This window comes from Vombatus ursinus, unplaced genomic scaffold (genome assembly GCF_900497805.2).
Source record: "Vombatus ursinus unplaced genomic scaffold, bare-nosed wombat genome assembly UNPS02009918.1, whole genome shotgun sequence".
NCBI lineage: Eukaryota > Metazoa > Chordata > Mammalia > Diprotodontia > Vombatidae > Vombatus > Vombatus ursinus.
Genome location: NW_020949696.1, coordinates 2,821,361 through 2,893,449, shown reverse-complemented (window position 1 = coordinate 2,893,449; position 72,089 = coordinate 2,821,361). Strand labels below are relative to the sequence as shown.

The following is a 72,089-nucleotide window of genomic DNA, read 5'->3' as shown; positions in this document are numbered from 1 at the left end:
CCACTTCACTTTGTATTAGTTCATGTAAATCTATACTTCTTTATATTTGTCATATTTATAATTTTTTACATTCCAGTAATGCATTATATTCAGACACCAAAAAAAAAAAAAATAAAAAGAATCTTTCTTGTGATGGACAACTGTCCCAGGGAGTTGTCTGCAGTGCTGAGTGAAGGCACAAGCAAGTAGTCTCATATACGAAATCTGTAAGCAGGGATTTCTGGTAAAGGGGATGAAACAAACATCTCCCTGCACTTCGAGTCAATGAATTCCCTGTTCTACACGTTACTGCGTACCATCCCTTTATGTGAAAAAAATATCAATAAAGACTTCTCAAAAGGCTAACTAGAAAAGGATTAAACCATAGCCTTTATATAGCCTTTATTACATAGTTTCCTTTTTAGGCCTGTGAGATTAAGCCCTTCTGCTTTCTGGGTTCTATGCTGAATAATGCAGAAAAGAGACAGGTGTCTAAATGTGAAGAACATGAGATTATAAGTACATACCTAGCCCTCAGCCCTCCCTTTTGTATTTGAAACCCATGGTCCCAGACCATAGCTCTGGACCAGGCTTCTCCTGTTCAACCTTTTACGTATTCACGAGAGACAATCAGCTTGGGCTGACATACTAAGGACTAATGCCTGTGTGCTATATTTCATTTGAACTCTATGCTTCTGTTTTCTCCATCTAATAAAGGCACTTGAGTGCCTGTTATGTGGGGTGTACTATGGAAGGCAGATTTGACACGGGTACCTACATGTAATTAGTGTTAACCTTTGGGGGATTTGTTTTTCCTCAGCTTTTCTGGTATATGTCCCCTACCCAGAATCCTAGGGAAAATCACTGTACTGAGTCTCAGGCGATTGAGTAACTTCATGAGAGAAGTTCCCATAGCCTATCTGTACAGGCCCCTTCTTCCTGGATCCCCACCAAGCTCCTCTGCTTTCTAGGTTCTGTGGGGTAGGGCGGACAAGGTTTAAATAATGGTTTTGCCACTTGTGACTTTGAGTCCTTTCAGCTCACTAGACTCCAGGTTCTGCATCTCTAAGATGGGAATAATATCCAAATTACATATTTCCCCAGTAGTAGTGGGAAGATCAAATGAATAAAATGCAAAGTATCTGAGACCTTTTAAGGTTTAATGATATAAAGATCAGCCATCATTTGTCCTCTTGGTTCATCTCCCTTCTAAGTACAACCTGTGTTAATCTCTAATCATCCTTCTTTGTGGCTTGGGATTCCCTAGATCTATTTCGTCCATAAGGGGTCAACCCCTAATCTTGTACCCTGGTAACTGAGAAGCAGTCAGGGTCTGTTCTAGAGCAAGGTTCTGACCCATCATTTCCTGGGGCACAGTTTAACAACTGAGCACAACATGTGTATGATGACCTCTTAAAATTTGCAGTCTGGTTTAGTCTTAAATTTGGGGGATTGAAAGTCCTTCACAATCTACCTCCAGCCTACCTTTTCAAACTTCACATGCTCTACATTTTGCCAGACAGGCTTATTTGCCACCCCCAAACCCCTTCTGCTTGCTTTTTTTGTAGGCTATTTACCCATGCCTGGCATGCGCCCCCTTTTCAGACATCACCAACTGCCTTTTGGGTATTTCTAACAAGATATCCCATAGGCATCTCAAACTCAACATGTCTGAAACACAACTCTCTATCTTTCTCCCCAGCACCTCCCCCCTTCTGAACTGCCCTATTGCCATTGAGGGCACCACAAACTTCCCAGTCATCCAGGTTTGTGTCTTCAGTGTCATCCTCAGTTCTTCCTTCATGGCAGAAATGGCCAGATGTGATGACTTGAAGTCATCACATCTGGCCATTTCTACCTCTGCACTATCTCTCCTATACGTCCCTTTTCCCCAGTCATATAGCAACAACCCTAGTTCAGACCCTCTTCACCTCTTGTGTGGACTTTTGCAATAACTTTCAGTTGGCCTTCCTGCTTCTCCTCCTGTCCAATACATTCCCCTATTTAGATCACAGCGATATTCCTAAATCCCAGGTCTGACCACCTCCCCTACTTAATAAACTTCGGTGTCTCCCTATTCCAGGGTCAAATAAAAGGTCTTTCGATATTTAAATCCAATCTCGCATGGGGAGAAGAGGACCCAAACCATGTGAGTGCCTTGTGCAAGCAAGCCCCTAAGGGAAGGCTGCAGGGGGCTGGGAGCCTTCTCTCTGCGCTGAAGTAATGACTTCCTTCCATGCCTGCTCCTGCTCCAGCTCCGACGTCCACTTACTGCTTCCAGCCTGATCTCCTAATTGAGATGTGGAGAACCTTTGGTGCAAGGAGGAACAACCTTCCCTTTGACCTCAGACAAGGGCAGCACCTGGCCCTTGAGGGAAGTTGGGGGACGGCGGTGGGGGAGGTGGGGGAGAAGGTCCTGCATCCCGTTCAGAGGGGCGAGGAGCAGTGAAGCGGGGCCTCCCATCTGACCCTGGACCTGCCACTTCCACTCAGGGATGAACATTCTCACACCTGGTCATACCCTTCCTATGCCAGTGATTCTGAACTCCTGTACGTCGTCATTGAAACCCATCAGCAAACCCATTCTCCATCAGCAGCTCTGCTTGGCTTCCATTCCGTGGAACTACATGCCCGGGATGAAATGATCACCTGAAATGTCATCATCATGAAGAATGATTCAGCAAGCCCCTGAGGGAAGGCTGCAGGGGACTGGCAGTACTCTACAGTCTACACCTCAAAGGGCCGATAGGTGGCACAGTGGATAAAGTGCTGGGACTGGAGTTAAGGAGTTCAAATCTGGCCTCAGACACTAGCTGTATGACCCTGGGCAAGTCACTTAATCCTGTTAGCCTCAGTTTCCTCCTTTGTAAAATGAGCTGGAGAAGGAAATGGCAAACCACTCCAGTATCTTTGCCAAGAAAACCCAAAATGGGGTCACGAAGAGTTGAACACAACTGAAAAGTGACTGAACAACAACGCCTTCTCAACTCATTTGCTTCTCCTCTCTGGTTGGAGGGTGGTACACTAAATTCCTCCTGAATCCTTCCTTTCTAGAAGACTTACAACCTTCCTGGCAACTCCATTCTCTATCAGTAGCCCTGCTTGACTTCCACTCCACAGAACAACATGTTCCCATGCCAGGTCCACACAGCCCCAATCCTAGCATCCCTCTTGTTGTTGCCCCACCCCACCCCCTATTAGATTGTAAGGTCCTTGAGAGTAAAAACTGGCTCTTTTTCATGTTTGTATCCCCAGAGCTTAGCATAGTGCCTGGCATACAGTAGGTACTTAATAAATGTTTATTGAATTGAAACCTATTCCCCTACCACTCAATTTCTTATTTCCATCACCCTCAACCCTCCTATCCCAAAGTTTCAACAAAACACATCCCACTCCTTCTACTGTGCTCTGTGCAATGCCTATTCCTGAGGTAACAAACTTCCCTTCATCCTAAATCTTTTCCTCTCCTACTCCTTCCATCTACTAGCTTATTACTGAAATCTGTCGTGTTCCCCCCCCCCCCCCCACCAAGTCCCCAGGATGACTCCTTGGCCACTCTTTCCAGTACTGACTGGGGTGGGGGAGTTGGAATATTCCTTGCTGAGGCAGAGTCAAGATGAGGGAGTGAGAATCAGCATTTTTGCCCAGCTCCCCCAACACGCCTCCTCCACAACAACCTAAAAAATGCGCTATGCTGAATTCTGATTGGGAAAGCCAAGAAAATTCAGTTATAGTCATTTTTCCAGCCCAGGGCAACTAAGGAAGACAGATGGGTCTGTGGATACTGGGGATGGGTCTGACCAGCAGCACAGCAGCAGTAGGGGCATGCAGCTGCAGCAGCATGGGGGTAGCAGTGAGCATTCTAGTGTCCAGGGACAATAGGAAACTATGACCAATCACCAGGGCTGGAAACACCAGGGCATAAAGAGATCCCAGGGGATCCTGGAATTAGTACTGGGAACATGGAATGAGTGCTCCCTGGAAACTCTGTTGCCTGTTACTCAGTTTCAGGTCATAGTTCCAGGGCAGAAAGGAGTAGTCACTAGCAAGGGAGACCCTAGGTGTGTATGAGCAAGGAACAAGTTCCAAAAACTTAGTAGTGTGGCCTCTATTCTAACCTTTAGCCCCACACATGAGCTCACAGTGGAATACCCAGGGCAGAAGATGAAGGCCAAAGGGGAGCTGGCAGTTCAATGGTTCTGAACCTGCAGAACCTCCCAGTGGGCTAACAAGGAGTCCAGGAGCAGTCTACCGAAACCCAACCACACACTACCCAACAGACTCATACTTGGGTCAGCACTCACAGAATTTATACCAGGAGTGCCGTGAAGAAACTCCTCCCCAGATCATAGCACCTTGAAACACTGAAAACTTGTAGGACCCCAGGCTGAGCTGTGAAAACAGCAGAAAGTCATAAAGAGACTGAAGCTCAGGCTAACCATCATCCCTCAGAATCTAGCTGGGCCCGACACTAACAAAGTCCCAGGGCAAGAAGTAGGCTGGAATAGAGCACTGGCCCTGGATTCAGGAAGACCTGAGTTCAAATCTGGCCTCAGACACTTACCACTTACTAGCTGTGTGACCCTGGGCAAGTCACTTAACCCCATTGCCTAGCCAAAAAATAATAGATCAAGGAGAGATAATTTAAGAATTGTTAGATTACTTAAAATCCAGGAACAACAAAAAGAACCTAGATGTCATATTTCAAGAAATTATAAAGGAAAACTGCCCAGATATTATAGAACCAGAGGGCAAAATAGAAATTAAAATAATTCACCAGTCATCTCCCAAAACAAACCCTGATACGAAAACTCCCAGGAATGTTGTAGTTGAAATCCAGAACTCCCAGGTCAAGGAAAAAATGCTGCAGGCAACCAGGAAAAAAACAAGGAGCCACAATCAGGATCACACAATAGTTAGCAGCCACCACTACAAAGAAGTGGAAGACAAATAAAGTCATATCTAAATAATTGGGAAAATAGCAGTTGCTCATGGGTAGGTTGAGCTAATATAATAAAAATGACAATACCTAAATTAATTTGTCAAACTACCAAAAGTTATTTTATAGAGCTTGAAAAATAATAAAATTCATCTGGAAGAACAAAAGGTCAAGAATATTAAGGGAATTAGTGAAAATAAATGCAAGGGGAGATGGCCTAGCCATACCAGATCTAAAACTGTATTATAAAGCAGCAATCACCAAAACTACTTGGTGCTGGCTAAGAAATAGAGTGGTGGATCAGTGGAATAAGTTAGGTACACAAGACACAATAGTCAATGACTATAGTAATCTACTGTTTGATAAACCCAAAGACTCCAGCTTCTGGAATAAGAACTCACTATTTGACAAAAACTGCTGGGAAAAATGAAAAATAGTATGGCAGAAACTAGGCATAGACCAAGATCTTACACCATATACCAAGACAAAGTCAAAATGGATACATGATTTAGACAGAAAGGGTGATACCATGAGCAAATTAGAAGTGTAAGTAATAGTTTACCTGTCATATCTATAGAGAAGGGAAGAATTTATGACCAAACAAGATAGAGAACATTATGAAATACAAAATGGATAATTTTGATTACATTAAATTAAAAAGTGTTTGCATGAACAAAGCCGATGAAACTGAGATTAGAAAGGAAGCAGAAAGCTGGGAAATAATTTTTAGAGCCAGGGTCTCTGATAAAGGCCTCATTTCTAAAATATATAGACAACTAAATTAAATTTGTAAGAATACAAGTCATTAATTAAGTAATGGCCCAATTAAAAAATGGCCAAAGAATATAAATAGGCAGTTTTCAGATGAGGAAATTAAAACTATCTACAGTCATGTGAAAAAATGCTCTAAATCACTACTGATTATAGAAATGCAAATTAAAACAATTCATAGCTATCAGATTGGCTAATATGACAAAAAAGGAAAATGATAAATGTTGGAGAAGATGTGGGAAAATTGAAACACTAATGTATTGTTGGTGGAGTTGTGAACTGATCCAACTATTCCGAACTGATTCCAACTATTCCAATTTGGAACTGTGCCCAAAGGGCTATAAAATTATGCATATCTTTTGATCCAGCAATACCACTACTAGGTCTATATCCCAAAAAGATCATAAAAAAGGGAAAAGGACCCACATGTACAAAAATATTGCAGCTCTTTTTTGTGGTGGCAAAGAATTAGAAATCAAGGGGATGCCCATCAATTGGGTAATGGCTAAACAAGTTGTGGCATATGAATGTAATGGAATACCATTGTTGTATAAGAAATGATGAGCAGGCAGATTTCAGAAAAACCTGGGAAAACTTACATGAACTGATGCTGAGTGAAATGAGCAGAACCAAGAGAACATTGTACACAGTAACAGCAACATTGTGTGATGACCGACTTTGAAAGACTTAACTGCTCTCCTCAATGTAGTGATCCAAGGCAATTCCAAGGGACTGGTGATGGAAAATGCTGTCCACATCCAAGGAAAGAACTATGGACTCTGAATGCAGATCAAAGCATACAATTTTTTTTTCTTTCTCGTTGTTTTCCCCTTTTGTTCTGATTCTTCTTTCACAACATGACTAATGTGGAAATATGTTTAATATGATTGTACATGTATAGCCTGTATCAGATTATATGCTGTCTTGGGGAGCGGGGAGGGGAGGGATGGAGAAAAAAATTAGAACTCAAGATCTTGTAAAAGTGAATGTTGAAAACTATCTTTGTACATAATTGGAAAAAATAAAATACTATCAAGTGGAAAAAATTAAAAAGAAATTTAAAAATTGGAAGACTTGGAATATACTATTCTTGAAGGCAAAGGATATAGGATTACAGCCAAGAATAACCTATCCAGCAAAACTGAGTATAATCCTACAAGGGGAAAAATGCGTATTTAATAAAGCAGAATACTCCTTGCTCCCCATTGCCACTTCTAGGTTTTCCCTCTTCCTCTATCACTCAGTAATCTCATCTCCTATGAGGTTCATGTTATTCATATCTACCACTCAATCAAAATACTGGTAGCTGCTGTTATAGACTCTAGGTCAATCCGCTTCCTCAGTCAGTTTGGTACGTGGTTCACAATTTTTCTCTCCTTCCCAACTCCTACCTTCCTGCTAGGGGATGTCAACATACATATTGACTCTCCTTCAAACACTAACCATTCAGTTCCTCAACCTATTCACTTTCCGTGACTTACTCCTCCACTATTCCTCAAATAGTCAGACTCCGTGATATTTCCACCACCTATAAATGTATCATCTCCATGTTCAAGAATTCCAAAATCCCCCTATCCAACCACAATCTATTGGCTTTTCACCTCTCCTTCTGCCTTCCCTTGAAAAATCCTACTCTTCATTTGCACCATGACTTCCAGTCCCTTGACCCTTCAATTCTCTCCCAGTCCACCTCTGCATTAGTCATTCTCTCTTCTTTTTCTCATCTTGACCCCTTTATGAACCAGTTCAACCCTACACCGTCCTTCTCTCTTGAATCCCTAGCCCCCTTATCATTTCACCGATTACATCTAGCCAAGCCTCAGTCTTACACTCTTATGTCTTCTACCATTTGCCACCTTCACCCCTGAACATATGCAGCTGAAGGAAGGTGGAGAAAATTACAAAACTGTTCCCATCTACTATATATGTTACACAACCTCAATTGAACCTTCAGCATTGCTTGATGTATCTTCTCTACCTGCCTCATCAACTCATTATCCCATTCTCCCCAGTAGCTCTTCCAAACCTTTTTGTTCCTCCTCAAACTCCCCTGACCCCCCCTCCCCCACACCCTCTCAGCTGAGAATCTTGCCTCACACTTTACAGAAAAAATTAAGGCCATATGCTGTGAGCTCTCTTTCCCCCTTGTCTCATATCACTCCTATGCCTTCTGCCCCTCTCTCCTCCTTTACACCTGTCTCATATGATAAGGGGGCCTTACTCCTTACCAAGGCTAACCCCTCTATTTGCACAAGCAATCCCATTCCAGCCTATCTCCTGAACCAACAGATTGCCCCCTCTGGCATCCCCACTCTATCACTTATTTTCAGTCTGGTCTACTGGCTCATTCCCCTACTGTCTACCAACACACCTATGTCTCTCCCACCCTGAAAAAACTTTCACTTGATCCTTCCACTCCCCCACCCCCCACCCCCCACCCCCCACCAATTATCCTCACATAGCTCTTCTGCCTTTTGTAACTAAACTCCTTGAAAAGGCCATCTACAATAGGAGCCTCCACTTTCTCTCCTCTCACTCTCTTCTTAACCCCTCACAATCCAGCTTCTGACTTCATCATTACACTGAAACTACTTTCTCCAAAGTTACTACTAATGACTTCAGTTGCCAAATCCAATGGCCTTTTTCCAGTCCTCACTCTCCTTAACTTCTCTTCAGCTTTTAACTCTGTTGGTCATTTTCCCCATCTTGATACTCTCTTCTCTCTAGGTTTTCAGGACACAACTCTCTCCCAGTTGTCCTCCTACCTCTCTGGCCACTACTCCTCTGGCTCCTTTGCTGCGTCCTCCTCCAGCTTACACCCTTCAACCATAGGTGTCCCTCAGGGTTTTGTCCTGGGCCCTCTTCTCTTCTACCTCTACACCTCACTTGGTGCTTCTATGGGTTTAATTACCAGCTCTATACTGAGGATTTTGCAAATCTGTCTTGCCCCAAACTCTCTGCTGATATCAGATCTCACATCTCCAACTGCCTGGCTTCCTTTAAGTCTCAACTAAAATCTCATCTTTTACAGCAAGCCTTTCCCAACCCTTCTTCATTCTGGTACCTTCCCTATGCTATTTTCTATGTATCCCATATATATGTATTTATATAAATTTGCTTGTACATGGTCTCCCCCATTAGATTGTGAACTCCTTGAGGGCAGCGACTGTTTGCCTCTTTTTGTATCCCTTGCACTTAACCAGTGTCTAGTACTTAGTAGGTGTTAAATACGTTTTTGATTGATTGAGGATCTTCACAACTTCCCCTTTCTTATATTTCCAGTTTTCTTACACTTAACTCCCTTGATACTCTAGGATCCAGCTGTACCAGTCTACTTTCTGCTCATTGCACATAATAATCCATATCTCCTCTCCGTGCCTTTGTCTTAGCTGTTTCCCATGCCTGCAGCGCTCTGCCTCCCTACCTTCACTTCTTTAAAAAACTCAAATTCCACTTTCTGTGGGAGGCTTTTTCTGGTCTCCTTTCCCCCCACCCCAAGCCTTCCTCCTCTGTGGTTTTCTTCTAGCTTTTCAGGATCCTATACCTACTTATTTACGTGTTGTCTTGCCCATTATGGAAGCTAGGTGGCGCAAAATAGGGCACTGGACCGAAGTCAGGAAGACCCATCTTCCAGACTTCAAATCTGATCATAGACACTTACTAGGTGTGTGACCCTCGGTAAATCATTTAACCCTGTTTGCCTCAATTTCCTCATCAGCAAAATGAGCTGAAGAAGGAAATGGCAAACCACTCCAATATCTCTGCCAAGAAAACTCCAAACAGGGTCATGAAGAGTCGGACACAACTGAAATGACTAAGCAACAACTAACTTCCCTACTAGAGTGTATTATATGCTCCTTTAGGTTAGGGACTGGTTCAATTTTGTCTTGGTATTCCCTGAAGGTAGCAAAATGCCTGACACAAAGTAGGTGCTTAATCAATGCTTGTTGAGTACTGCCTTAATCTCTACTTAAAATGTACTTTGCACCTAGTTTCTGAATTGAATGAATGCACATTCATCTATTCATCTGTGAATACATACGTATACACACACACACACACACACAGAGAAACCCATTTAAATAATACAAAGTAATTGGAAGAGGAGGGAACACCAGCAACTGGGGAATCCAGAAAGGCCTCTTGCAGGAGGTGGCCCTTGAGGGGAGCTCTGAAGGGGACTGCCGAAAGGAGGCCTGAGGGAGGGCAGTGAGTAATCAGCTTGGAAAGATCTGCAGGATTCAGATTGTAAAAGGCAAATGTGGGAGGTTGTATTTTATCCTAAAGGAGTCTGGAGCCCCTATGGCTTCTTGAGCAGGAGGCAATAAACATTAAGCACCTACTATGTGCCGGATACCTGGTCAGACCTGTGTTTAAGGAATATCAATTTGACAGCTTCCTGGAAAGAGGGATGAGAGGAGAGACTTGACTGAGGTTCAGAAAGGTCAGCAGGAGTTAAAATGAGTGGGTTGGACAGGATTCTGGAGGACCAATGATAAAACACGCTATCCACCTCTGGACAAAAAGGTGATGGACTCAGTATGTCAATTGAGATGTGTATTTTTTGGACATGGCTAAATGTGGAATCTGTCTTGCTTAACTATGCATATTTGTTACATGGTTGTTGTGGTTTTTCCCCCCAAGGGAGGTGGGAGGAAGGAAAATTGGTTTTTTATTCATTGAGAAAAAAGAAATTTACTTTAAAAAAAAAGCAAGGAAAGGGGTTGTCTAAAGCTCCTCCCATAACAAAAACTTGTCAAACAATGACTTTATGTATAGTCCTGTCCCTGTACTAGAAGTGATACAAAGTCTCCCTCAGGCAGCTTAGTCTACTAAGCAGATAAAGTCCAACTACTATATTACATGAGGTCTGAAAAGTAAGGTTGTTACCAGCCCTGGAGATTAGGGCTCTACAGAGATGGCACCTGAGACTGGCATTAAGGGATGTGTGGGGATCCAGTAGGCAAAGAAGGGGGGAAGAAAAGGCATTCCAGGCTCAGGGAACAGTGAGCAGAAGCAGAAGATGGAAGTTCGGATTCCAGAAAGCAGAGTCCACGTTGGCTGGAGGGAAGTGCATGGAAAAGGAAGGAAAGAGGGAAGGAAATAAGCATTTATTAAGTGCTCCGTGTGAGGCACTGGGCTAAGCCCTTTACAAATATTTCATTTGATCCTCACAACCACCTTGAAAAATAGGTGCTAGTCTTATTCCCATTTTTACAGATGGGAAAACTGAGGCAAAGAGCAGTTTAAGCGATTTGCCCAGGTTCACTGAGGCTGGAGAGGCACCAGGTTAAAAAGAACCTCCACTACTATAGGAATTTCAGTGTCTGAGGGATGGACTGTTATTCGGTAAGTGCTGTTCTTTGCTCTTGAGTGATCACAACAAGGTGATAAAGTGTTCATCTGCAGAATCCAAAACAGGGACTTGTGGGATACTACTGGATATAAAAGAGGCAACTGTTGAAGGTGGTGCCCCATTCCCAGAAAACTTAGAGAAGCACCATCCAGAAACGTTCTTGGTTAGTCAGACTGCTGGTGTTTGGGTCATTTCCCCCAAAGGCTGTCACTGGTAATCCTGTGGACTAAAGTGTAAATTGTTCCTGGGCTTTGTCATCTTTGTCGTTTTTAAAAGCCTGTCTCTGATACATTGCAGCTAACTGTACTAGTAAGGGATTTGGTCTGTCCACTACTGTCCAGTATGTCTAGTGCACAATGTTTCCTGGGATTTGGGGGAAGGGCTCTGAGACAGTAAATAGAACTGCTCCTCCAAAGCTGATCGGAACAACGCTTTCATTAGTCTCCAAAGAGGAATCCTCCCCTGATCAAAACTCAGCTTGGCATAGCTTGTCTCCAATTATGCCCCACCAACTCGTGCCATTGAGCAGTGTTTGTGTGATGGGTGGGGATGGCGTGGATCTCTAGTGGCAGTAAATAGGCAGGTTTCCAAAGAATGCGGACATTGCAAACTACCAGGGGGAGTGGACAAGCTGGTCTACAGTGAGGAACATCACTGGGTCCCCAGGGAGAGTGGACAGGCTGGTCCCCAGGGAAGGGGGAGGGGGAATTGTGGGTCGAAGTGTTACAGATTGAGAACTGGGAGAGACTTCAGAGGACATCTAGTCCCACCCCCTCATGGTGCACATAAGGATGTCACCAAGAGGAGTCGGCGGGCTGGTTCCTTCCCAATGGGGGGGGAGGGGGAGTTCCTCACTAGAGAGAGTGGACAGCTTGGTTCCCACTGTGGGGACACTCTCAGTTACTGGTGAAGTGTGAGGTTGGTCCCGAGAGAAGGAAGGCAGGGAGGAGGACCTGGAAAGGGAGCGAGTGGGCTGATGGGCGGGAGGGGCGGGGCCTAGGGTAAGACCCCCAGGCCGGCAGGGGGCGTCCCCGGGGGCCGGGGGCGGGCCGAGGAGACAGCCGGGCTGTTGCCCCAGGCGCCTCGTGGCGGAGGCTGGAGCGGCGGTGGCTGCGGCGGTGGCGGGCCCCGGACTCTCTGGCTCTGTGGCGCGCTCGCTCGCCCGGGAGCGCCAGGTGGGAACCTGCGGCGGCGGCGGTGGGGCCATGTCCAAGGCGTGGGGGCCCCGGGGGCTCCTGTCCGGCAGGAAGCAGCGCGCGGCGGCGGCGGCGCCGAGGTGAGCGGGGGGCGCGCGGGGTGTCCGTTGGCCCGGGCGGGAGGGCGGCGTCCTGCCGAGATGAGGGGCGGCCCCGCGGCGGGCCGGGGGCCGAGCCGACGCGGAGGCGGGAAAGTTTCTCCCGAGCGGGCGGAGTGAGCGGGAGGAGGAGGAGGAGCAGGCGCGGAGGAGGGAGGGAGCGCACGCGATGGAGCGGGGCGCAGCCCCCGAGGAGGGGCACCTGGGCCCCTGGCCCAGCCCGCCTCGGTCAAGCCCCCTCCCACACGGGCGGCCCCGCGTGGGCTACTCCCGGCCTGGGCCGGGGGAAGGGGGGGGTGTGCGAGCGCGTGCCTGAAGGCCGGGCTCGGGGCGCGAGTATGGGTCGCGGGAGGTGGTGGGGCTGGGGGCGGCTCGACGGCCCGAGGGGCAGGAACTTGATGGCGGCGGCGTTGTCCCTGCGCCGTGCTGCGGCCCGTCTGCTCTGGGCGGCGGAGGGATCCGAGCGAGACCCCGCGGGCAGCCCCTTCCCCACCGCTGCTGCTCCTCCTCCTCCGTGGTCCCCCTCCCCAGCAGCCCGCGCGCTGATGGGGGGTGGGGGGAGGGAGGGGCTCCTCGGGCGTCACGCGCAGCCCCCGGGTGGCTTTGGAGGGAATGGTGGGCTGGGAAGCCGGGAAGCGCGCCCCCTCGGCCGCCGGCCTCTCTGCTCTTGCATTCTTCCCTCGCGGGCGCCCAGCTCAGCCCCGCCCCCATGACTCCCCAATGGGGCCGGAGGCCACGCCCCCATTGGCCGCGGGGGCGGGGCTAAGAGACCCGCGGCGTGCTAGGCAGACTAGTCTGGGAGGGGAGGGCTGGGAGGGGGTGTCTGGGGGCCTGAGAAGGAGGAGGTGGCGGCGGCGGCGGCGGGCGCGAGGACGCGGGCGCGGGGAGGGGGGGAGCTTGGCAGAGGAGGGGAGAGAGCGAGCGCAGCCCCGGAGAGCCCAGCGCGCGTGCTCGCTGCCTCCTCGCTCGCTCACCGGGATGGGGGCGGAGGGCGGAGGCCGGGAGGGCGGAACAGCCGCGGAAAGTAGATTCAGCGGCGGCGGCGACCGAGGAGGAGGCTACCGCTGCCGTCCGGGGCGACGGCGGCTCGGGCGGCTGCTCCTCTCCTTCCGCGGCGGGCTCCTCGGGCGGCGGGAGCTCAGCTCGGAGCGGCAGGTCGGGGTCGAAGGGAGCCGGCGGCGGCAGCGGGGCCAGCTCGGCCCGGGGGAGCCCGAGCGAAGAGGAGCGACCGCGGCGGCGGGGGAGCCCCTGTGCCCGCACAGCGATGGAGCGGAAGAGGTGGGAGTGCTCAGCTCTCCCCCAGGGCTGGAAAAGGGAAGAAGTGACCAGAAAGTCGGGTCTGTCAGCCGGCAAGAGTGATGTCTATTACTATAGGTGAATGGACCATTGGAACCGGGGACGGGGGGAAAGAGCCCAGGAAGTCCGCGGGGCGGGGGCCCGGCTCGGCTCGGCTCCCTTCCCCCCACCCTGCACTGGCCCCTTGGAGCGAGGAAACTTGCATTGGGCTGCAGCAGCTCCCCCCACCCCCTTCTTCCTCAGCCTGCAGCTGCTGCCCAGGCCAGAGCCAGGGCACCGGGAGTCGCCTGCCTGCACTACTGTCCTTTAATGTAGGGCGACAGCCAACCCCTGGGACTGGCCGGGCCCCCTGGCTGCCTGCAAACCACCCCCGCCCTGTCCTCCAGGGCTGCCAGGATCCAGTCTGGCAAGAAACTTGCATGTGCTGCTAGACCTGCATGCCAGGAGAAGCCTTTTGCGAAAAAATAAGTCATTTTCATCTTCTCTTCTGCATTCCCACTCCCCTAATTTTTTTCTCCTAAGCCACCTAGCATGACTGCATGCAGGAGAAATAGGAAGCCTTCTGGGTGCAGCAGCTGGGGGTGGGGGGAGGGGGAGAGAAATACAGTCTTTATTGCAATGTCTAAATTCACAAATGATAGATTGGTGTAGGCTCCGTTGGAGCCACATGGGGTTCCCTTTTCCTAAATGCAGCTATTGGAATACAAACTTTAATAGGCTTCTAGAGCTGCAGTCCGCTTTGTTTAATGCAGCATATGCAGTGCAGGAAACTTGACTGCTTTATCGGATTGTGAAGGGTCCCTTTATTAGACATAGCCATGCAGTGTGGAACACAGAGTGCCCCCTGATCCATCCCCCAGGCCTTTGTGTGTTTGGGAGGGGTGGGGAACTGGACTAGCTCATTTTAAAGAATGCAAATGTGTTTTACTGAAGAAATTTACGATACAGTTTTGTCACTTATGTAGCTTAAATCACCCGGAACCCCGGGGAAGTATTTTCCCCTCTGATCAATTCTGTCTTGGAGCATATAGCACCTGGGGGTTTGTTTTCTTTTCATTCCTCCCCCCCTTCCCTTTTCTTCCCTCCCAAGTTCAAAGGGAGTCTTTGGCCTAGGCTTTTAGAGGGTAGGAACCAGAGGGGGAAGGCGGTCCTTCTCTCTTACCATAACAAGAATAGAACAAAGAGCTAGTTGCACATTTAGACCATGCACCTGGCATTGGCTGGCTGCATTGAATGGCCTCCAATCCATTTGTTTCAGTCTTTCCCCAAATTTTCTCACTCTTAAAAAATAGTTTGCCTCTGAGGACAGCTTTTATTCCCCCCCCCCATACTAGGTATGTGATAGTAATATTACTATAGCACTTTAGGTTTTATAAAGCACTTTTCTTCATGACAAGTACTAGTGGGTAGATCAACTGTTGTCCCTGTTTTAGAGATGAGGAAATTGAGACTCAGAGGTTGTAATTTGCCCACTGTCATACAACTAGCAAATGTGACTTGAACTCAGGTCTTCTAAGTCTGAGGTTCTTTCCACTGCAATAATAATGATAAGGAACCTCAATATATGGTGTTTTGAGATTTGCAAAGCAATTTGTTGCCCCTGCTCAGTGGAGCTTCTGGTGCAGAGAATGAAAGGACTTTTGGTGGTAAGTCAATCATTGATTGTGATTTGGTGATCATAAGTAAAATGCACTCAAATGAAATCCAAGAGTACACTAGTTTGGTAATACCGAAATTTGATCTTAAGAAAAGCTTGATTGAGGTGATTTGGTCATCTGGTTTCATGTTAATTTGGGGGATAGGGGAAGCTGTTGGTTTTGTATGTGGATATGAGCTTGAAAATCTCTTAAAAGCTGAAACTAGAGGATGAATCATTTCTACAAAATGTGTCCTTTTTCTTCCCTCTGTTATCAGTGTTTGTTTATTGACATTAAAAGAAATCCTCACCAGAATCTAACAACATGGGAAAGTGATTGCTTTAGGCATAGGCTTCTGGTTAGTTTCTGTGTGCAGCTCTCAGGCAGCAACTTATCCAGCTGTTCATGACAATGTGAGCTCCTTTATGTGGTGCTTTAAGGCTAGCAGAGCAGTACAGTGAGGTAGGGAGATTCCCCTTTTACAGAGAAGGAATACTTCCTGCTCTTTAAAGGCTGATTTTAGAGATGTTGGATTTGCAGGGAAATTAATAGTGGGTTTTTTGTTAGAGCCCATACTTGTTAAGGGTGTCAGCATTTGTTAAAATTTAAGCAGCATTAGGCATTCTCTAAAGTGCATCTAACTTTAGATGAAGCTATCTAGAGGACCAAGAAAAAATTAGTTTGCCTGATCAGTTCTTGGCTTCTTTTGCAAGGGAGATAGGACGTAGATGATTATTATTCCCTAAAAGGTAGGCTAACATCATCAAATTAAGATATCCTTTTCAGTTAGAGAAACTGAGGGAAAGTGGCCCTGGCTTGTGGTCAGTAGCAGAACCAGAACCCCATCCAAAATCATTTCTTGGAGCTTTTGTAGTGCTTAATTGTTCAATAACAGTTACTAATGAAGTATTTTTCTTAAGACCGGTTTTAGGGACTGCTTGATTTTTTTTTTTGCAGCCCGTTTTCCTTTGTATTTAGTGTTTCTTTAGTTTTTCTGTGTCCCTAAGCCCCAAGTCTTCTTCCCTTTTATCATAAAGAGCTACTGATGACCCCACTCCTTTTCTCTTGAGAAAATTTTACATTATTGCCAGTTGGTACTTAATTGTCTATGTTGAGTCACCAGTAAAAGGATACAGAACAGAGAAGTCCTGTTAGTCAAGCAGTTTGCAGTGGTTAACACTAAATCATTTCTTTTCCTTGTATTTTTTTGGGGGGGGGGGTCCTTTCTGCAGAGAATGTTTGTACACAAGATCTAACATAACAATTAGAAATTAAAACCAAAAAAGTCAGTGGAAAATAAAATGTAATTTGTGTGTGTGACTAACCTTAGTGGGTATTGGGTTTCTTTGCATCAGGATGTAAAATGTTCCATGTCTTTCTTAGAAAGACATTTCTATAGGTTGCTTATTACAAATTAACCCCTAAAGAATTGGAGGCTATATTGATGGCAAGAGTGCTGTTATGCTAGGGTGGGTTGGAAAAGCAGAAATAAAAGTGGATTTTTTAAAAAATAGGGATTAATTCAAACTTAAAAGTAGCCAGTTTTAAAGTGGACAGCATGGTATAAAGGTGGGATTCTTAAATGGGGACTTAAAAGCTTGAGTGCCAGTCTCTGTTCTGCCATTCTCTTGCTGTGTGATGACCAAGGGCATGTCATTCCCCTCCTTTGGGGGCCTAGTTTCTCTATATACAGTAAAAGGATGGTCTTAGCTGATCATTGAGCTAGCTCCCTTCTAGTTCCAGCAGTCAGTGAATAGGAAATGGCCCCCTGCTGTTGCCCAGCTTACATGTACTCAGGGGCTGTGGACTAATTTTAGTACCACTGAGGTTAGAACATAATTATAAAGGAAATCTGGAGGGTGGGGTGGGGTTTGAAGGCAGGGTAGGAACATAGAAACTATTTAAGAACTTAAGTAAAATTACTGCTCTTACCTGCCTCCTTCATATTTCTGCTCATAGTTTGAGTTGACCACAATGCAGGTCACATATTGTGTGGAAAGAACAGTGGTTGTTAGACTACTAGATTTGTAGTTGGGGTGACTGGGGTAAATTCAAATCCTATCTCTAACACTAGCAGCGTAACCTTGCACAAATCATTGACCTTTCCTAGACCTGAGGCAATTAATTCTTAAGAAGATCTGTATTTGCATGATTCTGTTCCATAAATGACCTAACATATTGTGTGAAACATAAATTGTTTTATGCAGTTAACTAAAGATCCTGTTGTTTTAACCAAGTTGGTGAAACTAGGGTTACATTGTGTTTGCAAATGTTTCTGTCTTTTAAGTGGAAATAAACCAGCTTGAGAGATGACAAGGTAGCTTTGTCTGACTGTCAGCCTTCCCGTCAGATCAAAGGTTTTTAAAGGTATTGCTGTTACTTTTTGTCTAATATTGTATTCTTGGTTTGTCATTCTTTAAACTGAGGGAGGGGGTTGATTGTTGAATTCTGAATTGCACATTATGTTTTGCTCTAAAGGTCATAGGATTTAGAGTTGGAAGGGGCATTAGAGACCTTTTTGTTTAATCCTGTCCTTTATGTATAAGGAAGCAGAGGCCCAGAGAGAAGAAAAGATTTGCCCCAAATCACACCAATCGTAAGCAGCAGAGCTAGGATTTGAACCAGACTCCTCTGATTCCACGTTGAGGGCTCCTAGATTTAGTATGAAACTTGTACTCTTTGCTGAAGCTGGATCTTTGAGGAAATGAGCAAGAGTTTCACATCAGTGTGTGGCTCCTGATGCCACGTGACCTCTTAAGACCCTTCCAACTCCAAGATCCTGTGATGTTTAGATAAGGGGGATGAGAGACACAATTGCTATAGATGGGGAAAGTTAGTTCTCCATCTGGAAAGTTTGTTGCATTGGATATCTAGTGATTTCAAAGGCGTCTTCATTCTCGGATTGGTCTGATTGAGAAAGAACACACTCTGCCTTTGCTTTGGTATTGCAAACGTTAATTATTGTGAAAACAAGGTCCTCCCCTAGGGTGCCAGAAGAGAAGTCATCTTATCTCGTGGTTCATTCCTCATCTATAACAACACTCCACAGTAACGGCGATGGATTTAATGCTGTTGTAGCACTTAGGGTGGGGAGAGGTGATGGAAGCCTACAAAATGGGAATTTCCTTTTCCTCTGTAGCCCGAGTGGAAAGAAGTTCCGAAGCAAGCCTCAGCTAGCCCGCTACCTGGGGAGCTCCGCGGACCTGAGCACTTTCGACTTCCGAACAGGGAGAATGCTCATGAGTAAGATGAGCAAGAATCGGCAGAGGATGCGCTACGACTGCTCTAACCAAGCCAAAGTAAGGACCCCTGGCCCTCTGTGGGGAGCCACAACCCCCGTTCTCTGTGGTCGCCTTCCCTGGTAATCTTTGTAGACCTGGCTCTCCGCATTCCTGCACCTAGGAGTTTTCAAGACCTTCTTGCCTTTTTAGATCCTGATCTAGGAGCAGTGGGTGAAAACTACAGGCTTCTGCTTGATAGAGACTTCTCCATGAATTCGGTGGGTTAGCCTCAGAAGGTGGGGAGCCCCTTACTTGTAGAGGTATTCAGACAGAAGCCACATGACCCTTTTTCTAGATACTGAAGATATTTGTTCAGGTATGAATGGGTTGGACTAAATGCCTTGAGAAGTCCCTATCCAACTCTGAGATTCTGGAAAGTTGTCTGAAAACATAAGCAATTTGGGATGAATATCTTCGTGCACAAGTGTTATGTAGCCTTTGAATCAGGGCTGGCAAGCATAACTAGTCATATGATTGTGGGCAAGTCACTATTTGAAGCCTCAGGGTTCTCATCTGTAAAATAGAGATAATCCAGGACCTGTCTCTCAGGTCTGTTCTGAAGATAGTGCTTTGTAAACTGTCTAATGTTGTGTGAAACCAAGCTATTCTAATACCAAAAGAGCCAAGTCAGTACTTAGTCTGGGTCTTTTTAGTTTATAACCTCATGTTTGGCACTTTATGGTTTACACAGTGTGCATTTGCACTCATTATCTCATTTATCTTCCCAACAACTACTGAGAATAGATGGTACCAATACTATTTTGCTTAATTGAATAAAGAAACTGAGACCCACAGAGCGGGAGTGGCAGGCCTGACTCCTAGTGGAAAGGGTACTGGAGTATCTCAAGTTTACTAGAAAGCAGGCCTCAGACACCTACCAGCTTTGCAACCCTGGGCAAGTCACTCACCCTCTGTCTGCCTCAGTTTTCTCATGGGTAAAATGGGGATAATAATGCCTCTCAAGGTTGTTAGGATAAAATGAGGTGGTTTTAAAGTGCTTTGCAAATGTTAAAGCACTATATAAGTGCTAGCTATTGTTATCATTATCATCATCATTGTTCTTAACAAATGCCAAAAGAACAAAAAAGAGAATTTGACCCAAAGTGGGGAAAATCTCCTTCCGTGCCTTGTTATCCTGTGCCATTTTTGCTCCATCTATTTTTGTAAAGCTGTCATAGATGATCCACTCAATACACTAGGTTCCTTCCCCTAGTGCTCTGAATATTTCATGGGTACCAGTGTATTTCTTGGTGTGCCTATGTGTGAACTCTTAACTACATAACTGACAGACCATTTCTCCAAATTTGGAGACCTACCCATAGATTCCTACTCTTTAAGAACCTAAATTTAGAGCTTGGACAGGACCATAGAGGTAACCTAATCTAACGCCCTCATTCTCAAGAGGCGGACACTGAGGCCCAGCCCAGAGCTGTTAAGTGACTGGCCCCGAATTCATACAAGTAGTAAATGGTAGAGAAAGGATTTGAGCCTAGTTCTTTGTCCGTCTATGCTACTTGCATGAAGTAACGCAGTGGGCTGCCCACATAACTCCATGTCATTGTGTCCCTTCCTTGTCTGACATTCTTCAGTCATTTTGACAAGATCTGTTCTTAAGCCATTTTATTTTTCTTGGGCAGTTGGTCAGGGCAGTCTCTTTGAATGCCTGTAGATCTCATATCCAAGAATCTCTATGATCCATGTTTTCTTTGTACTTTAATGGACTCAGTGCCTAAAAGTGTCTATTCTTTTTGCTATTTGATGAATGCCTTCCCGTAAGACCACCTGTGTTTTTAAGAAAATTATATGACATTTTATAGAATAGTAACAGATAATAGCAAATAAAATTTTTAAAACTCAGTTGCATTTGTAAGAGGACTCAGTGAAAAGACTTGTGAGTTTATATAAAGGGAAAAGTAATGAATATTGTTTTGGGAGAACTGGATTATGGGTCCTGGTCTGTCAGTTATGTAGTTAGAGTTAACAGATGGGCCCACCAAGAAATACACTGGTACCCATGAAGTATTCAGAGCACTAGGGGAAGGAATCTAGTGTATTAAGTGGATCATCTATGACAGCTTTACAAAAATAGATGGGGCAAAAATGGCACAGGATAACAAGGCATGGAAGGAGATTTTCCCCACTTTGGCTCAGATTCCCTTTTTTTGTTCTTTTGGCATTTGTTAAGAACAGTAATGATGATGATGATGATGATGATGATGATGATGATGATGAATCCTCTCACATTTACCAGCTGTGGGATCTTGGGCAAGTCACTATTGGAGACTCAGTTCTCTCAACTCTCATATAGGGCTAAATTCTCTTTAACCCTGCTTTCCTTGCAGGGTTGTTGGGAAGAGAGTGCCTCACAAGCTTCAAAGTGCTGAGTAAAGGTTGTTTCATGTAGTATCGTCCAAAATAGCTCATTTAGACAGTTGGTTCCTAGACAGTTATAACTCTTACTCATTTAGTCCCAAATGTCAATCAAGTGACTGAGAAAGTAGCCAAGTGTTTGAAAACCATACGTATCCCCAGTCTCCATCTATAGGGACAGCTTTGTTGAGAGCCATCAGACTCTCCTCCTCATCTTGCCACTTCTTTTGTCTAATTGTTTCATCAGGATAATAGCCTGTCATCCCAGGCTCAAAGTGACCACTCTCCTAAGCTGGTAGAAGGTCAAGTCATTAGCTTTCCTAAAACGTGAGACAGATTCCTTTCTTCCAGTCAGAGGTCTGTTTCATGTAGGTAGGGCCTTTTTGCTTTATCTTCCTAAATTCATCTTCATCGGAGAGAAATCTAAGGCAAATCTTGCTGTTTTGGTCGGAAGCACTAATTTAATACTTCAAGGAATCATGATTCCTTGGGCATTGGTCCTCTCACTGAAACAAATTTCATAATCTTTTCTGACCAAAAAACCTCATCACCCAGTGGCCCACGTTCTGGTGACTAGTCTGTCCAGATTTGGCGAGGTTGATTCTAGAACTGCTGACGTGCAGTCCGTCACCAGGTCGGTGCTCCAAATCTTTACGTTTTGTTAAAGCCAGAGCTAGCACTCCCTGGCACATGTATGACCTTCAGGGATCCATGGCATGTTCTCCCAGCAACCCACTGGAAGATCACTTCAGTGGGTCTGTGCCCACATCGTTGTGAGTCTGTACTCTCTTCATGGGATTGACCTCCATGACTGCTCCAAGAACCCTGCTTCTCGCCCTGGGTCATTCATTGCTTACCATGCTTTGCATAGAGCTTCCTGGAGATTCTCCTCAGTGTGTTGGAGGTCTTCTTCTGGTTCTTTTACTGCTTCTTGATGGAAAGTGGCTATCCCTCAGTTATCTGTCATTCTTGGCTCTGTGACTAACCCACCTTTTTTTTTTTTTTTTTTAGTTTTACATATCCTTAATGATTTAAGTTTATCCCACTTCCGTGCATAAGGTACCATGAGTAATAATACACTGTAGCCCATTTACACCTGCCACCTGCCTTCCCGTTGCTCTTCGGCTCACCTGTAATTCCCTTGAGATTGGGGTTGTCCATCATTTGCAACTACATAGCATGTCTGGAAGAATATTGGTGTTGTGAGGTGGGCTTTTACAACGAAAAACATTTTGGGATCATTGAAAATGTGCAGTTTCCAAATGTTATTTAACTCTTTTCTCCTATTTGCATCTAAGCCCAGCTCCTTGATCATATTCAGTGCCTGACCAGGAGACAGATGGTGATTTAAATGAACTTTCCATTCAACTATCTATCATAACACAGGCAAAGTACTTCAGAATTCTTGATCTGTTTTGTTTTTCCTGTGTGGGTAGTTAGGGTGATATCCTGAGTAACTGAATCCCATTGAGGACACCTTAGAGTGTCCCAGGACCCAGTGCAGTAAGCATAAAATGATCTACCAAAAGGACCCTTCTAGAGAACCTCTTCATCAGTAAGAAATCTGTTTGGGCTAGGTCTGGGCTAAGTGTCCTTCCTCCATGACACTGGCAGCCTCTGGCCTTACCTGATGTTGATAATCCATCAATTATTGAGCAGTGTTCTCACTAGTTACATCACCCATCAGTCAGCAAGCATTCAATAAGTGCTTACAATGTGCCAAGAACTGTGTTGTGGGCAGGGAAGACAGAGAAAAGCAAAAACACAGTCCTGGTCTCCAAGAACTCACAATCTAATGGGGGAGACAGTATGGAAATAACTATGTCTGTACAAGACAGGTAAACTCAGGGGGAGAGGGAGGGGACGGGAAAGGCCTCTTGCAGAAGGTAGGATTTGAACTGAGTCTTAAAGGAAACCAAGGAAACTTGTTATAAGGGAGAAGGGAGATCCTGCTGGGCATAGGAGAAAGCCAGGACTGAGGCATGGAAGTGGGGAGAGGAGGATTGTGGGAAGAACAGCCAGGAGGCCAATGTAGCTGGATCAGAATACATGGAAAGGAATAAGGAGCCTGGAAAGGTAGGGAGGATCCCAGTGCCAAATAATATTTGATCTTGGAAGTAATAAGGAGTTACTTGGACATGATTGAGTCAGGGATATGATATGGTCAGACCTGAGTTTTAGGAAAATGACTTTGGAGGTTGAGTTAGAGGATGATTTGGAATAGGAAGAGCCTTGAAGCAGAGAGATCAGTTGGAAGGCTATTGCATAGCTAAAGGATACTGGATGTACAGGGATGACAGGTGAATAAAGAGAAAAGGTACTTTAGAGATATGTTGTAAAGGTAAAAGTGGCCAAATTTGACAATGGGTCAATGTGTGGAGTTAGTCTGAGTGAGGAGTCAAGAATGACACTTGTTACCTGGGAGGATTGGTGATGCCCTTGGCAATAATAGGAACATTGGAAAGAAGGGACAGTTTGGGAAGAGAATGAGTTCTCTTGGAGCAATGTCCTGAAACCTAGGAACAGGGGAGAGTGTCTGGGAGCAGGGGACCACTGATATTAAAGGTGGTAGAGAAGTCAGGAAATAGGAAGATTGAGAAAACACCATTAGATCTGGCAAGTAAGGGAGCATCCCTAGCTGAGCAGTTTCTCATTTGAGTTGATGAGGCTGGAAGCCAGACTGCAGAGGGTTTGGGAGAGAGTGAGAGGAGAGGAAGTGGAGGCATCCATGGTAGATGACTTTCTTAAGGAGTTTAGCCAAGAAGGACAATCGCGAGCAAGGCTCGCTAGTAGGATCCAGGGAGCGGGGTTTAGGGATGGGGGGGACAGGAGTGTGTATTTGCGGAATAGGAGCCGTGGTCATGGAATCTCTTATGAATTAAACATAATAACTGACCTTTTACAGCATTCTAAGATTTGCAAAGCTTTACATACATTATCTCCTTGCCTCTGTGTAACAGATTATGGGCTAAGTACCATACAGGTTTCATCCCTAACAGTTTTTCTTGGATGAGGAAACAGAACAGGAGAGGTATAGTGACTTGCTGTTGGCCCTTCAGCTAATAAGTGACAGGACCCGTTGCACCGGGCTGCCTTGAATTATGATCCCAATGTGATTTGTAGTGAGATTTTGTGTGACCTTGACATAGGTACATGAGACATCGTTTTTGAGGTGTGAACAAAACTACCAGGAAATGAATCTATGTACTATACATTTTGGGGGTATAAGAAAAGTGTGACTTTGCACAAGGAGCTTACAATCTAGCTGAGGTAGAACATCCATCACAGCATTGGTTATAATGGCCTTGTAGTCATTACAGATAGGGGGAAATGCTGGATTGTGCAGTACATATGGTTAGAGAGTAGGATTGTACATAAGGTGATAATCATGGGGTAAACAAACACAAAAGAAGAGACCATCACGGGTTGTTCTTTTCAGGCAGGAGTGGATGCAGTAGCCAGCAGGATGCTAGATGCTGGGAGTAGTTAGAGTACTGACGCTGGAGGAGGCCAAAAGACTTCATTTGGAATCCTGCCTCTAACAGTAGCTGTATGATCATGGGCAAGTCAACTTCACGAACTCTGTGGGCCTGGGTTTTCTCACCTGTAAAATGGGGGTAATACCACTTGTGGGCGCACTTAACCTCAGAAGTACGTTTTATAAATACATAATTTCCTATTTAATGTTTTATGGAAGAACACTGGGTAACGCTGCGTTTCCTCCCACTCCTAGTCAGATTGTAGAACACACCTGTGATCTGTGGAATGTAGCTTGGGAGATAGTGTAGCAGGAGGAGCTCTGGATTTGAGCTTAGAGACTTGGGTCTTCATCCTGGCTTTGCAGCTTCCTAGCTTGGTGAGCAGAGACCTTGTCTTTGAGCTTCTGCTTTTTCTTCTGTAAAAGAACATGAACTAGTTGATCTCTAAGCTTCATTACTGCTCCGCAGCTAGTTGGCACCCTAGTGCATAGAGCGCTGAGCCTGGAGTCAGGAAGACCTGAGCTCAAATCTGGTCTCAGACACTTCCAAGCTGTGTGACCCCTGGCAAATCACTGAACTCTGTTTGCCTCAGTTTCCTCATCTGTAAAATGAGCTGGAGAAAGAAATGGCCAACCACCCCAGTATCTTTGCCAAGAAAACCTCACATGGGGTCACGAAGAATCAGATACAACTGAAAAACAACTAAACAAAAGTTTGATTACTGTTCTTAATTCTATGAAACACTGTAGCAGGTTCTTTTTTCTGATTTGCTTTGCCCACATTACCCCTGGCCAGTAATCTTGTAGGGAGATCTGCCTGGCAGTGGAGTTCAAGATAGATTGAAGGGGAAAGATTAGAGGAGGAGCTGCAGAGGGACAAAAGCAGAAATCCAGGAGTGAGGATTCTTTCTGAATCTCTGTGATAGCATCTCTTCTTCCTTTTTGAAGTTCCACCGTGTCTGTGCTCTTTTATCTTGGGTCATAGGGTTTACAACTAATAATCTGAGAATTAGCAAGTAATTTGCAAAGCAGTTTAAGACCCTTGCATTAAAAAAAAAAATCTAGGGGCAGTTAGGTGGTGCAGTGGATAAAGCACCAGCCCTGGAGTCAGGGGAACCTGAGTTCAAATGTGGCCTCAGATGCTTGACACTTACTAGCTGTGTGACCCTGGGCAAGTCACTTAACCCTGATTACCCAGTCTGTCCTGTCTATCCCCACCCCCAAAAAATCTAAAATTTAAGTATCAAGTCATTTTTTTTTAACTCAGGTACATTATTGTATTTTTGTTTTATCTGTTCTGCCTTGCGTGTCAGCAGGGTAAAAGGCTGCCAGGCAGCTGGTCCCACTCATGGATAGTTTGGTATGAACAGGTGTTGCCTCAGCACGGTGTTAACTTCTATGCTTCCTAGAGGCATTCTTTATCCCTACCCCATGGATGCTTTTGGAGTAGCCCCTACTTTCTAATATCTGTATGTCAGAACTGGAGGTAGTAGGGCACCTTCGCTGCCAATTTAATATGTCTATATACTACAGGTTATTTTTGATATACCCAATTATAGTATGTTTGAATTTTTTCTCCCCCTTTAAAGATTAATTTGACCGATCCTGCCAGATAAGTGCAGATGAGGAGGTAGGGGCTTTGAGGAGCACTTTTGTAACCTTTTCTTCCTTCTAATACCAGCAATAATTGACATTTATGTTGTGCTATACATATGTAGTCAGTTACTATTTTGATGCTTTTCGATTTACAAAAAAGTTTTCAATACATTGCCATGTTTGAGCCTCACAGTAACATAGCCCTCTTGAGGAGTTAGATATAGGACAGGTGTTACTTACATTTTACAGGTGAGGAAATTGAGCCAAGATTCAAAATGTATTATTTTCAGTGACTCCTCATCCAGTGTTCATTCATACAGCTGACTCAGTGTACTACCAAGTTCATATTTTCTCTTCATTAATAACCACCACCTATATACAGAGAACCTTAGTGCTTTTTGGTCTCTCATTCCTACCACCCTAATAGTGTAGAGTATCCCTTATTTAGGGAGGGTTATAGAGAATATGCATTTTGGTGGTATTTGTCATCTTTTTAAACAGCAATGACTCTTTGACCATTTCTTTTACTGACCTAGATATAATTTGTTATGGCATTGAAGGCCTACCTTAATCTGGTCCCTAGTTCTCTCACTCTTCTCTATATAAGTGCTCGCTCAATTGCGAGCACGTTCTCTCTCTCTGTCTCTGTCTCTCTCTCTCTCTTTCTCTCTCTCTCTCTGTCTTTTTCTCTTTCTTTGCTTTTTGATGAGGCAGTCGAAGTTAAGTGACTTGCTCAAGTCACACAGCTAGTAAGTGTCAAGTGTCTGGGGCCAGATTTGAACTCGGGTCCTCCTGACTGCAAGGCCGGAGCTCTATGTAAGCTCTTTCTAGCAAGACAGATTCATTGGCTATATCTTGAGCACACTTGACCCTTACTTAACTCTGGGAATTTGCTTATTCACACTGTTCAACTTACCTCAAGTGGATTCTTCCCTTCTCCTTTTTCTGATAAAGTTTTACCCAGATCCTCTTGCTTTTACATGACCCTTCCTGACCTCTCCATCCTGAAGTGATCTCCCTTCTCTGTTTAACACAATTCATTAATTCTTGCATTGGCTTGATTGTAGGAGTAAAAACCACCTTATTCAATGGGTCCCTGAGCAGAAGGATCCAATTAGGGCCATTCAGTTCATTCCTAGGTCTGGTGATGAACAGTGTTTGTCAGAAGATCAGTCAGATGAGTTTGGTTGGGGTTTTCATAGGCTGACATTCATGTGGTGGATGTTTTAACCTTGGCAACTGTCAAAAGATAATCTTCTTAGTCCCCGAAGGGTTGTGTGATCTGTGTTAGGAGAGGAGGGAATACCCGTATTGAGGACCTGTGAGCCATAGAAAATATGTTAGACATAGTCCATACCCCAGAGTAGTTTACTCTCTACTAAGGGTGATATTTCTGTACCTGAAACAATTAGGCAATAATAAAAGATGAGTTGCCCATCTTTCAGTAGGACAGGAGAGTGCTGTTGGGAAGAAGAAGAGCTACTGAATTGAGAATCAGAAGACCACAGTTCTAATCCAGGCTCTGCTATTAATGCTATGGCACCTCTCTGAGCTTGAATTTCATCTGTTAAGTGAGGGCTTCAGACTAAGTCATCCACGAAGCCATTCCTAGCTCCAACGTTCTATGAAACATAGGATCTCAGATTTAGAGCAACCTCTTCACCTTTCATGTAAGGAAATTGAAGGCCCAGAGAGGTAACCTTTGTCCAAGGCCACATAGATAACCTTGGTGCACCCAGGATTCAAACCCAGTTTCTCTTTGAGTCCAAAGTCAGTGTTGTTTCATACAGTAGAGGAGGGGGCGAATGATCACCTCTTCAAACCACTTAATATCAATAAAGTAGAATACATCTAGGAAATAGAGCAGATCAAGGAGAGGAGGGTCGCTTTAATCCATGGGGATACAAAGACAAACAAAATCTCCTTGCCCTCAAGGAGCTTGTCTCCTAGGAACTGCTGGGAATGTTTAATTATTGGAAAGAAGACAGGTGTGGGGGCCGGCGGCAAGAATAGGAAGGGATGCCAGGTGGAAGAAGGTTTGGAAGAGGAGTCCTGTGGCTACAGAAGGGCAACTGAGAAACAATAGGTAGAAGTTATAGAAAAGCAGATTTTTACTCAGTGTGTATAAACTCCCTAGAGAGTCCCAGAGTAGGATGGTGAGAGTGAGCTCCCCTTTACAAGAAGTCTTCAAGCAGAGATCAGACTAGCACTCATCAGGGACACATGTTGTGGACATTCATTTCCTGTGTAAATAATTGATTGGAGCAACTACTTTTGAGGTTCCTTCCAATTCTTGAGATCTTGAATACTATAAGTATCAAATGCTAGAGCTCCTGCAGCACTTCTCAGGGTAGAGGAACCTTAAAAATGTAATTAGAAAATATTTAATCAGATAAATAAAAGTACAGTAGAACATAGATGATATTAATATGTGGTTTTCCAGACCTTTTTTGGGGGGGGTGCAATTGGGGTTAAGTGACTTGGCCAGGGTCACACAGCTAGTAAGTGTTAAGTGTCTGAGGCCGGATTTGAACTCAGGTCCTCCTGACTCCAGGACCAGTGCTCTATCCACTGTGCCACCTAGCTGCCCCTTAATGTGTAGTTTTCTAATTCATGATGTGTCTCACTCCCCTCTACCTCCAGTTTCTTTTTGAGTTTTCTGCCCCTGGCCTGTAGAGTTGTTTGTTATTTATAAGGATTTCAGGTAGAGGATACATCCAGATTTCTCTCCCTATCCTGTACAAATGTAAGACGTCACAAGGGAAGAACATCTGTGCTTGGCACAGTCTGGGTTATTTATCGAGCTTGGGACACAAACTGCCAAGGAGCCATGTTAAAATAGAAACTCTTGTCTTTGCTAAGGTGGCTGGATCTGTTGGGATTTAGGTTTCTCCACCCAACTGGCCTTTATTTTTTTCACCTACATTTGTTAAATCAGTTGTAAAATAAACCCTGAGTATGTGCTTACTTTTCCCAAGTGTCCTAAGGCATGTTGGTCCATGCACCATATGCTTACATAAGTCAGGTCTCTTTATTGTGTCTCTCCTTCCCCTCCTGGGAAATTAAGAGACTGGGCTTGACCACACAGTACAGGGGATATTGTGGGGTCCATTGCAGACCACTGCATTAAAGTGAATATCGCAATAAAGAGCAGTGATATCAGACTCAGAAACAGGGTGACAGGATCCCCATGGGCACATTGTGACTTAGAAGACCACATATTAACATTATCTATGTTCTTTATTTTGTTAAATATTTCCCAATTACATTTTAATCTGGTTTGGGTGAACCTAGGGAGTGTTGGGGACCAGAGCATAAAGCCCAAGGGCTGCCTATTACCCACCTCTGGGTTAGGGGATCTCTAAAATGGCCCAGCTCTGGCATTCTACAATTAGCCTATTTAAGATGAAGTGGAATCAAGGTGGGGGCCAGCAGTGTCATTCTACAACGATTGCACTCTCTTCTGTGACGAAAACACTTTGTAAATAAAGTATTATACAAATGTGAGTTGTTATTAGGAGCATGGTCTAACTTGCTTGTTGTTCCAGGGAAAACCAGATTTAAATACAGCACTCCCTGTCCGGCAGACGGCGTCCATCTTCAAACAACCTGTTACCAAGATTACTAACCATCCCAGCAATAAAGTAAAGAGTGATCCACAGAAGGCTGTGGATCAGCCTCGACAGGTGGGACTCACAGACTTGGGCATTGCATTTGTCCTACTCTGAGTAAGGCTCAGTCGTCGAATGGTGTGCTCTTCCCCCGGGAAGTTTATGTCACAGCAGGAGAGAGCCAGGCATGGTGGATTGGAAAGGATGAAACAAACCTGCGTGCTAATCCTGGCTCTGCCACTCACTTGTCAAGGGACCACCTTTGCTTCTGGGGCCTCAGTTTCCCTGTCTGGAGTTGTCATGTTATCGCCATGTTACGGATGAGGAGTTTCCTCACTGCACTAGCTGGCATACGGTTAGCTGTCTGGTTGCTGGTGCTCTCAGTTCATAAATCCTAGTGTTTCCCCTGCTGTGTCTTGTGCTGCACCTGAGGGAGCTGCTTCCAGCGTCTCGGATGCCAGCCTAGTTCACTTTGGATGTGACCACACTGTATTGCCCGGGACTTGAATTCCTACCTAGACCATTTGTTGGGAGCTCTCAGAGCTGCACTTCTCTCTGACAATTTTAGGTCTATGCTCTTTGTGACCTCAGTAGGCTTAGCACATCAGTATGGCAATGTTGCCAGCCCAGGGAACACGAAATCAGGTCGATTCACAGCTTGGGTCTTCCTTATGTAACATGATGCATAGCTCCCATCAGGCTGCTTCATGACTGCTTTTCCATTATCCTGAATGTAGGACGGTCTTAAGGATCAAAACTGGTTGTGGATTTTTTGTGGAACATAGAATTTTAGGGCTAAACAGGGATGTTAAAGATCATCTGATCCAACCCCTTCTTTGCAGATGGGAAAACTAAGGGGAAGTGACCTCACTACATTTACAGATCAATGACTGGGGACAAATCTGATCATAGAACCCAAGTCTCCTGATTCTCAATGTAGTATTCTTTCCACTTGACCACACAGTACAGATAAACCTTAGGGATATTGTGGGGTCCATTGCAGACCACTGCATTAAAGTGAATATCACAATAAAGTGAGTCTCACAAATTTTTTTGTTTCCCAGTGTATATAAAAGTTAGGTTTACTTTACTTTAAAGTTTACTGTAGTCTGCTAAGTAGTTTGCAGTATTATGTCTAAAAAATCAATGTACAGACCTTAATTTAAAAATACTTAATTGCTTAAAAAAAAAAAACTTAACCATCATCCGAGTCTTCAACAAATTGTAATTAAAAAAAAAAAGACAAAAATGAAGTTTACCACATTGACTGACTCTTTCTTTCACTTGAATACTTAGAAGCCATTGTGGGGTTATTAATTGGCCTAATTTCAAAATTGTTGTATCTCAGAGAATAAGGAGGCCCAAGGAGAGGGAGGAAGACAGGAGTGGCTGTTCCATGGAGCTGTCAGAACACACACGACATTTATCCTTCAAGTTTACTGTCTTACGTGGGCACAGTTTGTGGCGCCCCAAAACAATCACAATAGTTACATCAAAGATCACTGATCCCAGACCACATTGACAGAGATAATAATGAAAAAGTTTGAAATGTTGTGAGAATTACCAAAACATGCCACAGAGATATGGTGGCAGCATGTGTTGTTGGAAAAATGGCACTGATAGACTGGCTTTGCCACAGACCTTTAGTTTGCAAAAAACACAGTCTCTGGAGGGCAGCTAGGTGGCGCAGTGGATAGAACACCAGCCCTGGATTCAGGAGGACCTGAGTTCAAATCCGCCCTCATATACATAACACTTACTAGCTGTGTGACCCTGGGCAAGTCACTTAACCCCATTGCCTAGCCAAAACAAAAAACCTCACAATATCTGCAGAACACAGTCATTCAAAGTGCAGGTCTACCTGTATTAACTGTTGAGAATATTGGAAATAGAACTGGTTCATTTTGGACTAATAAAATGCAAAACTGGAAAGGGAATGATAATAAAGAAGAGTATTCTTATAGACAAGCAGATTACGTGGCCATTATAGTACATATGAGATTCTATCCTTAGACGGAAGAGCTATTATATTAATATTCTAAGTACAGAAAAAAGATGTATTAAGGAAATTGAATGTGTACCAGCTAAATATGAGAGGATTTGCTTTAGTAAGCTTCCACGAAGCTGCTATTTTACAGAGAAAAATAGGGGGTGTGGAAGAGCTGCAGACAGGTACAGGAAGAGGGTCAGTGTGAACAGGACAGCAGTTAGGATGTTTTACAGTTAACTGACATCTTTTCTTCCTCTCCTTGCTATGTTTCCGCAAAAAAGTATAAACCTTATCTCCCCAGGGGCCTAAGGTAGCCTCTTCTGGGCAGCTGCTATTTCAGATGAGCCACCTAATGTAACATTATCTTCTCCTCCTCGGGCCCCCCTCCCCAGTCCTTAGGCAGCCTGTTCTCTTAATAACCCAGGCCAGCTGCCTGAATTCTGTTTGATTTGGGGCTTTTTGTATAATCAGGGTCTCCCTTGAGTTGCCTTTTTTAAAAACTGTGTAAATAAACATAAATGTTTTCTTTGATAGCTTTTTTGGGAAAAGAAACTAAGTGGATTGAATGCCTTTGACATTGCAGAAGAGCTTGTGAAAACAATGGATCTTCCTAAAGGTTTACAAGGTAATTAGTAACTGTTTTTGACTGCCTGTTGAACTTGTAAATTTTAAGAACATCTTTTCTCTGTTTTGTGAACTTTCACATTACACTTCTCCTGCATTGACTATTAGGCATGGAGAAAAGCTTTACTATGGAGAATGCATAGAACACAGAAGGTCAGAGCTGGGAGGGCATTTAAAGCTGTATCAGAACCAGGAGGGCCTTTGAAAGAGTATCTTCCAGGTGAAGAAATGGAGGCTCAGGGAGCATTTAGCCTAAAACTGCACAGGGAGATAGTGGCAGAAGCAATCTTAGAACTTAGATTTTCTGACCCCCATGGTGCCCCATTGCTATTTTTTATTTATGCCTGTGGGTTGATTTTTAGCTTTGAATTGAGTTTTGGATAATGGCTGATGAAGACACTAGCAAGGATGTTTAAGAAGTTAGCCTGACTTAATTTAGCAAATTTAACTTCATCTCTCCTTAGAAAGGTGGTGGTTCAAAGAGAGAATCCTTGCATATATGAAAGAATATAGGAAGGGTTTCTATGTATAAAGAATTCCTTGGTGTGGAATTTGGTAACTCCTTAGAACATGTGGAATGTGGGAGGATTAAAACTGTTAGAGTTTAATTCTGTATCCTACCTTAAATGTAAGCCATCACTCCATTGCTATGGAAACAGGCAGTTCCTTTTCTCACCATGGCTGAAGGGCTATACAAAACTTTGTACTTTATTTGGTCTGGTAACATTTGAAGTAGATAAGCAGACCACTCACCCCACAGGACATTACCCCCACCAACTTTGTTTCTCAGTAACATCATTAACACATCGTAACTGAAGCCTTCTGTAAAAGCATTGCTGGGACAGCCGGCCCAAGATGGGGGCTTGGAGTCTCCTCAGCAGTGATCTCAGCTGGGCCTTCAGCCTTAGAAGCAGTCATTCATTCTCCTTAGCATCAACTTATGAACTTACTCAGCTACTAGCTAGACTTCTCCCTCCCCCAGGTAAAGCTGTTTCTCTGATCCTGTTCTTAGAGAACAGTTAAATATCTGGAAAATTATAGTATCTCTGTGACTGAAATTTAGTATTTAGTTGTATTGCCTTTAAACAAAACTTTAGCAGCAGTATGAAGTTTGACCATCTGGTGGTGGTGAAGGGAGTTGAAGGAACTTAGGATTTTGCTTTTTTTTTTTTTTTTTTTAATACTATGTAATGACTTTTATGGAGCAAGTTGATTCATCAGCTTTTTTTTCTTTCTGGTAAATTGTGTCCTGCAGGGGTTGGCCCAGGTTGCACTGATGAAACCCTCCTCTCTGCCATTGCCAGTGCTTTGCACACGAGCACAATGCCCATCACTGGGCAGCTCTCAGCAGCTGTCGAGAAGAACCCTGGGGTATGGCTTAATACCTCCCAACCACTCTGCAAAGCCTTCATGGTGACTGATGAAGATATCAGGTAATGGAAAATGCATTAGAAATTACTTTGGGCAGTCAGATGCTCTATGTAGACATGTAACACAAGCTCTACTGCTCACCTGCAGTGAGTATAAATCTGGTTCATCATTCTGCATTTTGAATCTTATACACAAAATTCAAGCGCTTAATTTCATAAATGAGAAAACTGAGGCTTGAAAAATATAAGTCAATTTGGCTACCCCATTCACCTCTCCAAAAAAAAAAATGTAGCAGCAAGTAGAGAGATAAACTAGGTTCAGATTCTCAAGAGATGGGAGTTACGACTTCCTATGTGGTTGGTGATATCGAGTAACCTAATGGATGAAGCATTGCGTATCCAGGCCCCAAGGTTTGTCTGTTCAGGTACTGCCTGGGATGGTACAAACTTTCATCACTGGTATTGCCTACTTGTCTAATAGGACAGTAAACTGAATGAAGGCTGGACCGTGTCACTGTGTCTCAGCTAAACGTTGTGTTTTCCCCACCCACGTAAGAAGTGGAGCCTGGGACTTTGGCCTTAGAACTCCTCCTCCCATGAATCAGCGTTTCCACCATTATGAAGCCCAAGTGTTTCTAGATTCAGTAACCCAACAGAATTGGAGTCTATAGAATAGACTGTTAAGACAGTCTGCTTCGGTGAGAGGTACCTCCTCCCCCAGTTTTGGCAAGGGTAGGAGAGAAGGGAGACTTTGCAAGCCGTCTTATTCCTCAGGTCCTTAGTGCTGCTTTAAGACAAACCTGAAATTTACCCAGCCCCCAGTTTGGTAAAATGTAATGGACCACTTGGGCAGTTGGTCCTATACTGACTGGACAGGGTGTGCTGGTATGTCTTACTGCAGTCACTGGGGTCAATTAGAACACTTGGCTTGGAAGACCTGTTATCTCCACTGTCATTGTGTGAGCTTGGGCAAGGTGCTATACCTTCAGAATCAAAGAATGCCTGCCCTGCCTGCCTGTTAACTTAAGGAGCCAATGAAGTGATGCTATGGGGGGAGGGGCCGGGCGGGGCAAGGTGGGCGGTGGGGGTGTTCCTAAGGGCTAATTTAAGAGGCTGACATCTAGTTTGGTATAATGGTGAGAGGCCTGGATTCTGAGTTGCGAGACATGGGTCCATGCTCTGATAATAACTTATTTGTATGATAAATTAGGTTACTCATTCAACCTTTCTGGGTCTTCACTTCCTTTACAAAATGTGGGGACTAGACTAAATGATCTCCTCCAACTCTAACACTGTATATTCTGACATTGCATGATAGCACCTTCCCTGGTTTAGTATTGTTAGAGTAGTGTTTTCCAAACTGTATCCTGTAGAACCCTGACATTCCTTGGAATGCCATAATGAAATGTAAATAATGTTAGTTTAAAAAAAATATCAAGTTGTATCTCTCAAATATATAATATGTACATTAATTTTTACTTTATGGATAAAACTTAATTTTGTCCATCTTGCTCTAAAATTTCTCACTTTATCCTTGGGAATATTATAGAATGGCACTCTTCCCTCAGCCCCAAGGACTAAATACTATAAATGAATAAAGTCTTAGATTTGGAAGGACCTCAGAAATCCTGTGGTACAACTCATACCTCATGCCCAATTCCCTGTAACAATCTCCTTGGCAAGTGGCTCTCTAGCCTCTACTTAAACATCTAGTTAGTGGGATCTCATTATAACAACCCCTCAAATATTTGAAGACATTCTGCACCCTCCACCCCTGGCCAAGTCTGTTCTTTTGTAGGATAAACAACCAGTCTCTTTTTTTTTTTTTTTTTTTTTTTTAAGGCAGTTGGGGTTAAGTGACTTGCCCAGGGTCACACAGCTATTAAGTGTCAGGTGTTTGGTCTGAGGCCGGATTTGAACTCAGGTCCTCCTGACTTCAGGGCCGGTGCTCTATCCACTGCGCCACCTAGCTGCCCCAACAACCAGTCTTCATGGGACCTGGGTTGGGTTTTGTTACCTTCGTGGTTGTCCTCCCTCTGAACTTTTTTGTAGTTTGTCAATGGCCCTGCTAAATGTGTGATGCTCTTATTGTAACAATAGCACTCCAAGAAATGATATGCCAATCTAATTGGCAAGATTCTTTTACTTAAGGTCTTAGGGCCACCTGTTAAAGGTGAGAGGGGCATCTTTGGCCAAGGTGCGTAGAGCTCGCTGCTCTAGCTGTAGCCAGAGGAAGCCACTTGGGAGGCTTCCCTTCCTCATCTGAGAGTGTGGGCAGTAGTACAGGGCTGTGGTGCTTCAGTCAGGTGCTGAATACCACATTCAGTGGCAAAAACTTGGGTTCCTAATGATGATGAAAATAGCTTCCAAGCAAAAGTCACTAAATACATATAAAATCATGATTTAAAAACGTCAGTTCTCAAGTATGACTTAAGAAACTTAAGTGAGTGTTTAGACAACTTTGCTGTACCGGACCCACTATTTGCACTGTTTGGCTGTAGAGCCGATCGAGCACCAGAGGTAACTGACTGTGATCTTTGTTCTGAGTCAGGAAACAGGAAGAACTCGTGCAGCAGGTGAGAAAGAGGCTGGAGGAGGCCCTGATGGCCGACATGCTTGCTCACGTGGAAGAGATTGCCAGGGATGGGGACGCCCCTGGAGAGAAGGGGGCTGCAGAAGAGGAGGAGGAGGAAGAGGAGGAAGAGGAGGAGCAGGACCAAGACCACGAGATGGAGACTGTATAGTCCAGGTGAGACCAGCACTCCAGGGGGCTGTATGTGGAGGTTTCCTCACATTCTCATTTAAGTGTGGAAGAATGGGGGCGTGGGAATGAGTGTACATATAAGGAGGCAGAGGGATCTAATTAATGTTTGTGATTTGTTTTATCAGAGACTTAATCTCTTGAGTCCAAGAGATAAATGACCCATGTTTTTGAGTGTCTATGTAATGTATTAACTGCATATCTTTAAAGGTTTACAAAGCACATTACTCAAACAGCCCTGTGGGATAGGTAGTAGGTATGTTGTCCCTATTTTACAGTTGAAGCAGCTGAGGCTCAGACTTGGTACACACCCTGGTCTCCTGTGCCCTTCCCTCCCCAGTCTAGACCTCTGTCTGCCAGATCATACTGCCTGGCAGTAGCTATGCCTGTGTTATGCCTTTCCCCTTTTCTTTCCTTGTCTAGATAATTCCTATAGATGTCTTTGTAGTGTAACATTTATGACCATAAGGTTTTTTTAAAAATGATAAATAGAAGAAAATTAAACTGAGGTGGGTATTTAGCACTGAGAAAAGAAAAATGGCTAAAACATCAATAATTAGATTAACACACAATGTCAGTTAAAGCTTTCACACAACTACTGGAGCATGATTTATTGAAGCTTAGCACTGTTCTTGGCATGTAGTAATCAACTAATAAATGTGGTTAGAGAAACGTGATGGAGTGGGAAGAGTTTGGGACTTGAAGTCAGGACAGACTTAGACTCCAGTGTTCACTCTGTGTTGTGAAACTCGACTGAGATGGTGTGTGAATAAAAAATGCTTCGTCAGACTTAAAGCCCTATGGGAGTGTTTATTATAAAAGGGGAGAAAATGAAAGCTCTTCACCATTTTTGTTGCAGAGCAGTTTTCATATTCCAACCAGTATGATTTAAAGACCTTTCATATGATAAGAATCCCTAATAAGAATAATTTGTTTGTTGGAGAGGGCAGTCTCAGCACAGGTGCTTGTCAGCTAATTGTTAGCTGATGGAACCTAGTTGAACATTTTCCAAGTAGACAATCAAAATTTCAGGGTTGGAAAGGACCTTAGAGGGCATGTAGTCCTGACCCCCTCCCCAGTCCACAGTAAATGGTCATCCAATTTAAAGACTTCCAGTAATGGGGCCCCCCCCCAAGGCAGTCTGTTTTACTGGACAGTTCCTAACTGTTAGAAGGTTCTTGTGTTAAACTAGAATGTGTCTCCCTCTTACCTCCTCGTTCTGCCTTCTATAGGACCAAACAAAATTAGTCTTTTCCCTTTTCCCCATGACAGCTGTTGACACATTTGAAGCTAGCTGTGATGTGTGTGCCCCCTAACTCTTCTTTTTCCAGGCTCGGTGTTCCGCAGTTCCTTCATCGAGTCCTTTCACAGTATGGCTGTGAGTCCCTGCCCTGTCCTGGTCGCCTTCACTTGGCCTGAGACTCTAGCTGGCCAGTGTTCTTCCCCAGATGTTGCCCCCTGAATCAGACAGAATCTTCCAGAGAAAGGACGAGTAGGATTGAGCTCAGTGGGATTCTCTGTTGAGCATACAGTTTAATCAGAGTGGAACTGCATGTAAAGCGAAATTTAATGAAAGCGTTTTCTGTTGTATTTTTCTTTTCCAGGAAGATCCAGCCAAGATTGACATGTAAAGCAGCAGCAGGGCCAGCACAACCATTCCCAAAGCCAGGCGTGTCCAAGGACTAACCCATATCTACCATACTTAGGAACAAGCTCCCTTGACCACTAGAGGAAAGAGTTGGGCATCCGAGAGTAACTATTTACTCTTCTGAAAGACATTTCCCCTCTTTTCCCTTCCCACATCAAAGGTGGGGAGGAGCTACACGGGTTTGTGCTAGACACACAATCTCCCCTTCTTATTTAGGGGTCACTAATTCAGTATGGTCAGTTTTCCCAGGGCTTTGGTACCTTTTACCTTTTGACCTAGGTTCAGCATTTTCTCTCTCCTTCTGGGTCTTTTTTAAAGTAAGAGAGGTTCTTCGTTGCTTGGCCTCTCCCCAGTAACCTGCTTGATAATCTCCAACTCTTAAGAGCCCATTTTCATCTTTCAGATTGTTGTTCCATATGTGAATTCAGGTCATTGAATTTTATGCCCAGACTGATCTCGGGGAAGGGCAGGGAGTCAAATAAGGGTGTGACACTCTTCCAACCTGCTTTTCCCAAACCCAATGTCAGAATTTCTTTATGAAATGTTTAGAACTGAAGCTAGTATAAACTGGGAAGATCTGCAGGAATCAGATTCACCTGTCCTGCTAAATGTCTTCAAACTTACTCTACTTCTGTATTGTCCTTACTTTTTTCTGCGTTGTGGAACTAAGCCGCCAACAGAGACATGCTCCTAGAGTAGTCTGTTCCCGGGGTCCTCAGCATCCCATCGGTGGGGTAGCAGAAGAGAGAAGTGGTCTATGAAAATGCTCAGTGTGGTTACTCCAGTGAGGTTGGGGAATGCTTCCAAGCAAAACAGAAGATCCAGTGGTAAGAAGAGAGAGACTTGATTCTGGTGCCAGGACTTCCGCCCCTGCAGGAGAGGAGATGTGGAAGGCATCACCTTTAGTTTGTTTGCATGACTACACAGTACGTGAAGCTGTGATAGTCTCACCCTCCTTTTTAAAAAAAGTTCACCTTTCTTTAATAAATTGATAATATCAACTGAATAGAATCCTTTTTTGAACATTTTAACCTTTTGTATTTGATGTGCATTGAAGTGAACTTTGGCCTTTGTTGAAGAAAAATGAAATGTATTCAAACTGCCTTAATGGAGTTCTGAATCCTCAGTTGGATATGGGAATCTGGAACTCTTACCCCATCTCTCTATGCAGCTGCTTGAGATCCAGACACAGACGTAATTGTGGGCACAGATTGTCCCTCTCCTCCCTCTTCTAGCATGAGTTGCTTAGGGGTATGGGGAGTGACAGCCCAGATATCTTCTGGCACACACTTCTCACCTGTAGGCTCTGCCATGATCTTGTGGGCAGTTTAGAGGACAATATTTATTAGAATTACAGAGCTGGAGAACTAAGAGATCGCCTTATCAAACAAGTGACAAAACATATTTGGTGAAGTGAAATGAGAGGTAAATGAGTGACTTGTGCAAGGTCACCCAGCTAGATAGTACTGAGGCAGGAAAGCTGCCTCAGGCATAATGGGCTAGTGTATCATACCCCTTAAGGACCATGTCATGTGTTTCCATCTAACAACTTAAGATTTTTTTTTTCAAGAGATATTTTCCCTGTTTAGCACTTGAGAAAGCCTCAGGCATTTCCAGAAAGATATTACCACTCTGGTATCTAAGAACACTAATATTCAACTGCCTCAAGAAAGGTCATACTGTTTCAATCCCCTGCCCCATCACCCCTCAGTTCTGTGCCTCAGAGTGCCTCGTGAAGAAGGGCCCGTTAACTACAATGGCCACTACTGTGGGTGGGGATAAAGATGCTCTTCCACGGACCGAGTGATTTCTTTTTCTGCTGGGACTTTACTGGCAAGAGAGAAGACTTGGAGAACATCTGTCTTCTCTGTAGTCAGAGGACGCCCGCTACAAGATGCAAGTTCTCCCTTCCTTTTGGAAGTTTAAATTGAAACCAGCATTCTTCTGTCTTGGCAACATGAATATTTTTCTGCAGACCATCTTGCTGCCCCCACATCTCCTTCCAGTTTCTGACACAAAAACTCAAATGGGGAGATCCACTCTGGAGGACAGTCTGATGTGCCAGCCTCCAAAGGGTGAAGTCTGAGAAGGCACCAGACAGGAGCAGCAAGCCTTTTCCTTGCCTGGCCTCCTCTAGCTAGACCTGGACAAGTGTGGAACTCTCCTGGGCTGGTGTTTTCAGGATTTTTACTGAGTGTGGAGATGCCTGTGAGACAACTCCCTGCCGAGGTCTGCGTTCTTGGTATAATGAATTGTAGATTGGACTGGACTGGACTGAGGGAGTTGTCAAAAATTAGTGGGTAGTGTCAATCCAGACTTGAATCTGCCCCCATGTAGCTTTTTTTTGTTTTTTGGTATTCTTCCTTCTCTTATCTCTAGTTATAATCTTTTTTTTTTTTTTTTTTGGCTAGTAGAAGAAAAAAAAAAGCCCGAGGTGAATCTACTACGTCAAATACAGAGTGCAGTGTTTATGAAATGCCCAGGATTCCTAGCTATGCCCCTGTTTATGCCTAATTGCCAAAAAGTAGACATTGGGATGAGGGTGTTGTTTCATCACGATGTTGATGTTCATGCCTCTCCCTGTGCGTCCTGAACCCTTCCTCCATTTGTTTATAAAATGATTGCTATCACTGGTCAGATCCAGCATTTTTAAACTGCATGACCAGTGTGGCTTGGTGATGAGGTGTTCATCACCCAGCATCTAACATGCCAATCTTACTGGGCTTATGAAACTTGTGTGTATTGAGGAAAGAGAGGAGAATTCCCTCCCCAAACCCAAACTCGTGAAAACTACTACTAGGGATCATACGTAGTTCTTTGTGCTTGGAGGGTTTTCTGATGTTCCTTCACACATAAGTTGCAATCAGTGAATTCACAGGAAGGACAAATATTAATCCCTCGTTTCCCCACCTGCCCTCTTTGGACTTGGTAACTGTGGAGAAGAGGGGTTGACTTTAAGCATCATGGGGGGGGGGATAAGGGGAGGTTTAGCATTTATTTTTATCAAAGCACAAATGCCAAGCAGATCCACCTGCTACCTGAACCTCGGGGTGGGATGATCATTGGGCCAGTTTGCCTTGTAAATGCTTTTTATGTCATTAGAGCGATAACTTTCATGGGTGTCAAACTCATGGACTGTACAGGGAAGTTACTATTGGACTGTTGATTAAACATTAATCCTTTTGGCGTAGGAAATCCCCAGCTCTTCACAGGCTTCCTTCCTGAGACATGAGGCCATTGAAAGGAAGAGCTGGTAGTGACTTGTGCCTCTAGACTGTCCATATGCCATAGCCAGTGTTTGGGGCTTTGCATTTTTACGTGAGAATTGCCTCTCGGTTCCTTCTCTGATCCGTCTACTGACCTTTCCAGCTGTTTGGGGGCCATTTCAGCACTGGACATGCCTTCAAGTTTTTGCAGGGGGAGCTTTGAGATTGCCGTTGTGTTCCACCTCATACCTACTGTTATTACTAGTCAAATTGACAACAGTGTTAGGGGCCTGGAAAGCTGTGTGACTGGGGCAGCTAGGGGGTGGTGAGAAGACGTGGGAGTGGAAGCTGGAAGCCACCTGCTGAGCAATCCTGGGATGCTTCAGTGACCCCAAGGTCCCCATGTGGGTGTGAAGTCAGCATTTCATCCCCGTGTTTGGAATGTGGAGAGCTTGGTGCTGATGTACTTATAAAGAGGATGATTGTAAGCATTTTTTCCCCTTAATGTGTGTTTTTGTAACTATAAACATTTGAATAAATTACCCTGGTATGGGAAGGTGAATTGTTGGGGCCTGTTCAATATTCACAAAGAGGAGAAAGATGCTTTGGAGTGTTTGGGCTCTAAATTTCATTTGTGGCAGAAGTTACATTTGGGCTCTTGTCTGAGTGGTCTTTTAAAGTCAAAATGTCATGAGTTAGAAAAGACTGGGATGTCAACAAAGGCCAGAACCTTACTTAGAGCACGGAATATTCAAGCCAAAGAAGAGACCTTAGAGGAGGTAGTTTAGTCACAGAATAGAAAAGGTCCTTAGAGATCATCTAATCCAACCTCATTTTTTAAATTTATTTTTGGTGAGGCAGTTGGGATTAAGTGACTTGTCCAGGGTCACACAGCTAATAAATGTCAAGTGTCTGAGGCCAGATTGAACTCGGGTCCTCTTGACTTCAAGACTGGAGCTCTATCCACTGTGTCATCTAGCTGCCCCTCTCACTTTTATTTTTAAAAATAAGTTTTGTTCACACTGGTTTCTAGAAAGCTCCTCCCCCCATTAGAAAATAGTTAAGCAAATCCACCCAACACAGTGTTGGTAATTGAGGTGTGTGCCCTACTATGCTCTCTCCTCCTGTGCCAGCCCTGACCAGTGGGCTTGCTCTGGGGGCCTTCCACCCTGTTGTAGTCACGTAGCCGATTCTGCATTCATTTACTTTCTTTCCTTGTTTCTCTGAATCTCTTAACCTTTTACAACTCAGTGTTCCATCACACAGGGAGTAAGGAGCCGTCAAGATTAGCTTTCTGAAGCCGTGACACCATTGCTGTTTTATCAGTGGGCAAATTGGGCCCAGAAAGGGGAATGTGATTTGCCCAAAGTCTCAGAGCTAGTAAATGATGCACTAGAGACTTGTCTCCTGTCTCTCAGTTCAGGGCTCTTTCTACCTTCCACATCTCTAGGTCTCTAGTCTTGTCATGGACAGCTACGTGGCACAGTGATAGAATGCTGGGCCTAGAGTCAGGAAGACTCATCTTCCAGAGCTCAAATCCAGCCTCACACGTACTAGTTGTGTGACCCAGAGCAAGTCCCTTAACCCTGTTTGCCTCAGTTTCCTCATCTACAAAGTGATCTGGAAAAGGAAATGGCAAACCACTCCAGTATCTTTGCCAAGAAAACCCCAAATGGGGTCGTGAAGAGTCACACGACTGAAACAACAGGTGTCATAGATAACTGACCTGCTACGTTCCTCTATCTAAAAAAACAGGAAGAATAGTAGAAATTACCAAACACAGCTCTAATTCAGAGATCACACTGCCAGGGATTTTATGAGTGAAGCAGCGAACCTTGACGGACTAATTATAATAAGTCTGTTATGTTACTATACTGTTAGGATAAGAAGTACCTAGAGTCGAGGCAAAAGCAACTAAGTGTCGTTGGAAATTAAATTTGGATCAGTTCCAGTTTCGATGTGCTAGTTCAGCGAGTCTCGTAAGTTTTTTGTTTCCTCTCCTGGGGCAGGAATTAGAAAAATGTCACAAGCTGGTTCTTTGCCTCTGAAAAAGGACCTCCACCCTTATTGGCCACCCCATTGCTCCTTTGGTCAGAATAGTTCTTGAAATGGTCGTCATAGTGAGGGGTTAGAAAGAGTTTAACGGCAAAAAGGGACTAGTTAAAATAGGAACAGAAGATCAGAAAATACGGCAAAACCCCCTATTTGTCAGGAATAACCTTGGAAATGGAAAAGGCTGGTTTTGTAAACAATGTTCTTGGGAAATGACCATCTGCAGGGTCTACAAGACCCGCACCACCAAATAAATCCCTTGGGCATTGTGGCCAAAGAGACCTTAGGCCAGGACTGTGGATTCCTGAGCCTGAAAAATGAACACGCCTAATCTACTGTTCTTGCCACTCTTACAAAATGGGGTGTTTTGCCTGGAAAAGAGAGCATACTGTCTACTATTGATGGGTGGAAGCATTTTCTACTTTGTATAAGAAAGGACCGTAACAATTAGATCCTTCCAAAACTAGAATGGAATGTCTTTTGCAGAGATATTCAAAGGGAGGTAGGATGTTACTGAAGGGGCATGTAGATTGAGTAGGGGCTAAACCTAATGATTGCTTATGTCCCTTCTGAGATTCTGCGATTTTTTTAAAAAGGATGAACAGGAACAAAATGCATGAGCCCATGTGTCTGTAGCTAATCACTTCCACACTCTCCGGGAAAAATTTAAGTGCTAACCTAAAATTCCCTTCTGGTATATTTTGACAACACAGGTACAGAATGGGGCCATTGAATGTTTCGTAGGATCATCATCTTAGACTTGGTAACTTAGAGGTCTGAGGGCTTTTTTCACTCTCACCCTGAGGCCAATAGTGAAATCATTTCTGTAAAACGTGGATGACAGCAGATAGTAAGCCAGCCTCAGAGTCATACTATAGATGGGAGACTGTTCAGTGCCCCGTGGAACTCCCTAGTTTGGGCACTGAGACCCATGACCAGAATGTCTTTGAAAAAGGATAAAGAATTAGGATGATGAAGAAAATGTAAGTTATGATAGACTCAATTCTCAGCCATCTCCTCACCATGCTGCCTATATTCAGGCCATCATCTTCATTCCTTCCTCATCTACAAACCTTGGATTCCAACCCTGGGTCCCACTTCTCTGATTGGTAAGCTCTTGCTTTATCTTGCTGGGAATTGAGTCTCCATGCCTTGTATCCCTACCCTTCATTTTCACTCTCCTTTATGCCTTGTCTTCCCTGATTAGAACATAAGCTCCTCGAGGGAAGGGATTGTCTTATATTTTTATCTTCAGTGCTTAGCCCCAAACTTAGCACATAGTAAGAACATAATAAAAGATTTATCTTATGTGGTGTCCATTGGACCAGGAGCCAGAGCTCAATAAATGATTTGTCTCTTCTGTGAGAAAACCTAGAAACTAGAAGTGTGGCAGAGAGCTTTTGGGTGAAGGTTAATGGGGGCACTAACAGAAATGATACTGTCATCAGTGTATAACAGACCATTTGGACGGGAAGAGGAAATCATTGAGTTCAGGAAACAGTTGTTAAGTCAGATAAAAAGACAGGATACAGTAGTGATGAGGGACCAGGGAGTTCAATAACCTTGACATTAATCAGTCCCTGCCTTCAAAGAGTTGACATTCTATCAGAGAAACAACATGTATACATCTTAAATAGCTACTAAATATATACAGAGGAAGTTCAGGGGAGATCACAAATGGTCTCATGTAGGAAACGGCTCTCGAACCGATCGTGGAAGGATGCCGAAGTGTGCATTCCAAGCATGGGGAACTGACTGCCTGTGAAAAGGCATGAAGAAGGAAAATGGAACGTCATGCCAAACGAGCATTTCTGTTTCATCCTAGGGGTCATAGGTAACCTCTAAGCCCTGGGGTTTATTGTGTAAGTGGGTGATAGGGTCAGACCTATGCTTTAGGAAGATCACTTTGATAGCTGTGTGGAGAATGGGTCGGAGCAAGGACTGACCATAGGCAGGGAGAATAATTAGAAAACTATTGCAGTGAGTTGGTGGTTGTGAGTGGAGAGGGAACGTGTCCCCACAAATTCTGTGAAAAATGAAACAACTAAATTAGGAAACTAATGTACTGAGGTTGGTAGTGCCCTCAGTGGTAAGGACATTCAGAAGGGTGGTTTTGCAGGGAAAAACAATAAATCGTGATTTTGATATGTTCAAGTTCGTCTGCAGTACGTGCAATTTACAACGTCCAATAAGCAGTTGATGATGTAGAACTGTATCCCAGGAGAGAGACGGACTGGAGATATGTAAGGTCTCAAGGAGCTTACGTTCTAACGGGAGAGGACAACACAAAAAAGGATGTTGGAGCCCCCCATTCCGGTGCTTGTCCTGGAGCCATGAGGTAGAGTCCTGAAGAGTAAAGCTAGGTGGGAAATGAAGAGATTGCTGGCCTGATTGCCTCTTTAGAGGGAGGTTCTGGGAGGAGCACTACACCTTCCAGTCAGAGAGGATAGAGGGTACTGATAAGGAACTGATAGGCTGAAGTGATCTTCCAGGAAGAAAAGGTTCCTGGGCCATGATGGAGGAGTCCAGAGGGAGGGCAGCTAGGTGGTAAATGAAAAGATGCTTGGGGGCCGCTAGGTGGCTCAAGAGCACCAGCCAGGAGGACCTAAGTTCAAATCCAGCCTCAGACACTTACTAGCTAGCTGTGTGACCCTGGGCAAGTCAGTTAACCCCCCATTGCCTCCAGAATAAAAATTAAGTTAAAAAAAAAGAATATCACTTAAAAAAATAAAAAGATGCCTGACCTGGACTCCCTCCTTATATGGAGGGAATAGAGAGAAGAAAATGCTTGTTAATTAAACAATACATTTTAAAATATAAAATGGATTTGTAAAATATGCTGCCCATATAAGTTATGTACATGGGCCGTCTAAATTCAACTTATGTGGAAACATGGATGGGTATCTCTGGAATCTTGTCCCCCCCTCTCCAAGGAAGACTGATTTCTGCCTTGAATGGAACAGAATAGACCAAGAAACTGGCCACTTTGTTCACTGAGAGAGGGGGTACTAGACTAGAATTTTACCTGTTTTCTCTCCTATATGTTGTTGGTTTAAGGGCACAATTTTTAGGTTTAAAAGCTACTAGCTTTTTTTTTTTAATTATCCCTCAAAGATGGAGGACAACCCAAGCTTAAATCCACACTCTAGATTCCTTCCTACCGAATGCTAGTTACACAAAAGACTATCACAAATAATAAATACAAATAAACCCAGCTGTCCAAGCTAAAAATCAGAAGATACAAGTTAAAATACACAAGTGAATGAGCTCTTAAGATAGGAATAAGAGGAGATTTTGGCTGTACCAAGAGAGTCCCCAGTCTTGCCTAAGGGGAAATTCCTTGAAGTCTGTGGGGAGACAAGCTAGAAATCAGGGACATATTGAGGAGGCACTTTTTCTACATATTTGCCACTTCCAATGTATTTTTTCCCCTCTCCTCCCTGGAGTAAATCCTTTTTTTGTTTGTTTTTTTTTGGGAGGGAATTGGGGTTAAGTGACTTGCCCAAGGTCACACAAACTAGTAAGTGACAAGTGTTTGGTCTGAGGTTGGATTTGAACTCAGGTCCTCCTGACTTCAGGGCCGGTACTCTATCCACTGCACCACCTAGCTACCCCTCTGGAGTAAATCCGAATGTCCTCTCTGGAACCGTTAATGTCCTCTCTGGAAGAAAGAATGAAAAATGTCTCTCTTCTCCTTCGCTCCTGCACGAGGCTTGCCCTTCACATTGTCACTCAGAGTTGCATCAGCCTGGAATTGTGTTCCATAAGTAGCATGAAACATAGGGCTGCACTTCCCTCAATCCCATGTGTCTCAGACTGGTCCCTAAGATAGTCTGCAACCCTATGTGTCCTCTCTAAAGGCAGGGAGGAAGAACTTTCCCCTCCAAAGCTCTTGCACTAACTCTGATACTCCACAGTCATGCAGTCATGCTCACACTCAAGTGACCCTCACACAGTCACTCAAGGACAAGTGAGCATTCTCTTTCCAATCACATTCTGCAGGCAGCATGGAGCACAAGGACACCCCTAGCCCATCGGGCTTGGTTAGGAGTTACAACTTATGAAGAGACGGTGAATATCTAGAAAGAAAATGGTGACTTTATCAAGAAAAGATCACACCAAGCTAACCTTGTTTCCATATTTAATGGCTATTAAACCAATTGATGTGGCTCAGTGGATAGAGTGCTGGGTCTGGAGTCAAAAAGACTCATCTTCCTGGGTTCAAATCTGGCCTCAGACGCTTATTAACTGTGTGACCCTGGACAAGTCACTTCACCCTGTTTGCCTCAGTTTCCTCATCTGTAAAATGAGCTAGAGAAGGAAATGAGAAATCACTCCAATATCTCTGTCAAGAAAACCCAACATGTAGTTATAAGGAGTCAGACGCAACTGAAACAACCAGACAACCAGTAGATCATGTGAATGCTGTATATATAAATTAAGTTATGATAAATTTTATGCAATTTGTATGGAGAAGACAGGTAAACATGGTCTAAATCATATTGCTATTCAATGGATTCAGAACTGATTGAATGACCAGACCCAGAGACTCTTCATTATTTATTTGATATCAGCTCAGAAGGAGGTTTCCCGTGGATTACCCGGACAGCTGTGCCTGGCCTTACGCTGCCTAAAATGTTTATGAATGACTTGGATAAAAGTAGGGGTGGTGTATTTATCATATTTGCAGATGACAAAAAACTGGAAGGGCTAGCTAACATACCAAATGATACAAGATACAAGTAGGGAAGAATGTTGGGCTGAATCCATTAAAATGAAACTTAATAGGGATAAATGCACTATCTTACAACTTAGTTCCAAAAAAATTGACTTCACAAATACACAATTGGGAAGGCATGGTTAGACAGCACTTTTTCTGACAAAGATCTTGGTATTTTAATGGACTATAAGCTTAATATGAGCCAATGCTATGGAAGCCAAAAGAGGTAATATGATTTTAAGTTTAGCAAATCATAAGTGCTTACTAAATGCTTTTTCAAAGATCAAAGAAAGGGTAAGGACTCACACAAAAATTTTTATGGCAACTTTTTCTTGTGGCAAAGGATAGGAACAGGGGGTGCCCACAAATTGGGGGATGACTGAAGAAACTGTAGTATATAAATGTGATAGAATATTATTGGGCTATACAAAATCATGAAGGGGATGATTTCAGAGAAACCTGGGAAGACTTGTATGAATGAATGCAAAGTGAGAACAATGGAGAACCTGGAGAACAATGTATACAATAACAACAAAGACAACTAACTTTGAAAGACTTAGGAAAAACCAACTACAATTCCAGAGACCTCTTGATAAAATATGCTGCCCATCTCCAGATAGAAAGATGATGGACTCAGAGTGCAGATTAAGGCTTATTCCTGATGCTGCTGTTTGTTTATTGCACATGGTCAATGTGGAAATTTGTTTTGCTTGACTGTATATATTTGTAATGGGTTTTGTTTTTTATGTTTTGTTTTGTTTTGTTTGTTTTGTTTTGTTTTCAGAGAGAAAGGTGAGGGAAGTGAGGAGAGAATTCGGACCTGAAAATTGAATAAAATTGAATTTAAAAAAAGAAAGTAAATTTGACAAAAAAAAAATGCTTTTTCATACATCCATTAATTAAGAGACACAGAGCTGCAGAAATAAGGACGTAATGGTCCCCTTGTACTCTGCCTTCTTCAGGCAACACATGGAGAATTGTAGAAAGGATATTAATGAGCTTCACTTGTTCAGTTGTGTCTTAGTCTCTGTGACCCCACTTGGGATTTTCCTGGCAAAGATACTGGAGCGGTTTGCCATTTCCTTCTCCAGCTCATTTTACAGATGAGGCAAACAGAGTGATGTGACTTGCCTAGGGTCACAAAGGTAATAAGTGTCTGGTGCCAGATTTGACCTCAGGGAGAAGAGTCTTCCTGACTCCAGGTCTGATGTTCTACCCACTGTGCCACCTAGCTGCCCCGATTCCCTTTTGCTGAACCATTATTCTCATCCTGAGCCATTGCAAGTTGTCCCCGAGGCTCTGCCTATGGAGTTCTTTTCTGTCTCTCTCCCAACAATGTCATGTTTCCATTGGCTCAAGCATCTCTTCTACATAGATGGTTCTCAAAGGCATATCTAGAGCCTTAGACTCTTTCCCGAGCTGTAGTCCCAGAATCACCATTTTAGATTTGGAAGTTACTGAGTCCAACCCATACTTCCCCCAAACGAACTTCTCCCCACTTCCCCACCCCTGCCCAATTACAAATAGAAGACCTCCAAGGAGAAGGAGTTCACAGCCTCCTCAGGCAGCCCTCCCAATCTACTGATGGAAAGTCCTAATTGTTAGGAAGGTTTTCTGGAGATCAAGCCTAAATTTATTTGTTTTCAATTTCTACCCATTTTTCCTAGTTGTGCTCTCTGGGGCCAACCAGAACAAATCTAATACTTTTATAAGTCAGACCTTCAAATACTTGAAGACAGTAGGCATGTTCCCCATGTTCCTCTTCTCCAAGCTTAGTATCACCAGTTCCTTCAATTTATTCTCATATGGTATCCACTCAAAGCCCTTCTCCATTTGGGTTACCCTCCTCTAGCTCATTAATGGGGCCACTAGGTGGCACTATAGAGCATAAAGCAGCCAGGGCCTCAAGTCAGAAAGACTCATCTTCCTGAGTTCAAATCTGGCTTCAGACACCTACTGCTCGTGTGACCTGTGTGCATCGGACACAGCTGAAAAACAACAACACAAGGGGAATAAGAAGGAGCAGTCAGATCAGTAGGAGAGAATCAAATCTAATGATCTTTTCTCAGTACTACTGACCATCTTCTTTTCTTGAATATTCTCTCCTCTCTGGGTTGTCATGATCCTACTCTCAGTTCTCATTCTGTCTAATCACTCTTTCTCTGTTTCTTTTACAGAATATTAATGTCATTCCCATTAACTGGGGGTATCCCTCAAGGCTCCATCTTGGGCCTTCTGCTCTTTTCTCTCTTTCCTCCAACACTTGGTCATCTCATTGGACAGTTCTAGTGTCTCTCCCGAGCTCCAGTTTCACATCACCAACAGTCTGTCTACTGGATGACTGAGTATGTCAGAACATGACTCATTTTCTTTCTCCCCAAACCCATGCCCCATCCAAACTTCACTATTACTTTCAAGGACACCAGCATCATTCTGGACACCAACATTTGCAATGATAGCATAGGTAAAACTAACCTGTGGGGACCATTCCTTGGAGCAGGCACAGAAATTTCCTTCCCAGTGAAGTGGGCATTTGGGGAAACCTATTTCATGTCTGTGGAGCTTACGCTGTGTGATGATGATGAGTCCCCTACGTCGATGTTAAGCTGGAAGAGTTGGCAACTTTTGGATTACTATTATATCTTTAGGCAAACTTTTGGGCTCTTGGAGCTCTCTTTTTCTGTTTCTGACTATGAAACAGATGAACTATTTCAAGCTGGTCCTGAGAGCCAGGTGGGGGAGGGGATGGTTTCTCTGTCCACCAGCCAGCCTTTATGGAGCTGGGAGCACAGGACTGCCCTTCTTTTTTGTCTTTGTTCTTTCCTGATCTTCAGCAAATGAGTAAGTGGTGGGTGTGTCCAAGTCCACAGTTCATTTGTGAGTTCTAAAAGATGAGGAGGTCCTAAGAAGCCTATCAGGCTTTTTTTTTTGGTGTCCCTGGAGTGGCTAGTGGATGATGGCAAGGGAAACATCTACATGAAGGGTGGAAAAACACACAGAGGATAGATACGGGTATGGAAAGACATCGGTAGAGAAAGGAGGCGGCTTTGGAGAGTGTGACGCCTCAGGAAGGACTCAAGGAAGGGGCATCTCCTTGGAGCCCAGCTGAGTGGCCTGCCTAGTGAGAAGGGCACCAAAGGGTAACTTCAGGAGACTCAGCCATGGGAGAATGGGCTTCCAACAGCAGGAGTCACTTTCCCCTTCTGCCACACGCAGGTATCATGCGTTATTTTTGGTGTTTGTCAGTGTCATCATCATCATCATCATCATTGCTACCATCACCATTGTTGTTAATATCATCATTATCGTTATTGGTACTATCACCATCTTTGTTGTTAATTATCATCATCCTTGCTGTTGTTATCATCATTGTCATTAATAGTTAGCCTTTATATAGCACTTTAGGGTTTGCAAAGCTCCTTACAAATATTATCTCACTTTATCCTCACACAACCCTGGAAGATAGGTGCTGTTATTACCCCCATTTTTCAGATGAGGAAACTGAGGCAAAGAGGAGTTAAGTGACTTTCCTAAGGTCACACAGTTAGTCAATATCTGGGACAGGATTTGAACTCAGGTCTTCCTGAGTCCAGACTCAGTCACTCAGTCAATCAATAAGCTTTTATTAAGTGCTTAATTAAGTGTCAGTCACTATGCTGAGCACTGGGAATACAAATAACAGTATAAAAAGGACAATTTATGTCCTCAGAGAGCTAACATTCTAAAGAAGGAGGCAAAATATAAAAGGAAGCTAGGGGCAGGGTGGGGACGGGATTGGGAAGGAGGTACCTGGCAGGATGGAGAAGTTAAGAGGGAGTGCAGCCTGGTGGGAAATGAAGAAATGGCACCCTGAGCACCAACCTGGTTGCTGGTTTGGGTTTTGTGTGTGTGTGTGTTAAAAAAGTTTGATCCCACCTTTCTCATAGACCTATGTGTATTTTCAGTAGTGCATGTCCTAGGCTTTTATGGGAGAATGTTTTGTACCAACTGTTCCGGCTATATCACATCAGTATACTTGCTTACTAAAAGCTGTCCTCTAGATGATTAATAATAATAATAATAACAGCTAACATTTATATAGTAAACAATATAAGAAATTATGAGCAGGATGCTTTCAGAAAAACCTGGGAAGACTTATATGAACCGATGCAAAGTGAGGTGGGCAGAACCAGGAGAACATTGTATACAGTAACAGCAATATTGTGTGATGATCAACTGTGAATGACTTAGCTATTCTCAGCCACATAACCATCCAAGACAATTCTGAAGTGTTCATGATGAAAAATGCCATCCACCTCCAGAGGAAGAACCGATACATTCTGAATGTAGATCAAAGCATATTTTTAAAACTGTATTTTTCTTGGGTTTCTTTTTTTTGGTCCATGTTTTACATCATAACTAACATGGAAATATGTTTTGCATGACTGCACATGTATAAGCTATGTCAAATTGCTTGCCTTCTCAATGAGGAGGGAGGGGAAGGAGGGAGGGAAGAAAAGAATTTGGAATTCAAAATTTTAAAAAACTCATGTTAGGGGCAGCTAGGTGGTGAGTAGATAGAGCACTGGCCCTGGAGTCAGTAGGACCTGAGTTCAAATCGGGCCTCAATCACGTAACACTCACTAGCTATATGACTCTGAGCAAGTCACTTAACCCCAATTGCCTCACCAAAAAACAAACCAAAAAAAAGAATGTTAAAAGTTGTTTTTACATGTAATTGGAGAAAATATATGTATATATTTGGTATATGGTAAATATCAACCATACATGTATGTATATGTATATATGTATATGTATATATACATATACCAATACACACATACACGTGTGTATCCCTTGAGGACAGGGACTGCCTTACTTTTATATTGGTGCCTCTAATAATTAGATTGGTGCATAGTAAGCATTGAATAAATGCTTTGTCATTCATTGATTCATTCCATCATTCATTCATTCATTCATTCCACCATGATCCTGAAGCCAGTGGCCATTTCCAATGAAACATGGAGTTATTTGGCCTGGGCCTTCCAGGGATTCAGGAATCAAGGAAGAGAATGGGGATGAGTGGCTGGTTGGTTGATCTTTAATCCTGCTCCTTATAAACAATGTCTTTCTCAAATGTGTTCCTATACACAATTGCTTTGTGTTTCTTCAGCAGAGCATCCTAGCTGACTAGTGAGATCAAACAGGGGAATTTTCCATCTTATGTGAGAAATGAAAGTTTGGCATCGATGCCAAAGCACAGAGATGGCTGTTGAAAGGGCTCTTGATTTCATTGTTTTCCTCAGTAGTATCTGCCCCACCACCTTGAGCTCTTGCCAAACCAGGAACCTTACAGCTAAAAAGACAAATTAGGGGCAGCTAGGTGGCGCAGTGGATAGAGCACTGGCCCTGGAGTCAGGAGGATCTGAGTTCAAATCTGACCTCAGACCCATAACACTCACTTAGCTGTGTGACCCTGGACAAGTCACTTAACCCCAATTGCTTCACAAAAAAAAAAAAAAAGACAAATTAAATCACTCTAATGTAACATCCAACTGGTTTGTCTGCTCCTAACTGAAATCTACACTCCTCCACTCAACTGTCAAGCCTTGACCTTCCTGAAGTACTGGTCTGACCATGTCACACCCCACCCCCATCCTAGGAAATCCCCATCACCTCTAGGCTCACCCTTGAATCCCTAACCTGGGCCGTGTGTTAGTGCTCACTCCTTTTCCTTTTTTAATGTTTTATTGATCTTTTTTAAATTAAAAAATATTATTATGAATTTAGTAGTAATTATCAACCAACAAACCAAAGCTGTTAGGTAGAGCACTACCTAGAGCACTGGCCTGGAGTCAGGAAGATCTGAATTAAAATCCAGTCTCAGAAACTTACTAACTGAGTGATCCTGGGCAAGTCACTTAACCCTTGTCTATCTCACTTTCTAAAGCTGTAAAATGAGAATAATAATAGCTCCTACCTCCCAGGAGAGTTTTGTGGATCAATCTGTCAGTCAGTCAATAAACATTTATTAAGTGCCTACTATGTGCTAGGCAGGCAGCTAGGTGGTACAATGGATAGAGGGGCCAAGCCTGGAGTCAGGAAGGCTGATCTTCCCAAGTTCAAATCTGGCCTCAGACACTTACCAACTGTGAGACTCTGGGTAAGTCACTTAACTCTGTTTGCCTCAGTTTTCTCATCTGTAAAATGAGCTGGAGAAGGAAATGACAAACCACTTCAGTATCTCTGCCAAGAAAAACATACTTGAAACGACTGAACAACAAAAAACACGTGTGCCAGGTACTGTGCTAAGGATCAAATAAGATGATTCTTGTCAAATGCTTTGAAAACGTGGAAGTGCTATATAAATGCTCATTTATTAATAAATATATAATATATAATTAATATATTAATAAACAAGATACAAATAATCAATAATAATAATAAATTCTTAATTATTATGAACATTTCAGTGTACAAAGAAGAAACGGAAGATTGCATATGAAACCATGATATTTTGTTCCATAGACTTCGGGGTTTTTTTTAAGTGTATATAAAATTTAACTGAATAATAACAAAATTGCCCCATTTGTATTCCCTTCTAAACTTTTTTTGTTTTCATCTGGGTACTTTAAAAATATTTTATTGATGTTCTTTTTTCTTTCTTTTTTTTTTTTTGGCATTTCTATTCTTATTCACGCCTCCGCCACTGACAGAGGCCTGCCTTTGGGACATGTAAGCATAATCAAGCAAAACAATTTCTTTTTTTTTATGAATTTATTTTGATTTATCAACAACCAGTTCCATAAGTTTTTGAGTTTAAAATTTTTCTCCTCCTCCCTTCCTGCCTTCCTTCCCAAGAAGGCACGCTATCTGATATAGACTATACATATACATTCCTATCAAACATATTTTCACATTAGTGATGTTGTAAGTAATAAGCAAAACAATTTCAAGGCATTGAAAATCTTGATCTCCTTTTGCACCCCTTGTCCATCATCTCTCTGCCAAGAGGTGGGAAGGATACCTCACTCTCGGTTTTTTGACACCCTGATTGGTCATTTCATTGATCAAAGTTCTATAGCTTTTCTTGTCCAGAAAAACCAATTTTATTATGACTTCAAGCATCAATAAACATTGACATTTCAATAAACAAAGAAGAATGGTAAAGTGGATTGTACATGAAAGGGGAGTTACTTAGTTTTTGAGGATATTAAATGCAATGTGACAGTAACCAAACCGACCTGTTTGGCTATGGACTCTTCTGAACTTTTCTTCTGTCCTGTTTTCTTGTACTTTCTAATGTTTCATTGTTTTTTGTTTGTTTTTTTGGCATCGCTCTTATAAACCTCCCACTCTATTCCCTTCCACCGTGAAATGGAAGCCCTTCCTAGACCTATGATATCATACAGGGAATTCCCAGTTGAGGAAACTCATTCTGCACATGTAGATCACCACCTTCTTTGCAATTTAATATCTCAATTGATGCCTAGAGCAGTGAGAGATTAAGTGATTTGCCCAGGGTCATGCAGATCATATGTGCTAGAGGAGAGACTTGAACCCAAGGATATTCCTAGCTTCCAGGTCAGCTGTCCATTCACTGAGCTACTGCCTCTCAAGTGTATTCAAGAGAAGCAAATTACTTCCTCTTATTGGTTCTAATTCTTACTTACAACATCACTGTATGTTTAATAGGAATATATATGTATAGCCTATATCAGATTGCACGCAGTCTTGGGGAGGGAGGGGGAGAAAAATTTAAAACTCAAAAGCTTATGGAAGTGATTGTTGATAAATCAAAATAAATTAATTAAAAGCAAATCAGCACACTGGCCATGTTTCTAAATGCTTGCCTCTTTCTACATTTCCAATTCTACCTTGTACTTTCAGTGTGTCATCAGTCTGCCAACAGGTGGGAAGCATGTTGAATCAGCATTCTGAACTCATTATTGATGACTGGCATTGATCAGAACTCTAAAGTCATTTGTAGTTTTTTTTTCCTTTCCTCTTATTGTGGTCATTATGTACGTTGTTCTGCTTCTGCTCACTTCACTCTGCCACAGTTCATACGAATCTCCAGATTTCCTAAAGCTGTCCCTTTCATCTCATTTAGATGGGGTAGAAAAGAGTGCTTGAAGCGGATGGAACAAGCAGGATGAGACACAGGAGATAAGATGCAGGATGTGACCAGCCAGAAAAGTGATCAAAGAAGACTACGCATTGAAATCCCCACCATGGACTTACCCTCAATTCCAGAACAACTCTTCCCTCCCCTTCCCCGTTCTCGTTGCTTATCACTTCCGGACTACCTGAATATCCCAGGCATTTTGGAGTCATGCTAGCTCTTTCCATTCTCTTGTCCCCTTCCTCCTATTCCATAAAATTGTATAGAATACACACCTTTGACCTGGCTAGCCGCCTTTGCCTCCTATGGGAAGCAGGAGCCGCTCTGCTACCATAGAGAGCAGGGCCTGCAGCTTGTGCTCTGCCTGCCACGTGGAGTAGAGCCCACTGGGGCTCTGCCTCACTGAGAACAGGCCCACTTGGGTGGATCACCCCAATAAATGCTTTTCTTTTACTTGGAGACTGTCTGAGTGAATTCTTTCAGGACACTAGGACCCACACATCTATTCATCATTTCAGGTAGCACCCTAACATTCTTGGGGTCCGCCCTGAACTCATCACCAATGGCTATAGAGAAGGTCTCAATGAATTCTTTCACACCTGAACCACTCTCCCAACTCTGACCTCAACAATTTTTTCCTCACAGCAAAACCCTCAGAGTGAGGTGCTATTTTTATCCCCATTTTACAGATGAGGAACCTGAGAGTGAGAGAGATTGAGTGGCTTACCTGGGTCACACAACCTGGGGCAGGATTTGAACTCACATCACCCTGACTCCAAGGTCAATGCTCTATCCACTTCACCACCTGGTTGGTCCTAGCATTGGTGACATCTCTTTATTGACGGACTTCTCCCTAAAAATCACAATGATCTGAGTGCTTATTATCTCATTGACAGTAAGCCTCATTGAGAATGATGATGAAGTCATTTTGGAGGGTGATTTCATAGGCTCGTTGATTTAAGAGCTAAAAGGGACCTCTGATACAGATGAGGAACTAAGACCAGAGAGGCTAAATCACTTGCCCAAGGTTATAGAGGTTATGTCAGAGGCAGGATTTGATTGGATTTAAGGACCTCTGCTTCCAGCACCAGAGCTCTTTCTACTGTAGCTTGATGATTAGGAGAAGATAATTATAGGACTGAGCCAAACCTTTGAGAACCAGCACTAAACCACAAGATTGAGAGAGGGATTGCAGATGTCAGGAATGGATTTGAAATCCCTGGAGGTGAAGCCTGGCCAGCCTCAGCATCCCTCAGGGAGCCCCTAAAACAGAGAAAGGACATATTTGGAGGGACAGTGGAGGAGTGAACCAGGAAGTCTTGGGGGGGGGGAAATCACCTGGCTCTGGTAGGAGATAAGGAGATAGACTGCCATAGAAATTATGGCAGCTGAGGCATCAGTGGAGCAGGGAACTGACCAGCGTTCTGGAGAGAAGGGAAGAATTTCACTATGGAGCCAGAACCAAGCTTCTTGGAGAGATGTGGATCAACCACATGACCACAGCAGTGTGAGCGACAGTCAGGAGACTGGTCACAAGGTGAGGGAGCCACCTGGCCTTTGCCCCTTCCACTATCACTACAAGTCATTGGGACTGATGGGAAGCAGTTTTCAACCCAAAGTATATTAAAGACTCAACCCCAGCTAGAGCTCTGCTGGGAGATGTGGCTCCCTGGAGGAAATAAAAATTGCTCTGACCATTTATGAGGTCTTTGGGATTTGTGTTTTCTGTCAGGTGGAAATAAAGGCAATCCTGTATCCTATACATTGTCAGCTTGAGTGCTTGTATGGGAGCGGGGGCCCTTTCCCCTAATACTGTACAAACCTAGACACAAGCTGATATTCCCAGGGGGCATATGGATGGGGGTACAAGCTAAAAAAGAATAATTTGTGGAGAGCATCCCAGATAAACCTGTAGCAAATATAAATGCTAGTTATCATATCATACCATCATCATTATGGGCCATGAGTAACATGGTTATCTATGTTAGCATCTTATCACCCTAATAAACTGTGAGGTTTTTTGTTTGTTTGTTTGTTTGTTTTTAAGTGAGGTAATCAGGGTTAAGTGACTTGCCCAAGGTCACACAGCTAGTATGTTTCAAGTGTTTGGTCTGAGGCTGGATTTGAACTCAGGTCCTCCTGACTTCAGGGCCGGTGCTCTATCCACTGTGCCACCTAGCTGCCCCAAACTGTGAATTTCTTCAAGGCAGGAATTGTGTCTTATTTCAACTTGTATCTCCTCCAGTCTCTGCACTGTTTCCATGATTATTTGCTGGATGAAGGAATAGATGAATATCCTACAAACGAGCCTGTGGATTAATTGCTAATACTGCCATCAATTTCTAAGATTGTTTCCAAGCCAGGCTAAGTGGAAATATGCATTCATTCATTTAATAAATATCTGAGTTTGACTCTAGGGGAGATGCAAACAAAGTTCAGATAAAACATACACGAGTCAGCAATTTATTAAGCACCCACTATATGCCAGGCACTGTGCTAAGCACTGGGGATACAAAGAGAGGCAAAAAAGCAACAACCACAAACCACACACACAAATAACGACAACAAAAAAACCCAGTCCCTGATCTTAAGTCTGGTGGAAGAGACAATATGCAAATAATTATGTACAAACGAGATATTTGCAGCATAAATTAGAGATAATCTGGGGGCAGGGGAGGCACTAGCATTATGAGGGAATAAGGAAAAGTTTCTTATAGAAGGTAAGGTTTTAGCTGAAACTTGATTTTAGCTTGGATAATACCTACTCTCATTAACATGACAACTAGTAGGTGGGTAAGAAATATATATACAACTAGACACACATACATAACTAACACGAGGCAGATTCACAGAATCACAAAGCTAGAAGGAGCCACAGAGATCTAGTTCAAGAACAAGAATCCTCTCTGCATGTAGCACAAGGGAAGTACAAAGTATTATGAAGGAAAGAGGAAAGACAGACCTGATGCTTCCAGCTAAGGGGGTCAGAGAAGGTTCCCTGGAGGATATGGAGCATCTGTAGAGGGCTCCAGGCTGTGTCACGTATGAAGATGGATTCTGGGGGGAGAGAATGGAGACAGGGAGACGAGCTAGACTGGAAGGATAGACCAGGCAAGAGGGAATAGGGGTTGGGAATGGTGGGGGGAGAGGAGGATGAAGTAGAATTAAGAAGCCCATAGGAGAATGAGGCTCTGGACAGGGTCATAGAGCCATGAGCATGAACTGAACATTAGAGGAAGAGTCAGTTGCTGAGTAGAGGGAGGGTTTGAAAGCAGCAGTAGAGTATGATGAATATATGGCAACTCCTCCTCCCGGCCCTTTGTGTCTAGGTGGGAAAGAAGGGGTGGCCAGCATTGGAGAGGGTGCCAGCAGGCTTGCTGCCTTCAAGAGAGGGCCAGGTGGTGATGTGCGCAGATTGTGACAGACAGGCAGATGTCTTGTGAGAAGAAGGGGTCTAGGATGAAGGGAGACAGGAGTCCAGAGGTTACAGTGGGAAAGGAAGGCAGATCAGGAGAGGGACTAGGGAAGGCAATGAGATAGGTGGGCATAAGTGACAGTGATCACAGGTCGTAATGGCTTTAAAGCTAGGAGGGCCCTTGGGGGCATTTAGTCTAACCCTCTCATTTTACAATTAAGGAAACTGAGGCCAAAGGAGAAATAGTTGCTTTTTTAACTAATTAATTGATTAATTAATTTTTAGTTTTCAACGTTCACTTTTATGAAGTTTTGAGTTCTAAATTTCCCCTCCCTCTCTCCCTTCCCCCCTTCCAAAGACAGTATGCAATCTGATATAGGCTCTACATGTACAATCATATTAAACATATTTCCACATTAGTCATGTTATAAGGAAGAATCAGAACCAAAAGGAAAAACCATGAGATGGAAAAAAGAGAGAGAGAGAAAATAGTATGCTTTACAAATATCCTCTTTCCATGTAGGAATATAAGCAGTTCTATTTTAATAAGTCCCTTATGATTTCTCTTTCCTGTTTACCTTTTCATGCTTCTCTTGAGTCTTGTATTTGAAAGTTAAATTTTCTATTCAGCTCTGGTCTTTTCATCTAGAATGTTTGAAAGTCCTCTATTTCACTGAATGTCCATTTTTTCCCCTGAAGGATTATACTGTTTTGCTGGGTAGGTGATTCTTGGTTTTAATGCTAGCTCCTTTGACCTCCAGAATATCATATTCCAGGCCCTCTGGTCCCTTAATGTAGAAGCTGCTAAATCTTGTGTTATCCAGATTGTGTTACCACAATACTTAAATTGTTTCTTTCTGGCTGCTTGCAATATTTTCTTTTTGACCTGGGAACTCTGGAATTTGGCTATAATGTTCCTGGAAGTTTTCTTTTTGGGATCTCTTTCAAGAGGTGATTGGTGAATTCTTTCAATTTCAATTTTACTCTCTGGCTCTAGAATATCAGGGCAGTTTTCCTTGATAATTTCTTGAAAGATGATGTTTAAGTTTTTTTTCTATCATGCCTTTCGGGTAGTCCAATTTTTTTTTTTTGCGAGGCAATCAGGGTTAAGTGACTTGCCCAAGGTCACACAGCTAGTGAGTATCATGTGTCTGAGACTGGATTTGAACTCAGTTCCTCCTGACTCCAGAGCTGGTGCTCTATCCACTGCACCATCTAGCTGCCCCAGTCCAATAATTTTTAAATGATCTCTCCTGGATCTGTTTTCCAGGTCAGTTGTTTTTCCAATGAGATATTTCACATTGTCTTCTATTTTTTCATTCTTTTGGTTTCATTTTATAATTTCTTGATTTCTCATAGAGTCATTAGCTTCCATTTACCCCATTCTAATTTTTAAGGAATTATTTTCTTCAGTGAGCTTTTGGACCTCCTTTTCCGCTTGGCCAATTCTGCTTTTTAAGGCATTCTCCTCATTGGCTTTTTGCACCTTTTTTGCCATTTGGGTTAGTCTATTTTTTAAGGTGTTATTTTCTTCGTTATTTTTTTGGGTCTCCTTTAGCAAGCTGTTGACTTGTCTTTCATGATTTTCTTGCATCATTCTCATTTCTCTTCCTGATTTTTCCTCTACTTTTCTTACTTGCTTCTTGAAATCCTTTTTGAGCTCTTCCATGACCTGGGACCAATTCATATTTTTCTTGGAAGCTTTTTTTTTTTTTTTTGATCTAGGCAATGGGATTAAGTGACTTGCCCAGGGTCACACAGCTAGTGAGTGTTATGTGTCTGAGGCCAGCTTTGAACTCAGGTCCTCCTGACTCCAGGGCTGGTGCTCTATCCACTGTGTAGGAGCTTTGACTTTGTTATCTTCTTCTGGTTGTATGTTTTGATCTTCTTTGTCACCAAAGTAAGATTCTATAGTCTGAGTTTTTTTGTGCTGTTTGCTCATGTTCCCAGACAATTACTTGATTTTTAAACTCTTTGTTAAAGTGGGCTCTGCTTCCAGTGTGGAGAATGTACTGTCTCAAGCTTCAGGGGTTTTGTGCAGCTGTTCTCAGAGACGCTTCTAGGGACCTGTGAATTTTCAGTTCTTCCAAGGTGCTATGATCAAGGGTGAGGTGTTTACTCCTTTCCTGGCCTGTGCTCTGGTCCATGAGTGACCATAAGCACTCATTTCTACCTTTGAACTGTGAGGAGGATTCCCTCTCCACCGCCACCACAAGCTCTGCTTTGCCAGAGCTCCTCCTCACCCCAGGACCACCACCTAGGACTGCGACCAGATCCAAGCACAGGCAAAGCAAGAGAATCCTGTCTCAGTACCAGCAAAGAGATCCCTGCAATCCCCCTCTGATCAACTGCACCATCTCCCCACTGTCTGTGGATTGAGAGCTCTAGAAGCAACCACCACCCTGGGCTGCACCAGGACTGGGGCCAGACCATGCTTCTCTCTTACCTAGGTCCAACAGACCTTTCTTATTGATCTTCTAAGTTGTCTTTGATGTTTGTGGGTTGAGAAGTCTGGAAAACACCACAGCTGCTAGTGATTCAGTCCCCTGAGGCCTGCTCTGGGTTCTCTGAGGCCCAGTCTTTGCTTGCATGGCACACACTAAACTGTGCTCCTCTCACAGACTGGTGCAACAGACCTTTCCCATCAACCATCCAGTTGTCTTGGGCTGGAAATTTGTTTGACTCTGTCTTTTTGTGGCATCTGCAGCTCTAGAATTTGTCTGGAGCTGTTTTTTACAGGTATTTGGAGGGGTTTGGGGAGAACTCAAGCAAGTCATTGCTTTTACTCTGCCATCTCAGCTCCTGCCTCCTTTTTTTTTTAACCAAGCCGTTAATTCTTTTCATAATTTTCGTGCATTACTTTCATGTCTTTTCCCAGTTTTTTCTCTACCAATCAAATCTCTTTCTTTAACTCTTCCAGCAATTCTTGTTGGGTTTGGGTCCAGTTAGCATTTTTCTTTGAGTCTTTGTTTGTAGATGGTTTCACATTGTTGTCTTCTTCTAAATTTATGTTGGTCTTCCCTGGCACACTAGTAGCTTGCTCATTTTCCCAGCCTATTTTTTCATTTTGAACTTGATGTTAAAATTGGGCTCTGATCACCTGGGGGTGGGGAGGCACTGTGCCAAGCTTCAGGCTTTTTTATGCTACTGTTTTCAGAGTTAATTCTGGGAGTCTGCAAGTTTTCAGTGCTTCCAGGGTGATATTATCCTGGGACAGGTGTGGTCACTGCCTTCCCAGTCTGTGCCCTGCCTTTTACCCAGGAAGGCTCCCTTCTCCCCTGAAGCCACAAGTGCCAGAGTTCCTCTTGGACCTGGAATTGTGACCAGGACTCCTGCTCCCTTGTGACCAATCACAAGTTCTCCTGTTCACCCTGGGACTGCAACCTGAAACTATGTGTGGGCAATAGAGTTACCAATCAGTTCTAGCTGCACCAAGTGCCAGCAAAAGGTTCCCTGTAATCTCTTTCTGACCAGTTGTCTGATCCCCTTACCACCTCTGGGTTGAGAGCTCCCAAAACTGCTACTGCTGCTGTTGCAACTACTTCCAAGGTTCATTGCTGGTTCTGCTGCCATCCCCTTCATTTCTTACAGCACAACAGTATTCCATCACATTCATATACCATAACTTGTTTAGCCTTTCCCCAATAGATGAGCATCCCCTCGGTTTCTACTTCTTTGCAACCACAACAAAAAGCTGCTATAAATATTTTTACACATGAATCCTATCCCTCTTTCTTTGATCTCCTTAGGGTATAACTATAGTAGCAGTATCGCTGGATCAAAGGGCATGTATAGTTTAATAGCTTTTGCGGCATAGTTCCAAATTGCTTTCCACAATGGTTGGACTAGTTCACAGCTCCACCTACAGTGATTAGTGTTTTCCCACATACCTGCTTTCCCATATCCCCTCCAGCATTTGTCATTTTCCTTTTTTGTCATCTTCACTAACCTGATGGGTGATAATCAGCTCCCATCCATGCTCTCTGTCTATGTAGACTTTTAAAAAATTGTCCTAGTAATGATAAAGTTCTTAGGAGTTACATGTACCATCTTCCCATATAGAATGTAAGTAGTTTAAGTCCCTTACTATTCTCTTTCATGTTTACCTTTTTATGCTTCTCTTGAATCTTGGAAGTTAATTTTCTATTCAGCTCTGGTCTTTTCAACACAAATGCCTGGAAATCCTGTATTTCATTAAATGCTCAGAGGTGATACCTCTGAGTTATTTTAATTTGCATTTCTCTAATTATTAGTGATTTAAAGTATTTTTTCATATAACTACTGATAGTTTGGATTTCTTCCTCTGAAAATTGACTATTCATACAGTTTGACCACTTATAAATTGGTGAATGACTCTTATTGTAAATTTGATTCAGTTCTCAATATATCTTAGAAATGTGGTCTTTATCAGATAAATTTACAAGGACTTTTTCCTAGTTTCCTGCTTTTGTTCTAATTTTAGCTGCATTGGTTTTGTTTGTGCAAAACCTTTTTAATTTTATGTAATCAAAATTATCCATTTTACCTTCTGTGAACCTCTCTCTTGTTTGATCTTGTTTGATCTTCCTCTATCCATAGATTTGACAGATAATTTCCTTCTGTTCCACTAATTTGTTCATAATGATAGTATGTCTATGTGTACCTCCTTTGAGCTTATTTTGGAATACTAGTGTGAGATGGTGGTATATGCTTAGTTTCTGCCATCTTACCTTTCTGGTTTTCCCAACAGTCTTTGTTGAATAGTGAGTTCTTACCCCAATAGTTGGGATCTTTGGGTTTATTTAACACTAGGTTATGAATTTGCTTCTGTATATTAAGTGCTTAATCTGTTCTACTGATCAGCCTCCCTATTTCTTATCTTGTACCAAATTGCTTTTGACAATTACAACTTTGTAGTATAATTTGAGATCTGGTACACTAGGCCCCCTTCCTTACCATTTTTTTTAATTGATTCTTTTGATATTCTTGATTTTTTATTCTACAGATGAATGTTATTTTTATTTTTTCTAGTTCTAAAGTAATCCTTTGGTAACTTTGTTGGTATGGCATTAAATAAGTAAATTAATTTAGTTAGTATTGTCATTTTTATTATATTGTCTCAGCCTACCCATATGAACCAAATAATATTTCTCTAATTATTTAGATCTTTGTGTGAAGAGTGTTTTGTAATTGTGTTCGTATAGTTCCTGTTTGTGTCTTGGCAGGTAAATTCTCAAGTATTTTATACCATCTGTAGTTATTTTCAGTAGAATTCTTTTTCTATTTCTTCCTGCTGGGTTTTGTTGGTAATAGACAGAAATGCTTGTGTGGGTTTATTTTATATGCTGTAACTTTGACGAAGTAGTTAATTGTTGGTTGGTTTGTTTGTTTGTTTTTTTGGCTAGGCAATGGGGTTAAGTGACTTGCCCAGGATCACACAGCTAGTGCGTGTTATGTGTCTGAGGTCGGATTTGAACTCAGATCCTCCTGACTCTAGGGCCAGTGCTGTATCCACTGTGCCACCTAGCTGCCCCTTAGTTAATTGTTTTGATTAATTTTTTTAGGTGACTGTAAAGTTCTCCAAGTAAATCATCACATCATCTGCAAAAAGTTTTAGTTTTGTTTCCTCTTTGTCTATCCTTATTCCTTTAATTTGTTTTCTTATCTTACTGTTATAGCTAGCATTTTTAGTACAATATTGAATAGTAATAGTGATATATGGTGATTATTGAAGAGGCTTCTAAATATCCCTATTACAGATAGTGCTTACTCTTGGTTTTAAATGGACCTTGTTTATCCTTTGTTCTTTGTTCTTCAAGAGGATCATGACATCAGAAAGATGATGCCATGACATGCAAGTGAACTGGATTTAAGTGAGGCAGGGCTGTGCAAAGTCACCAGCCTCACTTTCTCCTCCAGAGCCATCTGGGTCCAGTGACCAGTTATAGATCAGGATGACTGGATGTGGCCCAGGATTCAGTGGAGTTCTTGGCCTTTTTAAGCTAAGGTCTTCTGAGGTTCTACTTTGAGTGAGGCAATGTCCAATCAGTGATTTCACCTGTTTAAGAAATGAGTTGAGGGATGGCCCCTTCAATTAAAAAAAAAAAATCAAATTGGGAAGGGAAGACCCTCAGGGTTGCTGGCCAAAAGAGAAACAATTACTATTTACATTCATTCTGAGCCATCCATGCCCCCAAAATAACCATTAAGCGGTACTTGGGCAGGGACCTATTATTGGCCAATCAATGAGAGCCAGACTGAATTGGGTTTAAGGAATGCCTTTTAAGAAATCATTTTAAGGAAAGTCCTATTTATACCTAAGCTTTCCAATGTTGTTGTTGTTTCTAAACTGGAATAGGTGTTATATTTTATCAAAAGCTTTTTCTGTATCTATTGAAATAATCATTGTGACGATTTTGTTATTAATATGGTCAATTATGTTTATAGTTCTCCTAGTATTGAAACAGTCCTGCATTCTGGTATGAATCCAGCCTGGTCATAGTGTATATTATCTTTGTGATATACTGCTGTTGTCTCCTTGCTAGTATTTTATTTAAAATTTTTGCATCAATATTATGGAAATATTCAGGGATATTAAAGAAAATCATTCTATAGTCTTCTTTCTGTTTTAACAACATCTAAACACAACAGACTCATACCCAGTCCCTCTATCCAATTACACTGAGTCTATGACACCTGATGATAGTAATTGTCAACAAATTGTATCTAACAATAAACAATAATATAATATTTAATAAGTAACAATAATTTAATCATTAATAAGAAAATAGTAATTCTAAAGAATAAGCAATGTGCCAGGCACAGTGCTACAAATAAGAAATATGAAGACAACCCTTGCCTTCAAGGAGCTTACAATCTAATGGGGGACGACAAGTCCCAAAAAGAAGTTGAAAAGTTTCAGGGAGGGTGGGGAAGGGATGGTGGTGGTGGGCGGCTTCACAGGGGCAAGATATGGATGCAGTCAAAATCGGGCCAACTAATGGAAAAATTAAGAGTTGGCTGGAAAGTTCTGAGCCTTCCATAAAGGAAGGCTTTGGAAAGAGCTTATCCTGAGGGAGGCATGTTGTTGGTGAGGTTGAAAACCAAGCAAAACAACTGACTGAAAAATGAAGAATTAACTGGAAAATTCTGAGCCCTTGACAAAGGAAGATGATGACAAAAATACAGTTTATAGCAAAAGTGAGTGGACCCCACGTGTATAGATAGAGTGTGGTCATTATGAAGCTCAAAGGGGGGTAGAATAGACATCTCTAGACTTCTCTCCCCCCAACCCCTCTCCCAGGGAGACTTTCATTCCTGCCAGGAGGGGAAGCAGAGGCTGAGGCCAGAGACCACTCTGCTTGCCTCAGGTAGAGGGGGCACCAGGCTAGAATGACAGCTATCTGCTCCCTTAAATATTGTTGGTCTAGGGAAGGGGTGGGGGACCCGTGGCCTTGAGGCCACATGTGGCCCTCTAAGTCCTCAAGTGTAGCCCTGTGGCTGAATCCAGCAGAACATGTTAATTATATATATACAGATAATATATAATAATTAATAAAGGGATTTGTTCTTTAAAACTTGGGATTCAGTCAAAAGGCTGCACCCAAGGACCTAGAGAAGGCCACGTGTGGCCACGAGGCTGCAGGTTCCCCCCCCCAGGACTAGGGGATATGATCAGGCCCCATCTGACTTCTGATCGGTTTGTCATTCCTGGAGTGAAAGGAGACCCCAGACCCTATATCCAAGGTTTGACCCCTTTCCCACCAAAGACCAATTTCACCATGAAAACACTTGGCAATAGCAAAGAAATCCTTTGGTCCAAATCACAGCAAAACAGAAGTCAAAGAAGATATACATAGGAGAATATACAGCGGACGACACAGAGGGAGCAGAGTGACTCAGCTTAACCGAGAGCGAGAGCTCTGGATCTCATCTAATGGAAGAACTCCCCGGGGTCTCTGGTGAAGCAGACTGGAAACAGAGGCATGATGGAGACTGCTGGTTCCACTCACGGCTTCCCATCGTCTTGTCCTTCAGCAACATGAAGTGCTGACCTTGTCCATCTTCTCTCTCAAAAGCGGAAACCAGAAGCGCCAGAAGGGCAGGGCATTCATCTTCACCAATAAAAAAAGAGTTCCACACCAATGGGCTGGGAGACGGGGGTTACAACTAACAAGGTCATTTGTTGTTTAGTTGTTTTTCAGTTGTGCCCAACCCATTGTGACCCCATTTGGGGGGGTTTTCTTGGCAAAGGTACTAGAGTGGTTTGCCATTTCCCTTCTTCAGCTCATTTTACAGATGGGGAAACTGAGGCAAACAAGGTTAAGTGACTTGCTCAGGGTCACACAGCCAGGCCAGATTTGAACTCAGGAAGATGAGTCTCCCTGACACCAGACCCGGCACTCTATCCACTGCGCCACCTAGCTGTCTAACTAGGCACAAACAATACAAGGTACAAACAAGCTATACACAGAATAAACGAGAAATAATCAAGGGAGGGAAGGCATTAGAATTAAGAGGAATTGGGAAAGGCTTCCTGTAGAAGGTGGGATTTTATCTGGGACTTTAAGGAAACCAAAGAAGCCAGGAGAGTTGAGGAGGGAGCATTGCAGGCCTGGAGGACAGCCCAGAGCAAGTGATAGAGCATCCTGTTCAAGCAATAGCCAAGAGGTCAATGTCACTGAATCAAAGAGTATGTGAAGGTAGTGGATAAAGTGTAAGAAGAATGGAAAGATGGGGTGAGGGGAGCTAGGTCATGAAGGGCTTTGAATGCCAAACAGAGGGTTTTATATTCAATCCTGGAGGTGATAGGAAGCCACTGCAGTTTACTGAGGGCTGTGTGTGTGTGTGTGTGTGTGTGTGTGTGTGTGTGTGTAAGATGATCAGACAGGCATTTTAGGAAAATCACTTTGGTGGCTAAATGGATAGACTGGAATGGGGAGAGGCTCATGGTACACAGAACTAATAAACTCTTATTGCAATAGTCCAAGCATAAGGAAGCAAGGGCCTGTGGTTATTTGTCCTTTGTTTTTGAAGAGGACCGATGACATCAAGGGGTGATGTCTTGATTTGCAAGTGAATTGGCTTTCAGTGAGGTAGAGCTTCACAATCATTAGCCTCTCTATTCCTGAGTCATAGGAATTCATCAGCAAGAGAAAAATCAAGACAACTGGCAACAGCCCAGGATGCAGTGGATCACATTGGCAGCTTCCATATCTGGCCACGCCCCAGGCACTCCATGATGCCTGCTTCAGCCACCTTAATGGCTGTTGGGACAAATTGTTCTCACCCCGCTGGAGGAAGTCTTCACATGCTTGGGTAGACACCCCTTAACTCACCGACAGGTTTGAGGCTTGTCACTTACCCTCAACCTGGTTTAGCCTGTCTGCCAAGACAATTTACTGGGATGTGACCATTGTGCATGCTACAGCTTCTTGGAGCCACAGGTGAGAGCTGACTGCCTGGAAGACACTAAAGGTGGATGAGAGCCCTGAAAAGGGCTCAGCAGCCCCCCTACCAGAGGTGCTGGTCCTCCTTAAACACCCACCTGTACCAGACTGGTGGCAGAGGAGAGGTATCAGAAGAGATGAAGGAATATAGTTGAGAGATGTTGCAAAGAAGTGATCAATATCGGCTTTAGCATCAGATTTAATAGGAGCAGTGTGAGAGACAGTGATGAGTTGAGATGACACCTAATAGCTTGCAAACCTAGGGGACTGGGAGATACCCTTGACAGTACTAGGGAAATTTGGAAGGAAAGGGAAGTGTTTGAAGGGAAAGATAATGAGCTCAGTTTTGGACATGTTGAGTTTAAGATGTCTAGGAGACATCCAGTTCAAGATATCTTACAGGCAGTTGGAGAAGTGAGATTGAAGGTCAGCAGAGAGGTTAGGGCAGGATAAGTAGATATGAGGAGATGAAAACAGAATCCAAGAGAGCTGATGAGATCATCAAGTCAAATGCCTTAGAAGGGGAAGAGAAGAGGACCCAGGACAGATCTCTGTGGAACATCCGTGGTTAGCAGGCATGACCTGGGTGAAGAACCAGTAAAGGAGACTGAGGAGGAGAAATGGGAGGAGAATCAGGAGAAAGCAATGTCCCAAAAACCTGGAGAGAAGAGAGTAGTATCAAGGAGAAAAAGGTGATGGACAGTGTTGAGGGTTGCAGAGAGATCAAGAAGGAAGAAGATTGAGAAAAAAACCATTACATTTGCCAATTCATAGATCACTGGTGAATTTGGAGAATGGGGTTTCAGTAGAATGAGGAGGTTGGAAGCCAGATTGTAGGGAGTTAAGAGAATAAGAAGAGAATACATGGAAGCATCTATTGTAGACAGTCTTCTCAGTTGATTGAGGGGAAAATGTTATCTGCTATAGAAAATCTGTGATAGCCTACCTCCTCCCTTCTCATATTTTCATCAAGGATATTCTGAATAAGTGTGATGACCATTCCATTCTTTTAAAGATTTTTATGGAGATAAGACAATATGTCTATGGCTTCTCAATATCTTCTCAATCACATTCTTGTTGTAATATTGCCTTATTATTTGTTTCTTTTCTTCTGCTAATCTCCCTTCTTTGATTTATTACGAAACTTAATTTTTCAGTGTTTTGAAAATATGCTACCTCAAGTACAGGAATTTTTAGTATGTTCTCAGTCTGGTCCAGTCTCCCTTCCCAACTTCATTTCCTTAAAAACTACATATAAATTGGGTACTTACGTGTTAAAGTCCAAACATGGTGGTGCTGCTGTCATCGATGATGAAAATAGATCACTATAGAAACTATAACAAACCTGTTCCATTTTTGTATCTTTCTGGATTTTGTCCCTCTTCCAGTTATATCTATAAATGTTCTTGGGATGATTTGACTTAATAGAATCTCATACTTTCTTCAGACTTGTTTTCTTTTCCACTTACTTTATTAAGCAATAATGCTCCTATTTTATGGTATCCTCAGTAATACCCTGCCAAAGAGCTTGGCTTCTAAACCACTGTTGCCCTTGGCTACCATGTCTCTCTGTTTAGCAAGGAGGGCAAGGATTTCCTAGAAGAGAAGCAATTTCTGGGCCTTCTTACTATGGTAACTACAATGGTTGAATTTCTATAAGAAATGGTGATAATTGCTACCAGTGTATATGTTTCTATGTTTGGAGGATTTTGAGAAGTACTTGTAGAATTTCCCTGCAGAATGTTATTTTCCTCTTTTTTTTTGCAGAGGTGGGGGACTATCGGTCTGGAATAATACACATACTTTTGGTTTTGTTGATACAGTAGTTAGATTTGCTGAACATGTATTAGTTTTTTGATATGCAAAAACAAAAGATATCAATAACTTAAAAAAAAAAGATTTCTCTACTATTTTTTCCCCTGATGCCCAAGTTAGCACATAAGCTGCAGGTGGCACTTTGGACCACTCTTATTTGTCATGAGCTTCACAAGACAAGATGACCAAGCATCCCATGGAAGGACATTCCTCATTGCCTTGGGGCCCACAATGAAACCAACTCCATCGTGTCTTCACTTGCCTCTTCCAAGGAGAATCTGAACCATCACTATTTGACCTCAACTTTGCATCTTCTGGTTTCATTTATAGTGAGATTGTCCTTATTGATATGGCCGTTGAGTCATGTGACTAGCAATATGGCAGAACAGATATTTGTACAAACCTTTTCAACTCAAAGACTTTAAAAAGAAAAAAAGAATTGTGTGCCAGAGTTAGGGCGATTACAGCTGATTCCATAAGATAAGAAAACAGAACACCTTGTAGTATTTACAAACCATTTAAGTTTATATCTGAGTACTTGAATACTTAGAGCTCTTATTCAGTGCCCCTTCCCCATTCGACTTCACATGCTCACCACAGATAATACAAGAAAACTCACAGGCTTGTGCCTGGGGAGGGCCTGGCCATAAGGATCTCATATGCCTTTAGTGATTTTGCCCAACACTGTCCCCCACCCCCCACCCCAACTCTGCAAAGAAATGACAGACACTGATTTTGCAGAAACTGAAGGGTATTTGGTGATGCCTGATTACAGGCTGAGGGAAACAAAGCATTGGGCCTGAGGCAAAAGAGACTAGAAAACCACCTGGAGTCAGTCATCTCCTCTCACAGATTTCTTTTTTTTTTATCCCTGTAGTTTATTTTAAAAATTTATTTAGTATTTTATTTTTCCCTGGTTACATGCAAAAACAATTTAAAAAATTTTTTAAACTTTGAGTTCCAAATTCCTTTCCTTCCTCCTTCCCCAGCCCACTCCCACCCCCACTGCAAAGGCAAGTAATTCAATATTGGTTATACATGTGGTCATGTAAAACAATTCCATAATAATCATTGATGGGGTGATGGGACCTGGACCCCTAAAAGGAAAAGACCATATCTTTGAAAGCAACCCACTCCCTGAATTTTCCCATACATTTCAGCAGCCCAGATCTCAAGTCTCTCAGCATCTCTCCCAAGGCATCTGGCCCATCCCAGCCTACCTATATATTTGATAATCTTTTCACCATCCTCTTGGCCCACACTAGACTATTTACCATTCCTTTATTCCATCTAGATCCTTTCACTGTTGCACCTGGCCCACTCCATTGCTACTTACCACTCCTTATTC

General features: G+C 43.2%; 1 protein-coding gene across 4 annotated transcripts; it reads left to right on the top strand.

Moving 5' to 3' along the window:
• The first annotated feature begins 13,542 nt into the window (after positions 1–13,542).
• MBD3 (methyl-CpG binding domain protein 3) lies at positions 13,543–39,002 on the top strand. 4 transcript variants are annotated; one of them, XM_027853288.1, is made up of 7 exons: positions 13,543–13,617; positions 18,412–18,571; positions 29,546–29,683; positions 32,133–32,223; positions 33,478–33,655; positions 36,144–36,341; positions 37,958–39,002. In XM_027853288.1, exons 1-6 carry the CDS (start codon positions 13,604–13,606, stop codon positions 36,334–36,336), a joined length of 774 nt encoding a protein of 257 aa, XP_027709089.1. In that variant the 5' UTR covers positions 13,543–13,603; the 3' UTR covers positions 36,337–36,341; positions 37,958–39,002. The 4 variants fall into 4 exon arrangements, with proteins under 4 accessions (XP_027709089.1, XP_027709088.1, XP_027709087.1 ...); XM_027853287.1 differs by having other exon boundaries at positions 36,140–36,341; XM_027853286.1 differs by having other exon boundaries at positions 13,567–13,713.
• The last annotated feature ends 33,087 nt before the right edge of the window (positions 39,003–72,089 follow it).

Coding starts and splice junctions, on each gene's coding strand:
- MBD3 (XM_027853285.1), top strand. CDS start 13,604: ATGGAGCGGAAGAGGTGGGAGTGCTCAGCTCTCCCCCAGGGCTGGAAA. Junction 32,224..33,477: donor TCTTCCTAAAGGTTTACAAG/GTAATTAGTAAC, acceptor TGTGTCCTGCAG/GGGTTGGCCCAGGTTGCACT. Junction 33,656..36,139: donor GTGACTGATGAAGATATCAG/GTAATGGAAAAT, acceptor CTTTGTTCTGAG/TCAGGAAACAGGAAGAACTC.